Here is a 72,089-nt window from a genome sequence, read left to right on the forward strand (position 1 = left end):
TCTAGAGCCAAGGTTCGCTTGGTAACATAGGTAGGCAGACAGAATGGCTCTTCGGAGAACCCATGCACTCGAATGAAGGAAAAGTCATGACCTATGAACCAGTCGCAAGGGGACACTCATTCTGCATCCAGTTCATCTGAACCTAGGAGAAGCGGGCTAATGGTTCATTTGGGATTGAACCGATATCTTTGAGCCTAAGAGTCTAGAAGAAGTCTGAAAACTGATATGCATCGTAAGAGGCTAGCAAGAGGAGTGTCCAGGCAGACACTGACATTCTATTCCCTGACTCGTCACAAATAGCCAACCGCATGAACTGGCTGAAGAAAGCCTCATTTTGGTGCAGTAGCAGATGAACTAGAACCAAAGAAAATATGAAGCGCCGCAACTGCTAGAATTATGATAATTGCTTAACTATGGCCCTGGCCATAGTAATTGAGAAGCCAAAATGAAATAGTTCCCGTTGTTTCCTGCATTTAAAGAGAAATCCCATCATTGCGACTGTAATATCCCGGTCATTATCATAACCACACAACCATACAAGAGTAGAAGAAATGTCCTTGAGGTCTTCTTGCCTTAGGTCATTATATGACAGGGGAAACTTTGGAAGTCCGGAAGATAGACTCTGATTGAGTGTGCTTTAACAGAAAGTCAATGCATCTCTCCTAGTGCCCCAGAATTCCTCCATTGAACTTTCTGATAAAACCTCCGTCCCTTCAAAAATAGGGTAGCACTGATAGTTCTGATACTTAAAGATAAGTACATATGCCAAGCTAATAAGATGAGAGGAGGGGGGGTGAATCATACAAACTTAATCTTCCATAAAAACATCAGATTCAACCTCGGTAACATATACTTCAGTAATATAACCAAAACTGGTAAACATGCAAACTCAAAAGTATATAAACATCATAACACTCATAACACCAGATTTAACGTGGAAACCCAAATAGGGAAAAACCACTGTGGGATTTCAGACCCACTAAGAAATATACTCTTCTAGAGTGTGCTCGGTTAAAAGCAAATCCTGTTAAAGATTACAAACACATTGCTAGATGTGACCCGGTTAAGGGATTTCCCTCAAATCTATTAGGATCTTCACCTTGTTAGAAGTGAGCTTGTTAAAGGATTTCAAACACTCAATCAGAATGTCACCTTGCTAGAGGGTTTTACAAATAAGACTGTTAAGTCCACTCGGTTAAGAGATTTTCTGTCACTTTCACAAAATAATAGTAATAAAATCTACCTGCAACTTCACATCTAAAATGCTAAAGCAGATTCTTATTTGTTCAATACAATCTAGACATAGAACTAATCTTGTCCATCTACTGGGCTTCATTACCAAATCTTACATAGCCTCCATCATAGTCTTCTAACATAACAAACTTGTGTTTATCACCTGTCATGTGATGTGAGCATCCACTATCTATGATCCAAGAATCATTAGTATTTATGTGAGATATTAGGGCTTTTTCTTCATGCCTTTCTTCATCTGATCCATCTTTGATAGCCACATAAACTACTTCCTTTGAATCAGTTTCATCTGATTTATCATCATTGGATTCCTCATCGGCTATTGAGCATGTCTTTCTATCTCTTCTTCTGAAGTCTCAGTGTCCTCTGTAATGATTATCTTTCTGTCTATCATCTCAGTAATCTCTCTTTTCAGTAGAATCTTTGTCAGGACAGTTAGAAGCCATATGTCCTATCTTATCACAATTGAAACATTTCAAAGGTAGTTTTCCTTTATACTTACCTTTGCCTCTCGGTAACCTTATGGCTAATAGTGCTTCAAACTCCTCCTGCTTTCTTATTTCCTCATACAGTTTGTGTACTTCCTCCATGTTCTTATGAAATCTTTCACTTGCTCCACTATGATCTCCTTCAGAGTACTTATACTTTCTTTCATTGTAATCATTAGATTCATCAAGATGAAAAGAACTAAATGCAGATTCAACTTTAGTTACCGATGACCCACTGTTATCAAAGTTACTTAACTCAAATGCATGTAGCTTACCACTAGTAGCATCTAAAGAAACTGGCATATTAGGTACAAACCTCAATTTATTGATTGCAGAGACTCGGATTGCATAAGCCAGTAGAAGGGTTCTTAACAACTTACTTGTTATATCCTTTTCTTCAATAGTTCCACCCGCTCCTTTGATTTGATTGACAATCTCCTTTAGTCTTGTACTATATTGGGTTATGTTTTCACCTTCATTCATCCTCATAGATTCAAGTTGTCCTATTAGACTATCCACTTTTGCTCTTTGAACATGTTCATCTTCTCCATACACTGATATGAGCTTGTCCCACATTGCCTTTGCATCATTGTAGCCTTCTAGATCATTAAACTCTGAATCGGTCAATGCAGATGTTATTTCAATCATTGCTTGGATATGTTCTTGCTTTGCTTTTATCTCTTCCATTGTCAATGGATAGGTGCTCAGTGTGATGAAATCATTCTCCAGATAACATACAACATATTCTCCAACTCCTGATAGGTGCAGCTTCATCCTTTTCTGCCATGTAGAGAAACTTGATTTGTTCAACTTCGGTGCATCCCTCTTATACATCTTTGGATCTTTGCCTCAAGTACCTTTAAACTTTTCCTTCTGGAGTCCAAAGCTCTGATACCAATTGATAGTTCTGATACTTAAAGACAAGTAAATATGCCAAGCTAATAAGATGAGAGGGGGGGGGGGGGTGAATCATACAAACTTAATCTTCCATAAAAACATCAGATTGAACCTCAGTAACATATACTTCAGTAATATAACCAAAACTGGTAAATATGCAAACTCAAAAGCATATAAACATCATAACACTCATAACACCAGATTTAACATGGAAACCCAAATAGGGAAAAACCACTGTGGGATTTCGGACCCACTAAGAAATATACTCTTCTAGAGTATGCTCGGTTAAAAGAAAATCTTGTTAAAGATTACAAACGCATTGCTAGATGTGACCCAGTTAAGGGATTTCCCTCAGATCTGTTAGGATCTTCACCTTGTTAGAAGTGACCTTGTTAAAGGATTTCAAACACTCAATTAGAATGTCACCTTGCTAGAGGGTTTTACAAATAAGACTGTTAAGTCCACTCTGTTAAGAGATTTTCTGTCACTTTACAAAATAACAGTAATAAAAATCTATCTGCAACTTCACATCTAAAATGCTAAAGCAGATTCTTATTTGCTCAATACAATATAGACATAGAATTAATCTTGTCCATGTGCTGGGCTCTATACTCTATTTATTCAAAACAGGTCTTCAAGCTTCTGTGCTCGGTAATCACTATGTAGCATCCTTGTGCATACACTTGCCCGTATACATTGTTTATCAATAGTTCCCTATTTATAAACAATTCGCCAACCGCTTAATCTCCTTGATCACATTTCCCATGATCAATCATAGCCATCAGATCTTCAAACTTAGACCAGGTTCAATGTATCCTTCGATCTGAAAATGTTTTACCTCACCTTGGAACTTGCATACATTTCTTGGAACTTGTGCTAGGGTATTGCAGTTCAATCTGAGTTGTAGATCTTCTTGCCGATTTTCCTTTGCCATAGATTCTTTAACAAACTTCATTCACAACATACCAATCATTTAATCATAGCCAGCTCATCAGCTTCCTTCATTAAATAATGCTTGTAATCATTTAATGCATTATGTTATTACTCAGTTGCAACTCGGTAAATACTAAACTTCACTCGGTAGACATTCTGCCTTCATTAACTGATAGCGATAACCTTAGGGTTTACCAACTGGGTTCCTTAGGGTTTACCGACTAGGTTCTTTGCTTGGTAACATAGTATAGTATTAACCTTACAATCAATAACATATGTATGATGTCAAAACAATCTAAACATCACGATCTCATCATTGTCTAACTCGGTAATAGTTGCCCATTGATTAACTTATTCCTCCCCTTATTCATCATATTCTTTCTGTGTCTTTTACCGACATCTTTATACTCATCAAATCATACTTCTCAAGATATGGCAACATCATACTGAATTAGAAAATCAATTTCTTGACATCAATGACAAAATAATAATACTAAGACAGTAAACATCCTTAATCAGTTTTATCCATAATCATCAACAACCTTCTCAATATCCTTATTGAAATGCCAACAATCTCTCCTTGCTTGTTATAATGCCAAATTCCAACAAGCACATCATGTCTCTAATAGCCTCTGGAGATATCACCACCTTCAAGAGGGAGTCGTTGATAGAGCAGATGGCGGGGTCGAAAACATCGGCGCAAGCCGCTATGAGCTTAGGGAAATATGGGACCATGGGAACCATGAACTGGGGGATGCCACTATTCTAGAAACGAACTGCCATGGATTGAGGCTCTATTTTATGATTGAGCATTCTGCTGCATGTGGCCTCTCTGAGGCTTTTACGTTGCTTATGAACCTCGGGTTCGAAAACATTCTCCAAAGAGTCTAGAACAACGGACGCATTTCGAGTGGTTGTTTTGGTCTTGATCTTCGTTCTTAGATACTCTACCTTTGGAGGAATGACATGTAAAGAATATGAGTTCTCCAAAGCCATCCACCTAGAAACCTCCATGGGCGGAGCCTGAAGGTGTTGCTTTGGCTTCCATTGCAAGCTATAACTTTCCTTCTGTCAAAATTTTCAACAATTTGAGGGAGAAAAGCACTTAGGTTATGAAAAGATGATGAAATGAAGAAGAGGGAGTAACTTCACTCTTAAATGCCCTGCACGCCTAGATTTTCACAAAAGTGAATGTTTAATGGCGATGTACCATTAAACGCGATGTACCTGCGAAGGTTGAGATTTAAAATGGAGATAGTCCTACGAATGTTGAGATTTAAAACGCAATGTACCTGTACATACGCGTGGCATCTGCTTACATTGAATCCTTCTTCGAGGTACCTGGCAGGACATTGCCAACTTTGAATCCAGGCTCATTCGCTTGATGTGAATTAATGGAAACATGACAGGAACATTGGAGTTTGGGAAGGTTGGCGCCTTAAGCATTCGTCATCTCTAGCTACAATTTTGCTATAAATATGTCTTTTCAAACATTCCTTACGTATAGTGTAATCTTCAATGATGGAGTTCCTACAACCATGGATACTCCAGTTAGGCTTGTTAGCAGCAAAGCGCAGGTCGCTTTCTTAGGGAATATCTCTGATCGAAGATTGTAGTTAATGACACAAAGAAAAAATCCTCTAATGATTGCTGCCATTAAGTGGGTGTTAAGGGAGGACTTTATTGATAATGCAGACCGGTACCGAGTGAACATAGACATCTACTCGCGTTTAATAGCTTCACTGCTGGATTGTGGTTAGGTGGGGCTGTTAGCTTTGCAATTGACCAGGGCTCTCTTTTCCCCAGACTACTTGGGCAGACTGGAGGATGTGATTGCATATCATGTCCCTTTCCGAGGACTCCCGCTGCCATCTGACCTGGAAAGGTTTGTCACTCATAATGAGGAAGTAGCTTGGCATTCGCTCGTTGGTGGGTTGAAAACAATGACATTATCTTCCCATCGGTATTGCGTTGAGCTTACTGCGGAATTCCTTTTGCGTGTCAATATGATAGTCCTCGTCCCTGAAGATACCGAATGGTATACTGAATTCAGGGACTATATCTTCCCTCGGGTTCTGACACTACTTGAACTACCGAACCTGGTTGTTGTTTTCCTACTTGGGGAGCCTAGAAGCGATTTCGACCTTCAGTGGTCAGAAGGAGGGGACTCTTCTAATGATGGTGAGGACTCAGACCTCTTCATGGATGAAGATGAGGACGCAAAAGATCAATGAACCAACGATGACCTACTGTTACTTGACTTTTGCTTCATCGCTTTGTAAAAAGGGGGGCCAAGAGCCTGCTCTCTAATTGTAACAAAAATACCAGAATGCTTAATATAATGAACTTTCTTTTTCTTTGCAAATTCTTTCACTTTGGCACTAGCATGGGGAATAAATGAAATAAATTAGGCATTCAAAAGAACTATTCATAATATATACAATATATACACTAAACGAGAAGAGAAGGCTTAGTGAAATGGCTTGAGGTGGAAACCATCAACCGGAATCTAGAGGGGGTCTCCATCAATGTCTTCGAGTTTGAATGCGTTGAAACCTTTGCAATTTAGAATGCGGAAAGGCCCTTCCCACAGGCAATCGAACTTGGCGTGTTGGCTGGGCTTCGCCGCCCTTTCATTGTATTTCAGCACGAGGTTCCCAAGCCTGAAAATCAGATTGGAGCTCTTTTTGCTGTCAAACCACCTTTTGATGGTTTCCTGCCTGTCTTGGAGAGCCGCAAAGATTGTCTCCCTTGCCTCTTCTAGCTCCATAACCTTCGCTAATCTTATGGTCATAGGGTTGTTCTCCGCCACCTCCATGGACTTCAGTAGCTGTAGGGCTGAGATCTCTAGAGACGTGGGGAAAAGTGCATCTTTTCCATATACCAGCTTATATGGGGATTTTTTAAAGATTTGTTTAGGTGTTATGCGATCTGCCCATAATGCGCTTCTCAAATGATGGTGCCACTCCCTCTTATATTCAGAACCTATTCTTTTAATAAGTCTGATCAAGTTCTTGTTAGTAGACTCAACAAGTCCATTCCCCTGAGGATAGTAATTAGAAGAGGTTTTAAGATAGATACTTCTGTCGAGGGTGAATTGGGTAATTCGCGAGCCGGTGAATGCGTGCGCATTGTCCGATATGATGGTTTTGGGAGAACCGTATCGACATGCCAGGTCTTCTAGGAAAGCTAACACTTCATTTTCTGATGAGTTCCTCAAAGGAACGACTTCGGACCATCTGGTGAAATAATCGATGGCGGTCAAGATCCACTTGTGTCCGACCGAACTAAAGGGGTTGATCATTTCAATGAAATCAAGACCCCACTGGATGAAAGGCTCTTCTACTAACACAGGCCTAAGGGGCATTGCAGCTCTTTTACTCCTGCCAGTATAATACTGGCACTCTTTGCATTCCTTTACCAAATTGTGCGTGTCCTTAAACATAGAAGGCCAAAAATATCCGACTTGGGTAATTTTGATAGTAGTCGTAGGTGCGAAGAAATGGCCTCCCGAGGAGCCGTAGTGGAATCCATGTAGGATTTTATTTGCTTGGCTCCAACCTACATAGCAGAGCAGGATTCCATCAAAATTTCTCTTGAAGAGTACTCCGTCTATCAAATGGAAATCGTTGTTTTGGAGCCTGTAAAACCTTCTCTTTTCGGGAGGGAGATCCTCGAGAAAAATCCTGGTCTTCATGAATTGGTTCCTGGCCTCGATCTAGCAAGCTTGTGGAGCATTAGGTGAAAACATAACATCCTCCTCCGCAGTCATTTCATCTTCACGGGGTTCACATCCCTGAACTATATATTCGCAAAGGCCCCTCCTGTGAATGAGCTTTGTTGGCTTGACGTCGACATCATATTCCAGGATCTTGGTGATCCAATTTTCTCTTTTTTTGGTGATGTCCCCCTCCATAATGTATTCCCACATCGCAGGATGAGCTACATACATCGTAGTTTTATTACAGGCGATGAAATGCTTGAACTTCTTCAGTCCTTTCACTACGGCTAAGGCCTGTTTTTCAAAAAAGTTGTATTTGGCCTCATACTCTTTGTTGGTATTTGAATGGAAAGATATGGGATGTTCACCTCCTTTTCGACATCTTTCTGGGTTAGGACCATGGCGATGCTATACTGGCCAGAGAAGACATACATTATGAAGTGCTTTGATATATCTAGGTTGGACAACATAGGGGCTGAACAGATAGCATCTTTGATTTTGTCAAAGGCTCTTTTGTCTTTAGGGGTCCATTTGAAATGTATATCCTTTTTTAGCATTAGGATGATGGGTCTTATAATTTTTGCAAAGTCCGAAATGAAACGACTAACAAAGTTGACTTTGCCTCAAAAAAACTGGACTCCTTTTTTGTTGACTAGAAGAGGGAGGTCTTTTATGGCTTTGACTCTGTCTGGGTCAATGAAAACACCTTCTTTTGATACTATATGCCCAAGTAACTTGCCTTGAGGGACACCAAAGATGCACTTCTTTGGGTTCAGGGAAATCCCAAATTCAAGACATTTTTGGAACACTAGCTCAAGATGATCAAAATGATCCTCTCGGTGTTTGGAAAATACAGTCAGGTCATCTAAGTATATCAAAATGATCATGTTAATGAGTTCTTTGAAAGCCAAATCCATGACCCTTTGAAAAGTCGCTCCAACATTTGACAACCCAAAAGGCATCTTTTGGTATGCGAATGTTCCCCATTTGGTGGTGAACGTTGTCTTGTGCTGGTCTTCTGGTTTTACCAGTACCTGGTTGTACCTTGAGAAACCGTCGAGCATCGAGAACATTTCCGACCCCACTACTGTGCTCAGTAATTTCTCCATTGATGGCAAAGGGTAGTGGTCTGTGAGAAACGCTCGATTCAGATCTCAAAAATCTACACAGAGCCGGATATCTCCATTCTTTTTTCTTACGGGCACTAGATTTGATACTCATGTGCTATGTTTTATGGGGTGAACAATCCTTGATTCGATCAACTTCTTCAGCTCCTAAGCCATGAGAGACTCAATTTTTGGGTTGACCAGCCTTTGCTTCTGTCGGACCGGCTTAGCTCCATCCACAAGCTTAATGGTATGCTGGATGATGCTAGGATCATATTCTTTTAAATCATCGTAAGACCAAGCCAAGACACCTTCATATTCATCACAATCTGGGCCAATCTCTTTCGGTCTTCAGGGGATACACCTTTTCCTACCTTGAGAACTCTCCCACATCCTACCAACATTTTGGCATAATCGCCTTTGTTGGTTGTGAGCTTGTCATCGTGGTCAAACAGGTTCTCCAGAGTGATCAAACCGTTTGGGAGCTTGTTGGATTTCAGCTAGATGATCTGATCTCCATAGGCTTCTTTCATCTTGGGTTGCAGCTGATCTGCAAATCCTCCTGATTTTTGGATGAATAAAGCGATCTTCTCATCGCTCTCAAAAACTTGCTAGTGAGTATCATTATCAGGAATAGCCGGACAAATGACTACACAGACTGCTTGGGGACTGGTGAATAAGTATGTGGCAGGGTCAAAATGTGATCCGATTGTGGCCATCCGGTTAGCAACAATATTTAATTTCCGGGGGATATTTACAATATTGAAAGCATTGAAACTCTGTATTAGATCCCACATTACGACACAGTAGGATCTCATACGGACGTGTTTGACACTGGATATTCCCTGAACTTGATGGATAACCATCTCAGAGTCGCCCAAGACCTTCAATTTTTTAATGCCCATCCTTTCTGCCAGGCTCAGGCCTTGGATCAGTCCCTTGCACTCTGCTTCATTGTTAGAACATGTGAATTGTAACCGGAAAGGCTTTAAAATTTGTTCGCCTGAGGGAGGTGTGAGACAAATTCTGGCTCTGGAGCCCATCCTGCATTTTGCACCGTCGAAGTGCAGGGTCCATAATGTCGAAGATAATTGCTCTTCAGAGAATGACTCTTTAGTAAGCTTCAGGATGATCTGGTTTTCATAAAAAATGCAATAGGTACCTAGGCCGATAGTGTGGTAGTTAGAAAAGGGATCAGAATCTATGAATTCATTCCCTGCTTGGGTGGAATTTCCCTAGTCACTTCTTCATCTTCTAAGAGCTCTACCACTTTTCTTTCCTCATTTGATATAGAAGTGTGGGTAGGCTCGAAATTAATCATGGCCTGGTCAGCTACATGCTTAGCATGGAGGGGTTCTGAGAGGATTTTTATCTTGGCGTCGTGTTGGGTGTGGAGGATGAGATGAGACCAATCTAAGGACATATAACCTCCTATTTTAGCAGTGAAGTCTCGGGAAAGACAGAGCCCGAAAACAGGAGGGATGTCGATGACCACTACTTCTTGGGACACTGTAACGCTAGGACACATGAATAAGGTCAGAGGAAGGCTTTTAATAAGACTTATGTTCTGGACCTTATTCTCGTCAAGCTGCATAACCCCCCTGTTCAAAGGTTCATACCTGATGTTCAAAACCTCGACGATTTGCTTAGGCATGATAGTGGTGCTAGCTCCAGAATCTATCATGGAATTATGTAATATCTTATCCCCAACTATAAGGGTAAGGTAAAATGGGTTTGGTTTAGGCTTACCTTCTAGTTGAACCTTAAGGGGCGGGACCTGGTTAGTCAACACGACCAAAGAGTGTGACTTGCCTGCGGCGGGTTGGAAACCTGTTTCGTTGATCTGTGGAGATTTGGGGGCGCTCTCGCTGTCATCTTTTTCGCCAATAGACAGGGCCTCTTTCAGCTAGTTCTTTTGCTCATGAATACTTAGAAGGTCCCATAGAGAGACATGAGTCAGAGCTTTCTTCAATTGTTCTACCACGTCTACTATTTGAGGTGTGGGAATCTTCGGCTCCTTTGGCTTATAGGGGATGAAGTCTTTTCTCGGATAGGCAGAGCTGATGACCGGTCATTCAACAGACTTGTCCGCGGGTGTTCCTCTTGAGATGTCAACATTCTCCCCCGTGAAACGCCTTTTAGAGCAGAGGTTATACTCTGACTGCACGAAGGGGGCTCCATCCTTTGAAGTGGGTGCGTTGTTGGTGAACACGACATCCTCGTCCTCCATCCACGAGAAAAGTGCATGATCTGGGATGATCTCTGCTTCTTGCTGCAATGAGATTCCTTGCATTTGAGTGACAAAATTCACATTATCCATACCTAGAGATGTATACACAGATTCGTCCGACGTCACACCTAGACTTCTTTGTTCTGCAACCTTCTGCTGCAAGTTCCCTCTTGGGCAATTTCTCGGGACATGAGCATTATTACACGGAAAGCACCAGGAATTGGTATCATCTGCTAGGTTATTTTGACCCACAGTCAGCTCTTTACCAGTAGCTGGATAGAGAGTTTGCAATGGATTTGGGACCGGGACTATCTGGCCATTTAGTTGGGAAGGTTTGTCAGCACGGTGATTTGTATGCTAGTTATGTTGGTATGGAGGTCGATTCCCTCGAAAAATTTGCTGGAAGGGAGGCTTGGCGGGTGAGACTTGGGCTCTCTTTAGATTGACAATCTCATTGGAGAAGGATCTCAGGAGGTTCTTCATATCACTGACCTCGACATCCAAAGAGGACGGCGGGGGAGCGAGATATGAATATATAGACTGTGGAGCAGATATACTGGGAGCGACTTCCTCTAAGACTTGAGGAGATATCTTAGGAAAAACCGACATGATAGGGCGAGGAGCTAGCTTCCCGGCATCGATTAGGTTGTTTTCTGCTTAGACCGCTATGTCAAATGCTTGCAGGAGCGTATTGCCTCCTAGGGACTAGATCATCACTAATATGTAGGAATTGAAAGCTTTTAAGTAGAATACGAAAGCCATATCCATTGGGGGGAGAGTAGACAAAGGTATCCTCTGCCAGGTCCATTGAAACCTTAGATTGAAATAAGTTAGAGCATCCTGAGGGGCCCTCTTTATTGTGATCAATTGGTGCATCAAAGACGATCTGTCCGCCTTATCAGAGAACCTCTGGAAAAAGCAGTCTCCCAGCTAATCCCAATCTCCTATAGTGTTAGGGCCCAATGATCTGAACCAATCCAAAGATCTTCCTTTGAAAGAAGCTACAAGCAGTCTTAAGGCTACATTCTATTCGATAATTCCATGGAAAGTGCAGACAGTGGGTACATCTTGTAAATGCTCCCTAGGAGTTTTATGACATTCTCCAGTGAACTTGGGTACGAATTTTAGTGCGGCTGTAGGGATAGCTCCCCAAATCACGGGTGGAGTTGGGGGAATGAGAGGGATCCCGTTATCCTAGGTCACAAATTTTTTTGGGGGAATATGTGCCATTGTTGTGCGGGTGACTGTAGGGATAGTGGGAAAGCTATGCGAGGATGAAGATACAGTCGAATGAATGGTCACCAAAGGTGGTAAGAGAAGGAGAGGATTTAAGGTACTCATCAACCCCTCCCTACTTACAAATGTGCCATACAATCTCGATATTCCCAAACTCATCCAACTTATTTGGCTTGACACGCACACGGTTTCCCCCCATTCTGAAAGTAGTAAGAAGGTTTCACAAAAAAATCATAGGAACATGAATTTTTTTTGTGAACTCAATGACATAAATGCAGTAGTAAATGTGAAAGCTAGTCTTGTGTGGGCCGTCGAGGTCATAAAAATGCCTGTATCTTTCCTTAAACTTCCTCTTGTGCTAGTGGCATGACATGCAATAAGATGTGATAGTGGAATTAATATCCATATCCTTTCTTTCCCTAGGGATTACCTTGACATTATTACCTCGACTCCCACACATCTCACTACAATGATGCTAGTGCATCATATCGTAGCAAACTAAAAGGCTCATGTGACACAAATGATGGACCCAATGCCACATCAGTGAAAAGGAACTGCCATTTTCAACATGACTATTCACACTCGCCTAGAAGTCCACATCAGCTGATTCCACATCATCCTCGAACAACTCATCACCTTGTTCAGATTTTCCTGCCATTGGCATTCAAACTTGTAGTCCTCAGCCCAAACGGTTAGGTGCTGCAAAAGTCCACTCCGAAAGAGATGGATGTTAGCCATTTGAATCCAATGCCAGGGACTCTCCACACTGAAGTATTTGAACATTATTTGGGAGGGAATCCTTCCTCCTCCAGTATCTCAATCCTTCATTTTGGAATCCCAATGCTACCAGAGCATCAACAACCATGTTGCCCTCTCTATAGACGTGACCAATTTCAAAGTGCTCCAATCTGAGAAGAAATTTGTGGATTTCTTCGATCACCCTTTCAATAGACCAATTAACCTTGTTCAGTCCCTTAACCACACCAGTTATGAGTCTGTAATCACCTTCAATGATTAAAGCCTTCAATCCGATTGAGAGGGCAACTTTTAAGCCCCAATGTAAGGCCATCCCTTTAGCTTGGTTGTTTGTACTTCCCTTCAAATTCCTAGAGTAAGTTGTCACATTTTCCCTCATATGCATCCTTATGACCCTCCCCCTAATTGCCTCAACCAAGGATTGTCTTGCAACACATCAAAATTCAACTTAAACTACCCCAACCTAGGTAGACACCATCTATTAATCCTTCTTAGCATCCTTTTAGTGTTGTCAAATTTGGCATAAGAGCCAGGTAGACCCCAATTATTAGTAATATTGTCATCAAACAATGAGGGGGAAAAGGATGGGTAAGGGCAAGTGGTTGAGTACGATGCAACAAGCACAATTATTTTGTTTTTGCTTTTGGTCTCAGAATACATATAATTGTGTATTTTTTTTAGTTGTTGTAATCAATAAAAAAATAGACAAATGCTTTTTCTTGAAGTCATTAAATAAAAATTTAATTAAAGATCATAAAATATTTATTCAAACTTTTAACTCTGCACATTGATTGACTAAATTAAATAAAAAATTGAATTAAATGAATGCAATAATATCCTACTTGAGAGGAACTAATCCTCCATTGGCAGAACTAATAATAATAAAATAATACTCTGCTTTTTATAAGATATTGATAAAGATTTTTTTCATTATTTTGAAATTAAAAAAACTAACTTTTTTCTTCCCATGGGCTATATTTTTTCCAGCTCCCGCGTGGAAAACAATTTCCAGTGAGATGAAAATATTCCTCGCCTCACGACTTAAAACAAAATCGTAACTCGCAAGCAAATTTATTGTTTAAAAGGCTGCAAAATTCTTGTCTCGAACTCTATAATCCTTTAACTGGGAAACCCCGATAATTCCAGATCTACTTTTTGTTCGTGAATAGATTGAAGCAGCAGCCATTCGGAGATTATTTTTGTTTAGTCTCATTTAAAAATATAGGGTTTCGTAATAATTTTCCTCAAACTATGTCCATTTTTCCTCATCGGCATCGTTGACAGCAGGACACAATTTGTTCAGTCTTGAGGTAAGCCACTTGCCATGGTTTCAGTGAGGTTTTCTATGTACGCGGTCGGATCAATTTTTGTTACGTTTTACTTTGTTTTAAAACAATTCTGTGTTGTTATCTGTTGAATGAAGGCATTGTTATTGTGGTTTTATTTATGGTTGTTTTCATATATGATATTATTCTAAAATTAGTGTTAGATTCCTATTTGTTTCTTCACGTAGAGATATTTTGAACTGTGAAATGATTTTTTGTTTATTCTGTTTCGCTTGTTCTTGAGATTATTTTCGTCTCATTTTTCCCGAGTTCATATTAAATGGGTACTAGCTACTGCTGATGCTGATGCTGTAAATGCAATGGTTGCCAGAGTTATCTTCAGATATACTGATTAGTAGAGATCGGACCATCTTTGCTAGTAATTAAAATCCATTAAAAAAATTCCAATATTAACAACTACTTAAAAACTATTTAAGAGTTCCTTACTCAGCGTTATTCAAATCCTTCCTTCAGTCATTGAAACATCAAACAAACACGGCAAAAGTGGTCGCTTGATTATAAAGCAACAAAAACAACGAGGGGCATAAGTTAAAAAAAAATTAGCAGTCAGGGGATGCAATCTTTTCCCCCTCGACACAAGCAGCTTATGAAGAAAGGCGAACTGATAGTAGCAATTTTCAAGGGTAAATATTTGTAGCAGTTGTCGAAAAATTTCTTCACAATTATATATTTTCTTCTGTTTGCTTGATCGACAAGATTTTTTATCTTAGGAAAAAACTCGGGTGTGCTTCCTTTTTGGTACATTTTACCGAAAAGTTTCATCATCAGCTCCTTTTCTTTCATTTTTCCGATGATTATCTGAGCAGCTTTCTCGGAGGGGTTCTTTTTGTTTTTTCACATAAATTTCAATTCAAGGATTGCCTTCTGTTCTCTTTTTATACTATTTGGTCACTCGACAACGTGGTTGGAGGCGTGGATTGCCACTACTTGTCAAAACTTTTAAAACTGTAGACAGTCTGCAGCTTGTTGATATTTGCGGGGCTAAACTTCCTGGAAATCTTGGGGTGGGGATAGAATATTGGCTGAAGAAGGGTTATTGTGAAGGTAATCGACTAACCAAAGTGGGCTTACGCTTGGAAATACAACTGAACAACATCGTGGCATCATACAGAGGGTTCATCTTAGGGTTTTAAGAATTGCTGCAAGAGCGAGTTTGGGAACGTAGACCTCATTTAAGCGTATTGCAATTATTATTTAACTCTAGATTGTAGTCTCCACAAATGTTGCATATTGAAGTGGGGCATGTTGAGGCCTATTGGGTAGATTTAAGTTTGGTTTCTATGGTAGGATTATTGATCCTAATTTTACTCCTTAGATATTTTGTGGACTTCATTTTATTTTTACAAGGGGAAAAACACTACTTACAAAATCATTAAATTATTTATTGCAATAATAAAGCAATTAAGTAATAATTAACCAAGATAAATGAGGAGGGACTGATAATTGAAATTACCTTGGAATTTGATGATGTAATTTTAGGGTTTGATTTGATGATTGTTTTGGAAGCCATAAAGTCATTTTGTGTTGCTTTGGTTTAGATCTGCGAGTATGGAAATGATTTGAATTTTTAAGAAATGAACTGTTGGAGTTTTCTCAAGCAATAATTAGCCTAGATAAATGAGGAGGGATTGATAATTGAAATTGCCTTGTAATCTGATGATGGAATTTTATGGTTTGATTTGATGATTGTTTTGGAAGGCATAAAGTGATTTTCTGTTGCTTTGGTTTAGATCTGTGAGTGTGGAAATGATTTGAAATTTTAGAAAATGGACTGTTGGAGTTATATCACCTTTATTTCAATCTTTGTAAGAGAAAGTAGTGTTTTGGAACACCTTTGGGAATTAAATTGCGAGGCTCAGGTTCTTCTCAATTAGACCTGTAGTTGGAGTGATTCAATGATAATGAATCAAGATGAAGGACAACAAGTAGGTGTTCAACAATGATGTGTGCCAATGCAATGCTACTATAATGCTCTAATAAATGCTCTATGGCAATGGTCTTAGATTTCCCCATAGACCCTTTTAAATGAATGAATGGATGCTCTTAAATACAACAACATACCCTCAAAACAACCTAAACATGTGCTAGGTCAGGTCATGAGTGCTGGTGAAATTTTCAATAATGACTTTGAATTTTGAATTTTATAGGTTTAGGGTTCAGATGTGTGATTGTGGAAGTGAGTTGGGGTCAAGTTTGCTCTTGTGGAATTGATCCAAGATGGCAAATGAGAGATCTAGGTATCAAGAACAAAACTTTTTGGGATGAATGATAGTGGGATCAGATATGGTATTGGCATGAGTTGAATTCGTGCAACCATATGCCACTTGTAGATTTGTTTATGCATTAAGGACACTTTAATTAAAGTGGACCCAAAACATAAGGGAAAAGGGCACAAGTTTGCACTTTCTACCATTACATGTGTCCCCAATTTGATGTGTGTGTGAACTACTAAGCGCATGTCAAATTAAAACAAGCAATTAATATATAAATTAAGTGTTTTTCCAAAATGTAGATCATTGTTAATTCCTTTTTCAATGAATCCATTGGAAAGCTATAAAACAAAAAAAATTGCTATGACACAATCCCATTCTCTTAGTGTGCCCAGTTAGACACCCCAAGGGTAGTTTTCCCTTTCGCTATGAAATTATGTGGACATCTTACCTTGAGTTTAGGGATTGCATCATCAAATGGTGGAACACTCTAGTTACGGGTACACCTATGTTTTTGGTGGCTCAAAAATTGGACTTGATTCGACATAATTTGAGGGGGTGGAATAAAAACACTTTTGGAAATATTTTTGTCAGGAAAAAGGAACTCAACAACAAATTGTCTGCAATCCAGGGATTGCCTAAGGAGATCTCCTAGAAGCCACTCATAGGGAAGAGGAAGCTCTTAGAAGGGAATGGAAGGAAAATCTCAAATGGGAGGTAATCTTTTGGAAACAGAAATCGAGAGTGCAATGGTTGAAGGAAGGGGATAGAAACTCGACTTTCTTTCATAGATTGGCTAGTAGACACAGAAGGAGAAATTTGATTACATGTTTGATGATTGATTAGAACCAGGAAATTAAAGATGATGATCTTCTTGGGGCTATGGCCTCAGATTACTTCCATTGTCTGTTGACAACAGATACAAAAATACTTTTTCTGATGACACTCTACTCCAATTCCTCCTTGCTTCCTTGAATGATGAAGATAATGCTGTCATAATGGCCCCAGTTATGAATGATGAGGTGAGGAATGCGGTCTTTTCTATGGGGGCTTACAAAGCCCTAGGCCCAAATGCCTTTCCCTCGTCCTTTTTCCAAGACTTCTGGGACATTGTTGGTCATGATGTTATCATGGCTACTAAGGATTTTTTCAGAACATGCAGACTACTAAAGAGGTTGAATAACACTTACATTGCCTTGATTCCAAAAGTCTAGGAATCCACTCGTCTCAAGGACTTTAGAGTGATTAGTCTGTGCAACACAGTCTACGAAATCTTTTCAAAAGTCCTTGTCAACAGGATTAAGCCTTTCCTTGACAATCTCATTAGTCGTAGCCATAAAGGTTTTGTTCCAGGAAGACAAATCCTGGATGCTGTTATCACTACTCATGAGGTCATTCACACTATGGATAAATGTCGCCAGCCATGTATGGTTTTGAAGCTTGATATTTCCAAGGCTTATGATAGAGTCAATTGGGACTTCTTGTTCAATGTCCTTAGGAAGCTTGGGGTTGGTGTTAGACTGCTTAATCTTATTAGGGAATGCATCCCTATTGTCAATTATTCTGTTCTTGTCAATGGTATCCCTAAAGAAACTTTTGGAGCTTCTGGGGGTATTCGTCAAGGTGATCCTCTGTCCCCCTACCTCTTTGTTATTTTGGTGGAAGTTATTGGAAGAAATTTCAGTCCCCTTGTGAATAATAGAACTTTACTTGGGATCAAACCTGCTTCCTCTGACCCCCCTATTGTTTTATAGCAGTTTGTTGATGACACTATTCTCTTTGGGGCGGCTTCGGTCGTGGAAGCCAGGGGGTGGAAAACCTTCCTCAATTAGTATGTAGAGATGTTTGGCCAACACATCAATTAGATAAGAGCAATATTTATTTTTTCCATACTATTGATAGACTCCAAAATAAGATTAAGGGAATTTTGGGATGTCAGATTGTGTCCCTCCAAAGTACTTATCTTAGATTACCCCTCACAGTTAAGGAAGTTTCTAACTCCTTTTGGAACTCTATCCTTGAAAGAATGTAGAAGAAACTTGCAGGATGGAAATGCAGACTTCTCAGTTATGTGGGCAAACTTCAGCTATTGGCTTCCTCCCTGTAAGGAATACCTGTGTATTTTCTCTCCTTATTCAAGATCTCGGCTTCTATGGCGGAGAAATTGGACAGAATCCAAAGGAGCTTTCTTTGGACTGGCATGGAAGAAAAGAAGAGGTTGGCTTTGGTCAGTTGGGGCAAAGTTTGCCACTCGAGAGCTAAAGGTGGACTGGGATTAAGGAAAATATCATAGTTTAACAAAGCTGTCATGGCTAAAACGGGATGGGAGTTGGTTATCAAAAATGCTGATTGGTGCCACATTATGAGTGCCAAATATCTCGGCCAGGACAAATTATATAAAGTTTTAAATCTAGATGGTGTCCCTCGGGGCTCCAAAATTTGGAACAACATTCTCAAATGCAGAGATATCATCTCTCTTGGCCTGAAGTGGCTTATTGGCAATGGGAGAAACATTCGCTTCTGGGAAGATAACTGGTTGGGGGATAAACCGTTGGCTTCTATCCCTTCTCTCAGAAGACTACACCCGGATGTGCTATTGCTTCTTGGTCCTTGGGTTTGTGATTATCTCACCTCCAACAATTGGAAGCATATTCCCATTTGCTGCCTTGATCAGCCTCAGTTACTGCTAATTGGTGGACTTTGGTTTGGAATCCTCACCTCATTCCTAAAGTCAATTTCTTCTAGTGGACTTGCCCTCCATAACAAAATCCTCACTCAAGATAATCTTACCAAAAAAGGTTTTCAGCTCTCTAACAGGTGTGTCATGTGTAAAATGGATGAAGAAAATGCCCCTCACTTATTGCTGCATTGTGCCTTTGCCAGAGTCCTGTGGGGGATGGTTTAGCAGAAGTTTAATCTCTTTTAGACTATGAACGAAGATTTGACCCACTTGATCAATGAATGGGGAGGTTCGACAACTAACCCCCTCATTCGTCAATTATGGAAACAAATCCCATTGCATTTGGGTTGGTGTATCTTGAAGGAACGAAATAGCAGGATCTTTAGTGGTGTGGAAGTCCCTGTGGAGGTGGTTTTCAAGTCCTTCAAGCTTCTTTTGGAAAATCTCTTGGTAATGGTTTTTAAACCCCTCCCCAACCCTCCTTCAATCTGTGATACTAAGGTGGCTATGCAATGGGATCTTTCCTGCTCCTTTGCTGGCTTTGATAATACTAAGCGTCTGTTAAGAATGAATACCAAATGGCAACTGCCCTCCCCCCTTACTTCAATCTGAATTTTGATGGTGCTGTAAGACATTCCCAAGATTTGGCCACTGTTGGTGGAATCTTAAGGTCACACCTTGGCGAGTATGTGGAGGCTTTTTCCGGTAACTTGAATGGTTGTACCAGTAATTAGGTTGAAGGCATGGCCCTGGTGTGGGATCTTTGAATTGCCCTCTATATTGGCATTCGTGCCATTGTCATTGAGGGTGATTCCAAACTTGTCATCGATGCTGTTAAAGGGCTGAATCGGATCAATTGGACTATTGATGGCATCATCATAGACATCCTCATACTTATTTTGGGGTTTGTCTCTTTTGAAATTCGCCATGTTTGCAAAGAGGGAAATAAGGTTGCCGATGCTCTTGCGGCAATTGGTCTCCTTGTTGAGGGATTGAGATGTTGGCGAAGGATGAACTCCTTACCTAATGATGTCCGGTTACTCCTAGAAGGAGATTACTGCAATTGGAGACCCCATGGATAACCAATTCTTCATTCATACCTGCCTTTTTCAGTAGGGTTGCAGGTGCTCCTTGGGGCAGGAATTTTTGAATTTGAAATGGCCCAGCTTGGTGCTGTATGAGGAAGGGGGCTACATGATGTGGACTTCCAAATGGATTGAAGTTTGTGGCGACCGCCTCATCATCATGACTTGGTATTGCCTTTTTCTGTTTCCATTGATGATGTAGTTTGACTGCATTGGAACTCATGTGACACCTATGAGGGATTGTGTGCTCATGAAAAGAAATGACCCTGCTTGGACATGTGGATATATGAATAATGATGATTTCTTAAGCCACGAAAACAAGACGGCGATATCAAAGCTTATTGCCCTCGTGCAAGGTAGAATTTACCTTTGGTAGGCGCCATGCAGTCCGAAGATTAATTGGACTAATTATGCCCCTACTGGCTTGTATGATTTCAAAAATCAATACATTTATGTTTAGGTTAAAATCATTTTAATAAGGTAGTGTTTCTTTTTGGCTCTCCCTGTTGCTAAAGAATTAATGTCGATCTCTAGTAGCACCTCAGCTGGTAATTTCTGCGACTCGGCCATGGGAGGAGACAAAGTGCGTTTTGAACCCAACAAGCTTGATGATTTTAAGGACTTGGTTGTTTGGCACTACCGTGTGGATGGGGGAGTGGCAGAGTTTTTGGAAAACCTTAGGGGAATGATGAACAACTCTCAATTCAGTTTGCCACGTCTTGGAATAATCGAAGGGTTGTTATCAGGGGTATCTCTTTTGAAGTTCTTGAGGAGGTCATTGCTCAAGCCACTGGCCTTCCCCTGGAAGGCAGGAGATGGAAGCGGTCTAGCCATGTTGCCCACAGTGACAACCTTAACAAATTCTTCAAGGGGAAGGAGGCCCCTGTCAAGTTGTAGGGTGGCTTTGCTAGAGAGGAGCTTCAACACCTGTGGAATCTGGTATGTTTAATGATTATGAAATATTTTACCCCTGAGGGTTGTCATAAAGTTTACTACTACTATCACATGTTTGTTGAATCATTTCAAACACCATGATCTTATTTGCCTTCTTTTTTACCTGCTACATTCCCTGGAAAGCTTCATTAACGAGGCCCTAGACCCCAAAAATGAGGACAAAAGCCCAATCCCGCTTCACCAGGGTTTGATTTATAGGCTTTATGCTTACCACTCGGCTTATGCGCTCTGTGCAACATTATGTTGATTCAGCCCCCTTTGCAGGCTTCTCACCCCATGTTTGCCTTTGTGAGTGGTTTTGCCCCCTCTAGATTTTTCCAACTTTCCATTGAAGCCTTTGCTTCTACGCCCCTCCCTTCTTCTTTTGTGACCATTGCAAAGTTGAGCCCCCCTACCTTTTCCTCCCATGTTGTTGTCAAAGAGCGGAAAACCATTTGTCTTAGGGTAAGGGTAAATCTGCTGGAAAAAGGAAAAAAAATCATAATTGATAACTCCAGCTCTGAGGATTCGGACGAATATGACCCTAATGTGGAAATTGAGGGAAGGAGAAGGTCATGACGACTTGCCTCTCGGGGTGTTGGAGGGAAAAAAGAGGAGAAGCAATCTGTTACTGAAATGGAAGAGGGAACTGAAGGAGGTGATGGGGATGGTGGAAACTTAAATGTGTTTGAGGAAAAGGATGTGGACGCACGGGATATTGGTGCTGGCAATGAAGGTGATGTTTGCCCTTTGTTGGGCCCTCAAGATATGACTAAAGGGAATGTGGACCCTGCTGATTATTGGAGGAAGTGGCCCTGGAGGAAATTTTGTAGAAGGTGGACCCTTTCATTGCAACGACTTCTGATTTTGGTGACAAGGGGGGTGAGGAGAAAGAAGGGGATGATCTGAAAAGAGGGATGTTATGGAAAAGATTGACAAAGCAAAGAAAGGTGTTAAGAAAAAAGGAGTCAAGAAAAAAGCAAAAAGGTGCTGTTACTTTGCTGAAATGGATCAGCAACATGTGAAATTGGAAGAGATTGCTGAGCCGTCGGACCATCTCAAAGATGGTGAATTACAGGCCCTAAAGCATGAGGTTCAGGAGCTGAGGAGTTGCCTAGATAGCCACGAGATGAATGTTGAATTGTAGGTCTTGAAGAAAGAGATAAAGGATATGAAGAGTAGATGGGATGTAAGTGATAAACAACTAGTTAGCATCAACAAATTTTGCATCAAAGTTATTCACAGCTCAGCTACAACTTTATGCTTGCTGCAGGACAAGGCTGCGGATGAGGATGCGGACAAACGGACTTGCAAGGAACTCTACAAGTTCCCTACTAAAGGTTGGGACAATGTCCTTGGTCTGGCTGGGCTTTGTAAGCCAGCTCCCTAGTTTTAGGCTTAGTTTTGGTCTGGCTGGGCTTCGGAAGCCAGCTCCCAAGTTTGAGGCTTAGTTTAGTTTTTAATGTTTTTTTTGGTTCTCTTTAGCTCTCTGGACTTATGGGGTGCTCCCCCTGTTGCTTTATTTCTAGACTGCTGTTAAATTGTCTCTCATTTTGATCTTGCTGTTAATCTTCTATTGATAGCCTTTTGGCTATGTTAAGGGCCAGTGCCCTCGTTAACGCTGCTTTTATAATAAAAAACATCTGCTAAATATCTGTATAATTACAACTTGTTTTGAAAAAGATCTCTCTTTTTTTGTTATGAATAACATCGGTCACATATATGTATAACTACAACTCGTTTTGAAAAAGAACTATCCTCAAACATAGTAAAAGCAAAGAAGAGAAGGGTAAGAGATTTCTCCTGATCCAGAAAGTGGTAAAACTCTAACTAAGCATTGATGTAAAAGGACTCTAATCAAGTGGATGATATATTTAAAGATCTTCTAAACATTGGAATGACTATGAGAATATTACTGCAAAACAGAACTTACAAAAGGATTTGTTAGTGAGATATGCCTCCTTCCAATTGGTTGCATACAAATAATGCAAGGAACTGGAGGAGAGGAGTGAAATATATAATCAAGATAAGGCATGTAAACATGGTAAAGAATAACATCATATGATAAGCATGCAAGAATATAGGCAAGATGTTATCATGAAAGCACATGTAATAAGAAAAAGGCAAGATGCTCCCCAATGTAAGCACAAGTAAGAATATAATAGTTATGAGCATGACAAGGAGTATAAATATGGAATTGTAAGATATAAGCATGATTGTCATACCCCCACCAATGATGAGATCACAACCTTTACAAGATGAGATTGCAGTCTTTAAAGATCAGATTGTGGCATTTATATCAATTAAAGATTTGGGTGACAATATCAGAAGTGGTTAGAAATTAAATGAATGAAGGGCCGACTCAGATTAATTGGCCGACTAAGATTAATTAAGCAGCAAATCCATGAAGGATCAAAATCGAATGATGAAGAAAATAAGCAGAAAAAGAATAAAAATTAGAACTGGAAATTAATATTATCAGCAACGCTACTTAAGAGATAAAGCTGATAAATAAGTAGAATTATAGGTCTAAATATGTGTTTATGCAAAAACTAAGTTGCTGATTTGGGTACGGGTACAGATTGGGGTATGTAAGAACGCCAATTTTTTTCCCCCTTGGACATACACACACACATATACATATATACATACACTACATATATATGCACACACATATATATGCACGCGCACACACACACACACACACACACACACACACACACACACACACACCACACACACACACACACACACACACACAACATATTTTACTAGATATTTTCTAAATATATAAAAAAAAATCTAAATAAACTTTATATTGTTAAAGACTAAAAGATTTTAAAAAAATACTATGTTCATAACCCGCTACCAATGATTTCCAGCAATTTCATAAACTTTATATTGTTATCAATTTTTGGTGATTTCGTAAATTTTTTACCAATGATTTAGGTGATTTTGGGCAATTAGAATGGGATTTCCAGCAATTTCGGCGACTTCCAATGATCTCCTTGTGTTCTGAATTTGGTGTGAACCAGGCTTGAACCCAACCTTGCACCCAGAGGCTAAGCCATGATTCCAGTATCAGAGTGCAAAAAGATATTTGCAGAAATTGTTGATCGTGCAAGTAATCCAAATGCATTTTTCATTATAAACATATAATGGAAAATTCCCAGTGTTCCACGGCCGTCGGGGACGGGGGGACGCGTCTCCGAGACGGGGGGACCAAGGGTCTAAATTTGGGGACGGCAGGGGGGTGGCGGGGTGGTGGTGCTCATATACTTATACATATACATATAGTACTTGAAAAACTAGTTTTGAAAAGATGTATAACAGTATAACAGTATAAGAATTAGATTTCAAATGAAACTATAGGAAATACCAAGATTACTTAGATTAGTAATACGTAAATAATTGCTAAAAGTTAATAAAATTTGACAAATGAAATTGTCAAATTGGAGATTTCTCATTTCTATCATATGAATATCGAAAAAGGAAAACGAAAATACGAATATCTGATGCCATTGCAAAGTCTATAATAATAAAGATGATTACATGATTCTTCATTACAATGAGTAGCCAAATACAAATACATGTAGCAATAGCATTACAAAAGAGACTAGAGTCAAATACAAAATGACAAAACTGAAAACTCAAAATGTAGCTAATGGAGGCCTCTAATCATCTGCGAACTCCTCCTCACTGGAACTGCTGGACTCCTGAGGATCAAGGTCCCTCAAGCTCACACCAACTAGCCCTGCATCTGAAGTGGTAGGATCATCCTCATCAATTTGTGAAGGCTCCTCTGGCTCTACATCCCATCGTGCCGCTGGACTCTCCTTGTACACAAGTGTCTTGCGGTCCATGAGACGCAAAGCATTGTGTATAGCCACAAGCTTCTCAATCTCTTAGAGGTAAGTCTGTTCCTCTTAAGAGAGTGGATGAAGCTATATGTAGACCAGTTCCTCTTAGCAGCTGAAGAACTGGAAACCTGGGATAGTAGACAGATGGCTAGAGTGGTGGTCAAAGATTTCGAGCCATGACAATTCCACCATAAAAGTGGGTCCTCCTGTGCCATGCTGTCTATATCCATCTTTGCCGCATCTGAATAACCTCTAAGAGTGGCAAATCTTCCCCACTCAGTGCGCATTGTGCTGACATCTCTGGAATCAAACATCTTCTCTATGCACCTAAAGAAACCCGCCTTCACCTCATCATCCTGAATCAGTGTCAGTCTACCCGATCTAGCCTTGTACCACTTAGGATTCAAGGCAAAGGCAGCCATATGCAAAGGAGTGTTCAACTTGTCCCATCTACGTTGAATGATAGGCTGGATTTGCTCATTGTAGAATGCTATAGAGGGGTCCTTCACTCGCACAGCAGCCCTCATCTGGTCAAGCATAGAGTCAATGCACTCATACACCTCTCCAAGGTTAGGTGCATCCCCATCCCCATATCTGATCACCTGGAATACTGGAGAAATGATAGAGACAATGTATTTCGCATCAGTCCAAAACACATCACTCTTCACTATCTCCTTCACCCTTCTCCCCTGCTCTGTCTTGGCCTCAGCCCACCTATTCCACTCATTAGTCATAACCATGAGTTGCAATGCCTCTTGCAACTCAATCATTCTCTCCAAGAGAATGAAATAGGATGCATATCTAGTCTCAATTGGTTTCAAAAACTCCTTCTTCGCAAAGGTCCTGAAGAGTGCATATGAAGTGTGGTGGTTGCAGATAAACATCTGCACATCTCTCGCATCGGTGACCACTCCTCTAATCTAGTCTATCTTCCCCATGTCCTTGAGTGCATTGTTCATGGCATGCACACAACATGGGGTCCACCAAATGTGTCTATAGGCTGCCTCAATGAGTCTCTCTGCTGCTCTACACACATGGGCTGCATCTGTCACTACTTGGACCACATTTTGTGGCCCAACCTCCTCAATAGCCTCCCTGAGGACCTGAAATTGGAAATCAGCATCTTTACGATGCCCTGTACAATCAACTGCTCTAAGGAAGTATGGGCCCTCTGCACATGTGACCATGATGTTGATGAGTGGACGATGGCTAATGTCCGTCCACCCATCCATAACTATGCTGCACCCTGATGCCACCCAACATGCCTTCATCTTCTCCATCAAAATATTGATCTTGGAATAGCATTTATCCAAGATCGAGGTCCTCATTTTCGTCTCCCCTGGTGGCACATAAGATGGTCCTCCCTTGGCCACCATAGCCATCATCTCCCTATAATAAGGAGACTGTGTAACATGAAATGGAATGCCATTGGCAAAGAAGAACTTGCCAATGGATTCATCTATCTCATCTCTCAGTTGCACATTAAACATATCAGCAATGGGGTTGCTCTGTGGTGTCTGCAACTTACATTTCCCAGCCTTGGCGGCAAAAGTGGAAGTGGATGGAGATCCAAACATCATTCTTCCCGTTTGCGAAGCATGAGAAGTATGTGGCACATTCTGGTTGCCCTGAAGTGCTGCCCTAGCAAACAAAGTAGTAGGCATTGAAATATTTGTGTCATCAAGAACCCCCCAAAGCCTGTTAAACTCAATTCTGTACTATATATTTTTGGCTTCCTCCAAAAACTTACAATGTTTCACGCCTTTTCCTCTCCAAAACAGAAAGTGTGCATTCACCCTACTAATGCTACCGAACCATTTTGTGTCACAAATATTGCACTTCCACTTCCTTGTTCCCCCACTTGAATGTGATGCAGTGCCTTGTACTGATATTCGTGAAGCAAACTGTTTTAGAGGAGACTTAGTATCAAAATGATCCCTAGCATATGGTGCCAACAACTCTGAAGAGCAACCTGTACTAGCTGGTGCACTTGCCATAGAACTAGATTGGGCTCCAGGATTAGCCTCATGGTCACCCCCCTCATTTTCAGGTTCATATTCTGAATCATTCTCACTATGAGAATGGGTTTCCATGTCATCTTCACTCATGCCTTGGGAGCTCATTGTGAAATTGACACTGCATTTCACAAAATAAAATAAAAATAAAATCAGCCTCGTTTAACAATATATTTTTAAATTTTTTTCCTATTCATCTCAAAATGAGATTTGATGTTGAATCTTGAATCATTTTGCCCTCAAGATTCAACATCAAATCTCATTTTGAGTCTTGAGATGAATAGGGAAAAAAAATCCAAAAATGACATAGAACAATGAAAATCAGAAAATCAAACAAAAAAAAACAAGAAAAAGTTGAAAAACCCTACCTTGTGCTTGAAAAATCTCTCCAAAATGTAGAAGAGTCTTCTTCTTCCTCTTCTTCTTGCTTCTTCTAGCTCCTATCACGCTTGCAATCAGCTTTTCTCACCCCTTCAATCAGTCTTCTTCAAGTTTTTCCTCCTCTTTAGCTTGCTGGAAAAAAAAATCAGTTTACCAAAATGAGAGTTAAATCTAAAAGAAACATGCTTTTGTGTTGTTTTGGGGGGTTGGGTGGGGCCCACGTCCAATTAGGGTTACCCCTTAATCCCCCCAAAAGGCACATGTTTTTTAAAATATGGCTTTTTCGGTTTGTTTAGGCGTGGGAACGCGGGAGATGCCCAGACGTCTCCGAGGAGATGTCTCCACGTCTCCCTAGGAGACGCGGAGACGTCTCCACGTCCCGGCGGTGATTGGGTGGCCGTGGCGGGGGACGTCGCGTCCTCGTCCCCCTGTCCCCAAGATGTCCCTAACAGGGGGATGCGCCCAAAAAGGGGGGGGACGCGTCCCTGTGGAACACTGAAAATTCCTATTGTAATGTCCCCTACTAGGAGGCTGCCAGTTCATCGATAATTAACATATATCATTAAATGTTATTAAGCCTTAAAGCGTTTCAGATTAGAGAACAATTGATTCTTCACAGTACAATCAATAACCAATTATATTTAGGGTTTATCCTTATTACTTCACTGATCCTAATGGAGGAGGGGGAATTACTGCACCGGGGCATTTGGAAACCAATCTACAAGCAGGTTCCCTCAAGGTTTTAGTAACACTTATCCATACCCCATCTTGGGACTTACCTATCTTGTGAGGAATTACTCCGTCTCTCCCTACACAAAGTAACCTATCCTCACGAAGACATTAGCAAAAGATCAAGGGCTAGACGAAGACATGGAAGGAAAAGTTGTGACTCCCTCAACAATGAGATATGAAGAGAACCTCATTTGAGAGGGGGATAATTGGGAAATGAGAAGTGCACATCTGATTTAAATAAGAAGTGCAGACTTGATTATGAAAGGTTATGTCCCTTTCAAAGGGCAGAAATAGTGAAGAGTTGAACTGAAAAAGATGCTAAGGGTGAAAGGGTGTGTCCCTTGCCAAAGGGCCTGCATGATGAAGAGGTGTGACCTCTCCCTCACATTGAGATATATAAAGGAAAGGAATTAAAGCATAACATCACGATGGATTGGATCAGATCAGAACTGTTACTAAGTTATAGGCAGTAGCATCTTGGTTCTTGGTGTCATACTTAATTTCATATATGTTCATAATACATAGAGGAAATTATAAAGTCTGCCAACAAGGAATATACATAGAAACTGCCAGGAAGGAAAAGAGAGGAGGGAATAAACACGGAGCATTGATCTGAGTCTGCCAATAAGGTAAGAAAGGAGTACGGGAAGAATCTTCAGGTCTGCCAGAATAGGAAAATAGGAGCAGGCAGCAACAGGTATGTAGAAGACCATTTTTTGTTAGAATATTAAAGTATAGCAGTCAACAAATTATAATTATATTAAATCTTATTGATATATCATTAATGGTAATTGTTGTGTATAGTGTTAATCAAATAGAGGGCATTAATATGATATTAATTTGAGAGACAAATTAGATAAATAATATTAAAATGATAATAGTGTCAGACTGGACGTATAAATATATATCTGCACATTCATTCTGGAATACATAATACAATTAAATTCAGGCTGCACAAAATATTTTAATGCTGTAACTCCATATGATGCGAATAATATAAGGAATAATAAATTCAGTATAATGGAATAATGGCAATAAATGGTTAATACTGATACAAAGATAGTAACATAAAATATTGATGATAACACAATACAAGGCACTAATGTAATATAATGGAATGTGACAATTATATCAGATATAATGGATTATCATAATGTGATGAATTGAATAAATATAATAAATGATTAACTGTAAATGAGGGACTCTCTTAAGTACTCTACTCCATAGTGGATGCCTAACACCTGCCACATGGAGCCAAGAGGGGTGAAGCATCTGCTCTTGGGCTTAAGAGAGAAGGTGGTTGTGATGAGGGGGAACGGTGATAGAACACCTCATTGGGTACGCCACTCCATGATGGATGCCTAACACCTGCCATATGGTGCCAAGGGGGATATGGTATTCTGCCCTTGGCCCTAGGAGGGATGGTTTCTTGGACACCCTATCCAACTAATGGACTAAAGGAATTGATTAGTAACTGACTTACAAACTGACTTTATATAATAATAATCTGATCTCATCTAGGAAATATAATAATTTGATCATATTCAACAAATATAATTCTAATAGTCATTAATATAGCAGATTTGATATCATTTAATATAATTCATATTTCAGTTTAAGTATTATTTTATATATCTTCTCTAATTTTGTTGGAGGAAAACAATATACAAAGGTATGCGTATAAAACCCAATTACTTATTTATAGATTTGGCCAAATTTGGGTTAAATTAAAGCGTAACTAATTAGGGGACATTACAAGTGTTGCAAGGTGTGAGCCCTTGGTCTCCTTGTGTTGTGCAGCGCGGCGCTCGGGTTTGTGACATGGCTTAACCGCCTCCTGTGGATTCTATAAGGCTAATGGTTGTATCAGGCATTAATAGGTCGATCTTTTGGTGCAACGACAACCGCACTTGTAACAAGTGGTATCAAAGCTTGGTCATAGGTTCAAACCCCTCGCTTGTGCTGGGGGGGGGGATTGTTGCAAGCTGTGCGCCCTTGGTCTCCTTGTGTTGTGCAGTGCGGCGCTCAGGTTTGTGACATGGCTTAACCGCTTCCTGTGGATTCAATAAGTCTAGTGGTTGTATTGGGCATTAATAGGTCGATCTTTTGGTGCAACGGCAACCACACTTGTAACAACAAGTTCCCATACTGGAGCTCAAGGAGAATCACCCAAGGTGCCTTGAGTCTATCCCTCTCCAACAAGCTCAAGAGCACCAAGGACCTCATCAACTTGGCCTCTTGGCCCACACTCGGAGTTGGCGTACCTGCTGGAGCCTAGTGCTCTTGCTTCCTTGTATTCTCCCTCCATAATTGGATGGTGAGATCAAAAGGTATTACAGACTCCATCATATAATTTACTTACTCGTCATATGAACAGTTAGTGATAGAAAGGCTTTATTAAACCATCATACATATTGCAGTCTATATTAATACTACTATAAAATTCTACATAAGAACATTATCAGGCTTCATATATTAAGCATGCATATTCAGCTCATCCCCATGCATACCACTAAGAACAAAGATCTTACTGCTTGTAACTGAATAGCAGTTCTGTTCTGATCTGATCCATGGTGATGTCACTGGATGCTTTTGAATTTTTTCCTTTATATCTCTCAATGTGAGGGAGAGGTCACACCTATTCATCATGTATGCCCTTTGGCAAGAGACATGCCCTTTCCACCATTAGCACCCTTTGAAAGAGTGCAACTCTTCATTATATGTGCCCTTTGAAATGGACACAACCTTTCATGATAAGATGTGCACTTATTTAAATCAGATCTGCACTTCTGATTCCCAAATTATCCCCCTCTCAAATGAGGTTCTCTTCTCCCTTTTATATCCCATGTTGGAGGGAGTCACAACTTTTCCTTTCATGTCTTTTGACCATTCATTAACTTAAATTTAATTTCTAATTATATTTAATAATATTATTTTATATTATAATTAAAATTTTATTTTTATTCTTTTGTATTTTAATATTATTATTATTATTGATCATTAAATTCTATTTCAAAGTGGGGACATTATACAAAAACAATTGGAAATGGATAGGTAACCATCTCAAATGCAAGGGTGTGTGATGTGGAGGGTTGTGTGCAATAGAATCTTTATTAGTACGTATATCATATTCTTTCTTCTTAAGTTGACCAGATTTCTTAAATAGTATCCAAGGTAGAGGTGGGAATAGTAGTGCTCTGAAGCACAAGGGAAACGATGGATGAAGTTTAAAGAGGATGAGGAATAAAGGGTAATGTCATGGTAGTGGAAGGAGGAGCCACGCTAAAAGGAAGACTGGTCATAGGGTGAGGAGGAGTGGTATGTGGAACATAAGTGTGGTGGATGTGCAAGTAGCTACATGGGTGAAAGGATGAGAGGTAAGTAAAATGCTATTGGAGAGAAAGGTGCTGGTAATTGGTAGCCCCTAGAGGTAGGAATGACAAAGGAATGTTTCACACTAGTATTATCAACATGGATAGTAGATGCCATTGAAGTGGTAATTGTGGGGAAAGAAAGAAGGATTGGAAGAGGATGAAGGTTTACTGAGTTTATTAGAGGGCAGACCATTGGAAGAAGTTATGAGAGCGTTAGCACTATGAAGAACATATGTACCATGAGGAGCACTTGCCAATGCCTTAGCTAAAACAATGGCTAGTTGTTGAGGAGATTCAATCTGAGTAAGTGCATCAGTGGGTAATTGTCTTGATTTTGCTTAGCTACATATGCATCATGATCCTCAAAGTTGTTTTCAACATTAGCACCATTAGGAGCAACATTAAGAAAATTATAATCAGCAGATTTAGCCTTTTTAAGGCAATTGCTGGGATTCACTTTACTTGGTCTTTTGATATCTAAATCTTTGTAAGGATTGGACTGTGGTGCTTCGGACCTTTTGGGAATTTGGTGAATTGTGAGGGTCCTCCTTGGTCAAACCCCTAGTTGGATGGATTCAAGGGCAATTAACTGAGATTGAGGACAAGAAGCAAGTGTGCGATTGACCTAGGATGATGTGTGTTGATGTAATGCTTTGATACTGCTTCTAGAATGCTCTCATAAATGGTCTATGGCAGTGCTCGTAGATTTCATCACACCCTTTTGAATGAATGAGTGAATGTCCTTAAATTCAACACCATAACATGCACTCAAATCAACACAAATGTGTGCTAGGCTGGCTCGCAAGGGCTTGTGTAATGGTTGTCAATGACTAAATTTGACTTCTAATTTTAAAAAGTTTAGGGTTTAGATCCATGATAGTGGAAGTGACTTGGGTTAAGTCTACACTCGCAGTTTGGATCTAGGGTGGTGAATGGAAGATCTCAGGGTTAGGGTCAAAATTTTTGGGGAGGAGTGATGATGGGACTGGGATATGGTGATGCCACAGCAAAGTTCACAAACGAATATGCCACTTGTATAATTGCTATTTGTTAAGGACTATAATGAAAACAGGTCCAAACTATAAGGAAAAAGGGCATGGTTATGCACGTTTCAATGTTTCAAGTCTTTCACCACATTAAAAAAAACACAAAATTTTGATTCATAGTTCACATACTTGGACATGGCAACTTAAAAAATGTTTAAATTTCTTAAAAAATATAAATTTAATGCAAACATATAGCTATAAAATGTATGAAAAGAGTTTAGTGGGGTTTGTGGGTAGCAGCCCTAGTTGGGTTGAGGGCCAATCTTCTCATGGGAGTTTTGGGACTGAACCCCCAGCAGGGTCAAGGGGCAGCAACCCCAAGCACAAATTAAGGCTTTTGAGACCACACAGACCTTCATGGTGCATGCCATTTTATAAATTTTAGAAAGGCAAAAAGTTGTGCTTTTAGAGTGTGAAAATCACATTTTTTACTCATCCAGGTTCTGTTATATAGGGGCCAAGTATATTCCACAAACTTTCTAGAAACTCATGCATTAATTTGCCAAAACTCACTTAAAACTCCCTCCTGCAACTTGGCAAATTTTTCTTGCAAAAGCTTGGGGCAAAAAAAAACTTATGAGTACGTGGTGAGTTGTTAAACTATGTTTTGAATCTTTATTTGAAGGGTGCTATGTTTTTAAGGGTTAATTGTTATGTGGGGGGCCATTATTCCCATTTTTATTACTTCCAGTAATTTATTAAAAAAAAGAATTCACTCAATTAGTAATTGTTTTTAGAGAAAATATCTTAATTGCTGCTTACTTTTTACTTATATATTGTTTTTTCTAAAAACCAGTTATTATTTTAAAGAACATTTTGTGAATGACATTATGTTGTTCGTATAGAATTTTGAAGAGGAAAGCTACCAATGCCCTTGAAATTCTGGATCTTTCCTGCTCTGTTACAAGATTCAAACTGTCTATGCATAAAATAAAGTTAATAATGGATAAAGGTGCAGATGGTAATTTTATTAGGTTCAAATCACGCTGAGTAAAATTACAGAATCTGGAAGTAAACATCCATTATATATATGCAGATGGCTGAAGAAAGAGATAATTTGTAATTGATGTCAACAAATGATTGAAATTAGGCTAGCTGGATTCATAGTACACAATTGTAATAGATTACTTGTAAGTGATTGTATATTAACTAAGATAGCATGTACAAGGCTCTAAAGAAATGTAAGATAACAATGGGGTGAATCTAAAACGTCAGATCTGAGCTAGCATGCTAAGTTCAAGTATTGGATTATTCTTTCATCATTCATCTAAGTTACCCATCCTGGAATTGGTTCAGGCTCAGGTTTTGCAGGTTTGGTTCACAGCTTTGGTAAAGAAATTTTTGGGGGTTGAATTCGTCCATATAAAATTATATAAAATTAAGAAATATATAAATATTTATAACCTAAAATCAAGAATATTAGATGTAATATACATATTTCCTAGTATATTTAATGTATAATAATATCTAAAGACCTTATGCAATATTATTATTTAAAAAAAATAATATAGAATATTATAAAATAATGCAAAATATTTAAATAAAATTAATGTCAATAATTAATAAATTAGTATTAAAAATTAATTGACATACATAATATTCTACTTAAAATATTTTCGTGCATCTAATATTCTTGATTTTACACAAAAGCTTATTTAATTAATTATATATTATTTAAAAATATTATTTCCTGTGAATGTGTTTTGTAAAGGGGTAAGATGTTTTTAATTGCTTGAAAGAGGAGCCATCGGTATCTTACTCATTTTGTATTTTCGCCTTTCCAACTAGCACATTTGCATCTGGGTTATTTTAGGAAAAGAATTATAGATTTTGAAAAATTTAAATGCAAATTACAAAGGGTTTGTTAGGGCATGCAGTCTGCAATTTTTGTACGTACCACCATAGAATCCTTGATGAATCAGCCCCAAATCTGGACTGTTTACGATACAGACCCAAATTTGGGTATAAGAAGCCAAACCAGTAAACAGAGTCTTTCAGAACAATGGGATTTTTTTTCATTTCACTGTAACTTGTTTATTGGACTCCAAATGTGTCAGTCTTGTGATCAGCGTTGGGAGTAAATTGACTTCACCAACGCATCTCAACAAATATAAAACAGAAGGTACTAATGGCTGAGAAAGCTAGGAATACTGAGCCAAAGCATGGTGTGGAACTGGGTGACAAAGTTTCTCTCTTCTGTTCAATAGGTTGATACAAATGTCAATAGTGCACCAAACTAATACATGGCAGATTTGTTTGTAGACAGCAAATCTATGTGTGTGTAATGTAATAATGAATTTGCAGGTTTTTGGAGTTGAGTTTGTAGCATCTAGGACTGAATTACTAGAATTCCACTTGTGTGAGGAAACTCAGAGCTTATGTGGTGCCTTAGTGTACTTAAGGATTCAATCCTTCAGCATTGAATTCCATTTCAAACTTCTGTTAATTGCCATAACTTCATGTTAAGTGTTATACAATTTAACCTCCGCTGCACAGCTGAATCCTGTGCAAGTAAGAAAAAATGATGATGCAAAGTTTTTATTTCTTTTTTTCAAGTGTTTGATTGAACTGTTAAAATATGGTGTAGTGAAGGCTCAAAAAATTGGCCATGAATCTTGTAAGCTACTGAAAATAAAAATTATTATTATTTTGACTTGATAGACAAAAGCTCTCTCTGAGATATTTGACATAACAGCAAAATCATATACCCCAAACTGCTTGTTAAAATGACAAAATATATGAAGCTCACAAGACCTTTACAAAAGCAGAGCTTAGAATTCATATTATTGTGAGCCCACAGGGATATGTGTTAATTCCTGTAACGTCGGTCGTGCAATTTCATGATTCCGATGCATAAATTTGATTACATGTTAACATATATAATAATAGATTAACTATTAGTATATGCGTTAACAAATAATGAATAAATCAAAATTGAATTATTGTGTTTGCCACCGGTTACACCGTTTCATGTTATCGGGTTGTGATTAAGCGATTCTTAATAAATCGCGCTCCTCACGATTGGTCAAGTAAATGATCCTTAATGCTTGTTAACGTCCTGTGGTGAGTGGTGCGTAGGGAAGAGATGTGTCTTCCCACGTGGGAAGATATTTCTCTTCACTACGTAATCCCTCATTCACATATATAACATGCATACAATAAGGAGGATGACTACACCGAAATCAATAAGTGATGTGGGAAGACATTTCTCTTCACTACGTAACCCCTCATTCACATATATAACATGCATACAATGAGGAGGATGACTACACCAAAATCAATAAGTGTCGTGCATCCTTCAATTCACACTACAGCAGTTCAAATACAACTTTCAGGTTATATCTCCATCTCTTCTATCTTCTTGATCACATAATTTGAATAAACTTAACATGGTATCAGAGCGAAGTTAAGGAAGATCAAATTGAATTCTGTAACGATCTTATAGACTTTCACCCGTCCCTTAGTAGATCACATTCCTATAATACTAATGGCAACTGGAGTTAGGTTTGAAGATCGATTAGATGGAGCATCAAATTTTGTATCTTGGAAATTCAGGATCATGCTTGTTTTGAAAGAAAATAAAATTGACTCCCATGTCAAAAGTGAAATTCTTGAACCCTCTGATGATACAGAGAAAATTTAGTGGAGCAAGGATAGTGAGAAGGCTCGTAAGATAATTGTAGATTCAGTGAGAGACCACATTGTGCCAGTTATTTCTAAATATGAGACGACTTTTCAGATGTTCAAAGCCCTGGTTGACATTTATGAAATCAACAACACTAGCAGGGCTCTCACCTTAAAGAATCAACTACACCATATAAAGATGAATAAAGGAGAGACAGTTACATCCTATTTCTTGAGGATCACTGAGCTTAGGGATCAACTATCCTCCATTGGACATCTAGTAGACAACAAAGAACTTGCTATGATGGCCCTAAATGGACTTCCTACCTCATGGGAATCGTTCATTCAAGGAATCAATGCTCGTTTTAAATTTCCTAAGTTTGATAGATTGAAAACCGATTGCATTCAAGAGGAATCTCGACTTGTCACAAGAGGAATAAAACAAATCAATGGTAATGAAGACATTCAAGTTCTAAACTCTAATTCCCACAAGAAAGAAAAGAAGAACTTTAAGAGAAAGAGGGACAACGACTCAAATGGAAAGAGGTCTTCAAAGAAGAAGAGAGACATTTCTGAAGTACAATGTTTTAGATGTGACCAATATGGGCACTATGCAATGAAGTGTCCAGACAGGATTAGGCAACAGGCTTCAATGGTAGAAATTAAGAAAGGGAGTGATTCCGAGAAACTAGTCTTCTACTCAGCCCTCTCTAGTCAAGTCACCTCCAGTTCCAACACATGGGTAATTGACAGCGGAGCATCTTGACACATCACTGGATTTTGTGAGCACCTAGATACACTTGTGGAAAATTCAAATGAAGAAGTGACAATTGGTGATGACTCAAATTATCCAGTTATGGGAATAGGAACCTGCAATATCAACCTAAAGTCAGGCATATCCCTACAGCTGACTGGAGTTCTATTTGTACTTGGTATAAAGAGAAACCTTGTCTCAGTTTCTGCACTTGAAGATAAGGGTTACAAATTAACCTTTATGGAAGGAAAGGTACTTGCTTGGCCAAAGAACTCCACCATCAAGAAAGCCCACACCATTGGAGTAAGACAAGGGAGCCTCTACAGACTTTGCACCACTCCACCTGAAGCCTTGATTCATGAGACTCCAGATTCGAATGAACTTTGGCACAAAACATTAGGGCACCTTCATTTCCATGCCCTACCTAAGATAGAGAAGATGGTGATTGGCTTACCCAAGCTAAGTCAAAATTTTGAAGGAGCTTGCAAGGGGTGTGCCTTGGGAAAGAATACTAAAGGGTCTTTCAATTCTAGCAACAATAAACCCAAAAATGTATTAGAATTAGTTCATTCTGATTTATGTGGACCCATGTCTGTACCCTCCTTAGGGGGATTTTTATATTATGTAATATTTGTAGATGATTATTCTAGGAAGACCTGGATATATTTTCTGAGGTACAAAGAATCTGAAGAAATCCTTTCTAAATTTAAGGAATTCAAAGCTCTTGCAGAAAACATGACAGGTAAGAAAATCATAACCTTAAGAACAGACAAGGGGGGGGAATACACTTCTGATATGTTTAAAGATTATTGTATAAATGCTGGGATTAAGAGGGAGTTAACTGTACCTCATAACCCACAACAAAATGGGGTAGCTGAAAGAAAGAATAGGACTATAGTAGAAGCTGCTAGGGCTATGTTGTTTGACCAATATATAGAAACCTCATTTTGGGCTGAAGCATCTAGGACAACTGTGTACATTCAAAATAGATGTCCTCATTCTCTTCTTGATAATAAAATCCCTGAAGAAGCCTTTACTGGTAACAAACCTGACATAAGTCATCTTTGGATCTTTGGGTGTCCAGTCTATATTCATGTCCCCAAAGAAAAGAGATCAAAGTTAGAACCTTCTGGAAAGAAAGGGGTATTTGTTGGGTACAGTGAAACCTCTAAGGCTTACAAAGTATACATACCTGGTCAAAGGCAAATTGAACTAAGCAAAGATGTTATCTTTGAAGAAAACATAGCATTCAGGAGGTCCAAAAGCTCTAATGAATTAGAACACCAAGATCCTCCTACAAGCATGGATGAGGATTCCACCCCTGAGATTCGGAGGGAGATCCCTAAAAACGTTGAGCATGAAGTTCAAGAATAACCTTTAGAAGAACATTATCCCGAAACTAGGAAGAGACCACTTTGGGCTAAAAAGATGCTTCAAGAAGCTGAAAATTATGCTGCTCCAAAGGGGACCTTCAGAGAAAGTAAGAGACCTAACCTATTTTCTAGTTATACTGCCTTGATGAGTGAGATCATTGATGCAAAACCTTCCTGTGTTGGAGATGCTCTCAAGCATCAAGTTTGGAAAGATGCTATGTCAGAAGAGTATCAGTCAATTATGAAAAATGATGTTTGGGATATTGTGCCTAGGCCTAAAGGCAAATCTGTGGTATCTTCTAAATGGCTCTTCAAAATCAAACATGCAGCAGATGGTAGCATTGAGAAGCACAAAGCAAGGTTTGTTGCCAGAGGTTTCTCACAGAAAGAAGGTATTGACTATGAAGAGACATTTGCTCCTGTTGCCAGATACACTTTTGTTCGAGCAGTTTTGGCTATTGCAGCATCTAAAGGATGGAAAATCCATCAAATGGATGTTAAGACTGCTTTTCTGAATGGTAAGATTGAAGAAGTTTATTTGGAGCAACCTGAAGGTTTTGTGATTCATAAGGCTGAATCACATGTCTGCAGATTAAAGAAAGCTCTAAATGGACTGAAACAAGCCCCCAGAGCATGGTATGAAAGAATTGATCACTATCTCGTGGAATTAGGTTTTTCCAAGAATGAAGCAGATCCAAATCTCTACTACAAGGTAATCAATGGTGAATTATTAATTCTTATTCTTTATGTTGATGATCTACTAATCACAGGAGATGATAATTGTATTTCTCGATGTAAGAAAGAATTAGCCTCTAAGTTTGATATGAAAGATTTAGGAATTCTTCACTACTTCCTTGGATTGGAAGTTTGGCAGCAGGCAGATGGTATAATCCTTAATCAAGGAAAATACACCATTGATATACTCAAGAGATTTGGAATGATGGATTGTAGATCCATGACCACACCTATGGAGACAAATCTACACAAGCTAAAGGAAGCAGTTGCAGAATCAGAGTTTGCAGATCCTACCCTCTACAGACAGATTATTGGATCTCTGATGTATTTGGTAAACACAAGACCTGATATATGTTATGCTGTTAATGCACTAAGTTAGTTCATGTGTGAACCTAAAGAAAAACATCTTGTTGCTGCAAAGCATATTCTGAGATATCTTCGAGGAACTATTGGTTTTGGTCTGAAATATAAACATGTAGACCTTGACCTACTTGGATTCACTGATTCTGATTGGGCTGGAAGCGTAGTTGACAGGAAAAGCACATCAGGATGTTGCTTCAGTTTAGGATCAGGAATGATCTCATGGATATGTAGAAAACAATCTTCAGTTGCTCAGACTTCTACAGAAGCTGAATACATTGCAGCCTCCATGGGAGCAAGAGAAGCAGTATGGCTCCGGAAATTGCTTGTAGGACTGTTTGGTCAGCCCTTAAATCCTACTGTCATCTATTGTGACAATCAGAGTTGCATCAAGCTTTCAATGAATCCAGTATTTCATGGTAGGTCTAAACACATCGAGATTCCTTATCACTATGTTCGAGATATGGTGGAAAGGAATGTGATCCGACTGAACTATATAAGTACAGGTGATCAGATTGCAGACATTCTTACCAAGCCTCTCTCCAGGATCAAGATTGAACACTTTAGAGATAAACTTGGTATGGTTGAAAATGTTATTTAATTTTGAGATAGAGTCTCATTTATTCTGATATACTAATATATTTAAGATGTTTAATGTGTAAACTCTTTTATTTGTCATGTGTGTGACTCCATGACTTCATGGGCCCCCTGTGAACATTATTGAAGGGTGACGACTTTTCAATAATGAACACTTGTTTCAAATTGATATTGTAAGGCGACGATTTTACAATTATCAATTTATCTATTTTGATGGATATCATGTGATTTGATATCTGTGGACATGTCATGATAGTATATATATTTGTGAGACATTATGGTAGATATCAGTTGGTTGATATCAAATAAACCATAATTATGATAGAGATCTTCATGGTGAATATTATGAACATAATATTCGTGGACATGCCATGAATCATTATCAGTATGGTAGGCATCATGTGACTTGATGCTAGTGCACATACCTTACTTGATAACTATGAGTTATGGTGAGTATCATGAGACTTGATATTCATTGTTGAACCATATCTCTGAATATCACTATGATGTGATATCTCTTCTCTTCACAATCAATGGATGAATTGTGATGTTTTCTCTAACATGAAATGTGTCCTCCCTAGTTAAGAGGGAGTGTTAATTCCTATAACGTCGGTCATGCAATTTCATGATTCCTATGCATAAATTTGATTACATGTTAACATATATAATAATAGATTAACTATTAGTATATTCGTTAACAAATAATGAATAAATCAAAATTGAATTATTGTGTTTGCCACCAGTTACACCGTTTCATGTTATCGGGTTGCGATTAAGTGATTCTTAATAAATCGCGCTCCGCACGATCGGTCAAGTAAATGATCCTTAATGCTTGTTAACGTGCTGTGGTGAGTGGTGCGTAGGGAAGAGATGTGTCTTCCCACGTGGGAAGACATATCTCTTCACTACGTAACCCCTCATTCACATATATAACATGCATACAATGAGGAGGATGACTACACCGAAATCAATAAGTGTTGCATCCTTCAATTCACACTACAGCAGTTCAAATACAACTTTCAGGTTATATCTCCATCTCTTCTATCTTCTTGATCACAGAATTTGAATAAACTTAACAATATGTACCAATAATACTTAAATCGTTCATTTGCTTAACCAAACCAAATTGTGAAAATTAGTCTGGAACCAATGTTTTGCAGTAGTGGATTTGTCCAGAACCAATTTTTGCCTATTTATAAGTTTCTCCAGGTTCAGTGAGTTGTCAATTAAAGCACAGAAATATAAATAATATAGAGTCGTATGCTAACAAATTATTTCGATAAAATTATGTAGTAGCCTTTAACATTGTTGGAGTATGTGAAAATAAAGTCTGAAGCTGAACAATTCCAAAGAAGATAACCATGGATGGCTATAGTCAAGGTGCAAAGCAGTAAAAAGATTTTTGTTAGGATTCTCTGTTCAGCCCTTGTGTTTTATTGTTCCATCCTCTTTGTTTCATGGTGGAGGCAGTGCAGAAGAAGTTGGTATAGTTAAGTTTTAAGAAGTTGGCTATGAGATTCATAAGTGACTGAAAAAAATATTAATTTTCTCGAGAGACAAAAGCTTTCAAAACCGGAGTGCAGAATTCAGTATTGTTGTGGACCCACAGGGATATGTACCAATAATACTTAAATCTTTCATATGTTCAAACTTCAACTAAGCCAAATTTTGGAAATTAGTCTCGATTTGACATTTTGCAGCAGTGGATTTGTCCTCAAACCAGTTTTTGTATATTTGAAATTTTCTCCAGGCTAATTGCATTGTCAACTAAAGCAAAGAAGTTATTCTCATCAAATAATGTAGTCCTATGCTGACAAACTGTTTAGGTAAAATTATGGAGTAGCCTTTAACATAGTTGTATGAGTATGTGCAAATAAAGTCTGGACAAATTCCTGACAAGATCACTATGGATGACTATAGTCATGGCCCGAAACACTCAAAAAGTTTCCCGTTGCATTGTACTGCCCCGTCCTCTTCATGTCATGGTTGAGGCATTACAGAAGAAAGCATGGACTGCTTTGGTTTTCTCTTAATGCTCAAGACAAGATACCGGGTTGCAATTCTCATTCCATTATGCTTTCTTGCAATGCTTCTTTTTTGCTATCTTTTTAAAAAAAATTCAGAGGTAAGATCAGAAAGCTGAAATTTTGCTAAATGATTTGGTTTGAGTAAAATGTTAAAATCATACCCACAAGCAGTGCCAATGGAAGAACAGGGAAATAATTTTCCTGATAACTTGAGTCATCTTTAAACTCTTTATTTTACTTCATCATCGTTTGGTTGGATTGGCTTAGTAAGGTTAGAGATTTCTCTTGCATTCTATTCTCTTTTAGTGTAAACTTTTGAAGATGGGACCCTGCCACTTCCACATTCACAGTTATCTTGAGATCAATTTTAGAGTACAAACTCTAAAGTACCTGCCTACAACCCCAGAATACCACGGAGTTCCAGTTCATGCTTGATTAGATTATGCATCTCCATTACTGTGCTTGATCAGTCCTCATATCTGATTTAAAAAAATTACTGAACTAAATTTATGATTCAATGTTCTACTATTGGTTTGGAATTTCATGAGTTATAATTGTAAATATAAGATGCATTTGCATTGCAGAGTTACATGTATTGATCCTATTTACAATAATTCTTGAACTGTCTCATTTGGTTATATTTTTGGAGAATTTAATGCCAATGTTTCTAATGGCATCTTTTTTCAGTGATCCAGGTTATCTTCTATTGTTTTGTATGGCAGAGGATGGGAAGGAAAAGATAATGATGAATAGAGAAGAAACTTTGACGGAGCAGAAAAAGGATTCAACAGAAAATGAAAATAGTAATAAATACAAGTCTGTAGAGACTAAGGTTGTAGAGAAAAAGAGGTGGGGGGATGAAGAATTGGATGATGATAAGGTTTCTGGTGCAGTAGATGTAATAAAATCTATAAATATCAATGAGGCAGCTACTGTAGATGAACCCGAAATCATTCTGAAAAGTGATAAACTTATTGAGCCAGCTGACTCAGATGATTCACATATCAAAGCGGTATGAAATTCTCAGCATCCCCTGCTTTCCAATTTCTTCTTGCTTCATTTAGATTCCCGACTTGGGGCATTTGAGCCAATGCCCATTTGGGTAGGGCTAACCCTTTTACTAGGTATGTAGAGGTGACATTATTGGGATTTTCGTTTACCTTTTCATAGGCAGGAAAGCTATTTTTATGTGGTGGCCCCTGTTCTCATATTGGCTGGAGAATTCCCTGTTTTGGTGGAACTGCCTTCATTTTGGATGTGACCATTGCAATAACACACACTAGGGATGGTTATGTGGTGTGAGTTCAGGGAGTTTCCTTAGTGACCAGGATTTGAACCTGGATGAGTGTAATAAGTAAGTGCAAGTGTTTGAGGCCCGAGCTTTGTCAGCTCAAAATCATTAAGTGATTGGATTTTTGCCAAAGTCTGTATAGTGGCTGACTTTGGTCAGTTTTAAGCTCCGCTTTGTCTCCCTTTGTGTGTCTAGACCGAATAGTGTTTGCTTGTTGGGGTTACCATAAATCAAGTAGAATTGATATGCTAGAATCAGATTTTTAGGTTTTTTTGAGCATCCACTCTATTGCCTACAGGCTGATAACGGAGGAAAGATCTACTTCCATTTCCATTTCATGCTTTTCTTTATTCAACTATTTCATTAACAATGTTGCAGGAATATCTGTAAGTATTTATCCACATTTCATGGCTTTACAATGATATATGATGTTTAGTGTGATGCATTTCTCTTTATTTTAATTTAATAGTTAATTTTTCTTTAGATGGTTAAATCTGTGGGCAAATTTCCTTTTGGATATCATTTTTATCTAAATGCTTTGTTTATCATAATTTGTAGGTTTATGCCCATTTTTCTGGGATGCAGAAATATCAAAATTCGCATAGCTTTGGCATTTTGTTTAAAATGGTTTCCAATTTTTTTTTTTTCTAAGGTATTTTCCTCTTGGTTATGGTTGTTTGTGAGCTTTCCTTAAGCTTCAGATTGTCTAAGCTAATCTTTTTAACTAGCAGACTTTAGTAAATAATCGTAGGTGTCAACATTCCAAAGATGCTTCAAAATCATGCCCACTGCCTCTTTGAGAATCTTTGGGATGAGTATGTGTATTTCCTTGATTGGCTGGCCCACAATGCTATTCCAAGCTCTAGGTTTTAAGAGGATAACTTGCAAAAATATTTGTTGTGCTATTGGGATGAGAGGGATTTAGTTTGCTCTGTTAGGTACTGTTATAGGTAAGTAATAGAAAAGCCAAATTTTCTTCTTGTTCTTGTCCTCGCTTGTCTTATTTTCTTTGTGTTTTCATTATAAGTCTTGAGCTCAGCCTTGAGGGAATGACATTGTTATGTTAAGACTTTATTTGGAGTATACTCAAGTATTCAAATATTACTTTTGATGAAGGCAAATCTCCACCCTGTGGGGCTTGGAAAGATGATTTTCCTATCCAACTTATAGCCTTCCCAACCAACTGCACGTCTCTTATTAGTCTCCCTTTTTTTTCTGCCTGCCCAGGTTTTTTTGAGGATAAAATTTTGATGTTCATTTTTTATACTTTTCTTTTTGTTGTTGTATATAGTCTAGATAGCTTTATTTGCCATCTGAAGACCAATAATGTGCATTTCCTTTTCAAGGATTTGGTATTGCAAGGATTTATTTGAATATTGTAACCAAGAATAAATCATCACAGACATGTTTCATTTTCCCAACTCCCAAAATTACTAGCATCTCAATGAATTTTTTTATCCAGTGGCAATTATTTGGAGTCTCTTTTTTAAGTAAGGACCAAAGGATTCTTGAATCAGTTTTCACAGTGACACAAGAAATGTTTAACTCAACAGCATCATCAAAACTATATTGATTTCTATGGCTTCTGTGGGATTATGAGTCTACATAGCCAAACTTAGAGCAAGCAGAAGCAATTCTTTCCATGCCAATCTCTAAGTATCCCCTTTAGAAGTTCAATCTGCATTCAATTAATTGTAGTCTAGACAGAGGTGGGGGTAACCAGCTTATGCTCTTGCTATTATTATTTTGATTAGCAACCCCATGATTGTGAGAAAATTAGATCTAATTTGAAATCAAGGCTTTTTATAAATTCAATTTGTTATATGCTTAGACATGACAAGCACAAGTCATTGAGAAGATGTTATTTGGTCTTCTGTCTGTACAAGTGATTACATCTTAGCTAAGGTTCAAGCTTGCTTTCAAAATTCAGTTTTTAAATTTTCTGATGCCATTCCAAAGCTTTGTCAAAGCGATGAAGAACATTTGTTAGACTTGATGGGCAAACTTCCAGATCTGATTGGTTTTATACCAAGCCCTCATATTACTGGTATACAATAATATATGTTATAGACTAGTATGCTGCCTTTATTAAAATAGCAGAGGCTATCTTTTAACAATGGTTCAAGAAAGCCCATCAAATTTGAGGTAATTTTATTGAGATGATTGTCATTGAGTGCTTTCCAATGCACTCAATGACAATTAACTGAACTTATAACTGATATTTGCTAAATGTAATATTAATGCAGGTTACTGCTGGAGACACTCCTTATACTTCAGCAAAAACATTTGAGGATTTGAACCTTTCATCTGAACTACTCAGGGGTCTCTATTCAGAGATGGGATTTGAGAAGCCAAGCAAAATCCAAGCAGTAACTCTTCCAATGATTATTAGACCACCTCACCAAAATTTGATTGCTCAGGCTCACAATGGGTCTGGAAAGACTACTTGTTTTGTTCTGGGTATGTTGAGCAGAGTTAATCCGAACATTAATGCACCACAGGCACTTTGTGTATGCCCAACAAGAGAGTTGGCAATTCAGGTTTGTTATTGTTTATGTATAGATGTTTTTTTGCAGTAATTTGAAATGTGATCTTGTGAATGATTTATTTAGTTTTGTTGTACAATTCTTATTTTTGAAGTTTTTATACAGAATCAAGAAGTTCTCTTAAAAATGGCAAAGCATACATCTATAACGTCAGCATGTGCTGTACCTACTGATGCTGCAAGCTATGTCAAAAGGCGCGACCCTTTTACTGAACATGTTGTAATTGGCACTCCTGGTACACTTAAAAAGTGGATGACGGCAAAAGTTTTGAGCATGAGATACATCAGTATACTTGTTTTTGATGAAGCAGATCATATGCTGGCTCAGGTACCACTTTTTTGACAGATAATTGTCTTGTTCTCCTTGAAGGTATTTTATTTTATTTTATATGATTCAAAGAGGTTGTGTGTATTGTTGATATAAAGTTTTAGATAGTGGTCATTGCACCTTTCACAACTTGGGAGGACAAAGCTTATTTTCATCCAATACTTAATGGACAAAAGAAGGCTCATTAACATAGGAGAATGTTTTAAATTTTTTTACTACCAATTAATGTAAGGTAATTTAAGCCTTCTCTCTATATGTAAATAATTGTTTTTGTATTTAGTAGATCTCTATCTGCACATGAAAGTTGATTTGTCTAATCGATTGATAGATTCAGCGATGGGTTCATGAGATCTTGTAGTAAACCAGTGTAAGTCAGGCAAAAACATGATCAACATCATGTCCTTCATTAGCTCCAACAAAGGGGCAATGTATGGTTGCAGCTTTCGAAAGAAATGTTTAGGGCCCAAATAGACAACTTAGGCCTTTGTGATATAGTCTACATGCCATTACCATGAATGTGGTTTATAATGCATTTAATTGTGTTCCATGGAGGCACGTCCCTGGCCATCAAGCCCCCGCCCCTGTCCCTAATGGTGTTTCAGGAATGGTGGGACAACAAGTGACCTCCCCTAGCTATCTCCAAAAATCTTCAAGCCTTTGAAACATTTCTGCAATGTGTTGCAGAAATAGGAAACACTGCGAGGACGTTTTGGCCATCCCTGAGACACCCAGGGACGTCTGAGACATCCCTTGACTATCCTGGGGATAGTAAGATGTCCCTGACAGCAATGCAATTTTTTACAATATAGTAAAAAATCATTCATAACATTAGAAAAAGACAGCAAGTGAACGAACTTAAAGCAAACCAAACCCTTTACCTGTATTTGTTGCAAATCAAACTTAATCCAAGGCTCTAGGGGAGTGAATTGGTAACTTAGGTATTCATGGCACAGCATACATACTAATACAATTTTATAAGCTTTTCACTGTGTTCAGAAATTATAAATCTTATCAAGAATTCTTAAAGGGCAATATTTCGCAATACACACATTTACTTAGTTTGTGAAGATTTTAGAAGGCTAGTTTTCAATATAACATGTTTCTATATTTGGAAGGGTCAAACTTATAGCGTATAAATTGCCAGGCATTATAGTTTCTCATGCCTTGGTTATAACTTATAACCATACTTTGGACAAGAGTTAACAAGCAAAAGCCTCTAAAGGTAGTGATATATTAATCAAGAGAACAATTTCATCTATCATGGTCATCTCCGGAATGGACTTTTTGTAATGCCCCCACTTTGAAATAGAATTTAATTATAAATAATAATAATAAAATTAAAATAATAAAGATTAAATTAAAATATAAAAGAATATAATTAAAATTTGATTAAAGTTAATAAATGGTCAAAAGGCATGAAATGATAAGTTGTGACTCCCCTAAATATCAGGTATAAAAGGGAGAAGAGAACTCATTTGAAGGGGGGATAATTTGGGAATCAGAAGTGCAGATCTGATTTAAATAAGAAGTGGAGTTCTGATTGGGAAAGGTTGTGTCCCTTTCAAAGGGCAGAGATAATGAAGAGTTGCACTCTTTCAAAGGGTGCTAATGGTGAAAGGGTGTGTCTCTTGCCAAAGGGCATACATGATGAAGAGGTGTGTGACCTTTCCCTCACATTGAGAGATATAAAGGAAAGGAATCAAAAGCATTCAGTGAGAGCACCATCGATCAGATCAGATTAGAACTGTTATTAAGTTACAGGCAGTAACATTTTTGTTCTTGGTGGTATGCATGGGGATGTGCTTAATATGTATGCTTAATATATGAAGCCTGATAATATTTTTATGTAGGATTTAGCAGTAATATTAATAATATTAATATAGACTGCAATATGTATGACTGTCATACTTAATTTTATATACATTCATAATAATTGAAAGACAAATATATTCACAATCTAAGTATTTAAACAATTCTAATTCTATTCCCCAAGGGAGACGGGTGCTATTAGGGAGAGGCAGAGTAAATCCACTCCAAGATGAAAGAGCCCCAAGGATTGAAGGACTGATGTTCCTGATGTCTGGGCTGAATTAGGGAGGTGGTATCATAGTGCCCTAGACAAGCCAATGCCCTCTTCTGGAATTAAGAATGAGAAGGAACTAGGAATTAGGATTGGAGTAATGACAATATTAAGATGAATTATGGACAACTTTAATTATCTATTCTGAATTAATGTAATATACTAGGTAGTAATATATGTTTCCCTTTGGGAATTGGCAGCCTCCTAATAGGGGACATTACAAATGGTATCAGAGCTTTGATCCTGCCATCCTGCAGGGTAAACATGAATCAACGAATCATTCTAGTTAATAAGAAGGAATCTAACAATACATGTACATGTGTGTATGCTCCGTGTTGGGTTCATGTCTGATATGTTTCTAGCATGTTTATTCCATGTGTGTTTCCAAAGCCATTTCATATTGGAAGTCATTTTGAACACTGCATGATCATTGCCTGAGAACAAGCAATCTTGGGTGGGGCGGACTGCAATGTCCCCACTATGAAATAGAATTTAATAATAAATAATAATAATAAAATTAAAATATGAAAAATTAAATTAAAATATTAAAAAAATAATAAAAATTTGATTAAAGTTAATCAATGGTCAAAAGGCATGAAATGATAAGTTGTGACTCCTCTAAATATCAGGTATAAAAGGGAGAAGAGAACTCATTTGAAGGGGGGATAATTTGAGAATCAGAAGTGCAGTTCTGATTGTGAAAGGTTGTGTCCCTTTCAAAGGGCAGAAATAATGAAGAGTTGCACTCTTTCAAAGGGTGCTAATGGTGTGTCTCTTGCCAAAGGGCATACATGATGAAGAGGTGTGACCTCTCCCTCACATTGAGAGATATAAAGGAAAGGAATCAAAAGCATTCAGTGAGAGCACCATCGATCAGATCATATCAGAAGTGTTGTTAAGTTATAGGCAGTAACATCTTTGTTCTTGGTGATATGCATGGGGATGTGCTTAATATGTATGCTCAATATATGAAGCCTGATAATATTCTTATGTAGGATTTAGTAGTAATAATAATATATGAAGCCTGCTAATATTCTTTTGTAGTATTTAGTAGTAATATTAATAATATTAATATAGACTGCAATATGTATGACAGTCATACTTAATTTTATATACATTCATAATAATTGAGAGACAAATATATTCACAGTCTAAGTACTTAATCAATTCTAATTCTTATTCCCCAAGGGACACAGGTGCTGTTAGGAGAGGCAGAGTAAATCCACTCCAAGATGAAAGAGCCCCAAGGATGAAAGAACCCCAAGGATGAAAGAGCTGATGTTCCTGATGTCTGGGATGAATTAGGGAGGTGGTACCATAGCGCCCTACCATAGCGCCCTAGACAAGCCAATGCCCTCTTCTGGAATTAAGAATGAGAAGGGATTATGAATTAGGATTGGAGTAATGACAATATTAAGATGAATTATGGACAACTTTAATTATCTATTCTGAATTAATGTAATATACCAGGTAGTGATATATGTTTCCCTTTGGGAATTGACAGCCTCCTAATAGGGGACATTACACTTTTGGTCTGCACAGCGAGGTGGTCAAATAATAGACACATACACACACAATTATGTATTGAGAATGTGGTGGAGATATATGTCCTTTGCACATGGAAATGGTTATGCACAGAAATATCACTATGAACTCCAAAAACTATCATTGTTGACAAAGATGAGTGTGACACCCTTGTTGCATATGGCCATACTTTGTAACAAAGGCTAAAGTACATGTAGATTTGGTGTATGCAGCTGCTCCCTTGGTGCTTCTTCCTTCCCAAATGGTGTGTGAAACATCATTTACTATATATATTGGTGAAATCATGGGTTCATCTGTTTTCAATATTTTGACCAAGCTTTTGATAAATCAAATTTTGCCGATACTTCTTATTCTTATATTTACTCTACATATATGTCATCCAAGAGTTGGGCCTAATATCATGTTGGAAAGTGTATGGAGCAAATTGGTAATTATTATTTTTATAGACCAATTATGAGTGTCAGAATAATCATGTAGTTATTCAATGAATGGTCAATTCCAACCATTGCAACTATTCACAACGCACTTCTTGGTTTTTATTAATAGATATTCACCATGGATTGTAAATCATATCTTGCAGTAGAGTCACCTCCATGGCAGTGCAACTTTATATATGTTATTGTTCCTATTCTATTTATGCTTGTATTCTAGTCTTTCAACTTCCAAGAGTTTGACTTTGTGTTCTATATAGTCTTACACTGTTACATGCATTCATCTAGATTTGAGAGCACCCATCACTCTCCCTCCAAAATATATCTTTATCTTATATTTAAGGAAGTATGCATTGAAATATTATGTTATTATCTGAGGTGGGTATGCTTTGAGAAGCAAATGGAAAATCATGGACTTTTTACTAATGGTGAATACTAATAAATTCCATGCTTGGATAAAGAAAATTGTGAGGGGGAATAAACCGGTCTTTCTTTGAGTTTACAGGATGGGAGACAGGTTTTGGGGATGGGAAAAATTATCCCAGATTTTGGGGACAGCGAAGGGACTTTATATATATATATGATAACAGAATTGAGAACACACTACACAACTAATACTTGATCAATTATAAGTTATACAAATTAAATAATATTATAATAACAATTGTCAAATCATAAATATTATCAGATGTTATCAGTTGTAAATCGTAGTAGCTGAAAATAAAAAATCATTACAAATGAGCTGAAGGTTCAAAGGACCGACTAGAGTCAGCAGGTCACAAGATCCAGTATGTTGAGATGGAAATAACAACAAAAATTATTGCAATCAACACGACCATTCACAATCCTCAAATCTTTCATTGCAGGCCTCTATATATACTCTTAACAAACTGTCAAGGAAAATATAAATCAAACAACAAAGTTGCCAGGTCCACCTGGGTAAAGGATAAACTACCACAAAGGTGTCCCATAGCAATCAGTAGCGTAGAGAAGAGATAAATAGTGCAGTATACTGGTCCCATAGCATTCTCAGAATGTCCTAGGTACCCAGATGATAAAACCCCAGGGAACCCTGGTACACAAGCTCCATAACTTTTGATCAGATAAATATGCTTTTTGCCTAATGAAAGAATATTGTGGCATAAGCAGAGGATGCCAATCTGGTAGAATTTATGATTGTTGTGCTATTTTGCAATAGATATGTTGTGATGTCCAGGGTTGCCAAAGTAAAAAGCTTCATCATTGTAATTCACTAAGATGACAAGATTAGTAAAATTTTGCAAGAACACTGACATACAGAGGAGATTGATGTAGTAAGTGGTGGTGAATATAGCTTGGATCTTCGAGAAGATTCTCATGCATTCTTGGTAAACCTTGTATTTTAATTTACATAACAGATCCAATCTCACATTTATGATTTATGTATGCTGTACAAGGTTGAAGTGAGTTTTATCACCCAAATTTGTGTACAGTTTTAATTGTTCCTTGTCAAATTCTCTTTCTTTAAATTCTGAGATGTGTTTGCATGTTTTGGATATGTAACTTATTGACTGTGACATTTCTTACATTTTGGAAATCAGGATGGATTTAGAGATGATTCAATGAGAATCATAAAGGACATTCAGAAAAATCGAGGAGATCTTCAGGTATGGCAAATTTTCATTTATTTCTAGACAATTACTAAACTTCTTCTGCTGGTAAAGTCGTGAGCAGGCTGCTCGGTTCTCTTGATGCCTTCGAGAGGGGCCTATATGTGAATCTAAATTTTTTGCTTTATTTTGAATTTGATTTTCCTATGGTGTATGAATAATATGTATTTACAATACTTGCTTTGCATAAATCCATTTTGCATAAAAAAAGAATTTATATGTGAAAGCAAGTAAAATTTTTGGATCGTGGAAGAGACCTAAATGTCTCAACACTTTGCATCATCCTCAAAACTCGAAAATGGAACATACAACTTATAGAAGAATGTAGAAACAAATGGAGAAATGACAACAATGCAAATTACTATCTTAGGTTGAGTTCGATAATCTCTCTGATTTTCATGATGTTAATAAGAAAATAAGGGAAGTACAACGGGGACTCTTTTGAAGTGCAAGATTTCGACAGTCACTGCTCAAAGAATAGAGAGGATTACTGTGTTAATGACATTAGGGACATCTTGAAAGAAGTTGAGGAGAAAATGAGAAGACATCTGTGAATCAATCCAACGCAAATTGATTTGGACTTTTTATAGTGTAAAGACACGGTGACAAAAAACTTTATTTATTTATATTATATTTTATTATTGTCTTGTGGTACTGGTGGTGATTTATTTTCAGTCTGATGGTAATGTAACTAATGGTGAGATGTTGCCCATCAAAAACTGATTTTTAAATGGTTCTTACAGCTGGTTGTAGGGGCTGGAAGTTTCTGTTACAATTTCTGCCAGCTTTTCAGATTAATGGGGAAAAATTGGAGGATAGATTCGCACTGAAATATTAGTTTTGGATTTCCCCATGGGTGGTTTGGAATCAGTGAAGTTGTGTTTTGCTGTCTTGATTTATTCTTTAGGTATTTGTTCATTATATATTGTGTTGTGATTTGGAATGGATGGGTTTTACATGTCTGTGAAAATGGCACTACGGTGATATTAGAATTGTTATCATTCTTCGGGCACTTGTTTAATGGAATAAATCTTAGTATTGTTATAATTTGCATCATCCTTAAGCATATGTGGGCAGTGACATTTGTGTTAGTGATGGTTGTACTTTGTGGGATTTAAATGTGCCAACGTTTTGAGTGGATTGATTCAGTTAATTTAATAATTTTAACAGAAATCTATTTTTCCCTTACCGTTTATGTGTCTTCCATTTTCTTAACAAAATAAAAACCAGTGTGTAATATATTAATGTAACAGTATTTGTTTTTTATTATGTGGATTGTTGGTCTTTTCTTTTCTCTATATTATTTAATAACCCCTGAGAGGTGTTTAGCAACTTATGCATTGATAACCTGGGAAAGTCCCTAAAACGAGAGAAACTTTGTTGGTTTAGTGATGAGTAAAGTAACCCATCAACACTGTATAAAGTCTAGTATACGAGGTTGAATGTTGATGATAGCAATTTCTCAATGCTAACCCAGAATTTTCATTATGATGCAGATCCTTCTTTTTTCAGCAACTTTCGATGAAAATGTGAAGCAATTTGCAACAAGAGTGATTTCAAATCCGAATCAGGTGTTTGTGAAGAAAGAAGAGTTGTCTTTAGATGTCATCAAACAGTATCGTGTGAAATGCCCAGATAAACTTGCTAAAGTTCAAGTATTGAAGGATAGAATTTTTCCGCTTGCTGAAAAGCTTGGGCAGTCAATAATTTTTGTTCGCACAAGAGAAAGTGCAAGCATGTTGCATAGTAAATTAGAAGCAGAGGGTTACAAGTGTACTTCTATCCAAGGAGGTCTTAAGCTGGAGGACAGGGATCTTGTAATTAAGGAATTCAGAATGGGACTGACAAAGATCCTTATTGCAACTGATGTGCTAGCACGGGGTTTTGATCAAGCGCAGGTTTTTCTGTTGTGCTTGTTTGGACCTTCATTTGGTGATCTTCTCAGATAGATATCAATTTTTTGAATTATGTTTCTTGTCTTTAGAGCCTTAAAGAATTTAGTAAAGTAGTTACTATTTTAACAAAGCACATGTTGTGACAGGTAACCTTGGTTGTCAATTTTGATCTCCCTACCAAACATACTCCTCCACATGACCCTGATTATGAAGTATATTTGCACCGTATTGGACGGAGTGGGCGTTTTGGTCGCAAGGGTGGGCCTCTCTCTCTCTCTCTCTGAACCCCTCACATCAAGTGCTTCCCACATGGATGGATGCATTCTTAGAGATCAAAAATAATTATTGGCAGTCTTATTGAAATACCACAAATGTACTATTTCTCTTTTTGCAGGAGCTGCTTTTAATTTCCTCACTGATGAAAGAGATGAGCAAACAATGAGCAAGATTGAGAGGCATTTCCAGCGAGAGGTGCCTGAGGTAATTTTAGTAGCATTGTTGTTCCTTCTCCTTGAGCTGCAGGTTGTATTCTGTCATTGCTTTAAGTTTTTTTAATTCATTGGGAAGTTGTTCGTTATTGATGTATCATTAAATGATCACAAACTGGTTGAAGGTTTCCTGCTATGTATTTATTGTGCTATTATTATTACCATGCAGGTGCCTTGGGATGATGAGGAAGCTTTTGAAACTGTTTTGAAAGATGCAGGGCTTGCATAGAAAACAGATGTTGCTATAGTAATAACATAATTAAGAGTTTATTGGTGTTTCAGCTTGTAAGAACAATTTTGGCATTTATTCAAGTTTGAAGTGATAGTTTTAAATAAAATGCTATTCTAGTCAATTTGCAATGCACTGATGTATAATTACTGCACGATTAAACAATTGTGGCTTTGTTTTGCAAAATATCCCTTGGCATGCAAATTCATTATGTTGTATTGATTCATGCAGTTGTACCTGCTGACATTTTTGTCACATTGGTCTAAATGGTGTTCCAAGAGATGTTAGAAAGTTTTTTTTTTAAAGCAAAAATTTGATTATAGGGGTCCATAGGGATTTTAAATCATGTTTTCTAAGACATAAAGGCTTGATAAGAGCTTTGAGGAAAGAAAAGAGTGAAAAGTGTAAACTATTAATTTTTGCCTATGTTCAATGCGTGAGAAAAGAGAAGAGGGAAAAATGATTTATTTTTGTTGCATTATGAGAGTTCAAACTCTATCCACGTAGAAGGAAGTTTAGGGTTTTCCTGTTGGTTTACAAGGAAGAAGCCTTCATTTTGGGCATGAAGTCCGCAGCTGTTTGTTCCAGTTTTACCCATGTTGCAAAAAATATTGAAGCAGTAACAGGGTTCATAAATGCTTTCACCATGTATCAGGGAGCATGTTTTAGACCAGTTTTTCAAGGGGAGAGCACGTTACAGAAGTTATGGAGAAGAGTCACCACGTTGCAAAAAAAAACCAAGCTTGTAAGGCACATTGAAGGTATAAAGATCATCTATTTCTATGTGAGACAATGCCGAAGACAGCAAAGATATTGAGGTATGTAGCCTGTAAATACTCATGGAATATCATATTAATCCTAAATCTGTGGGACTTTGCCTTTATAAATGTATGTCAGAATGCAATACACATGAATTAAAGGGAAAGTGTTTGCATCTGCTAGGGTAATATCAGTGAGTTGGGTTTGAGAGTGGATTTTATGTCTCTCAAACTTTGTGCAGTGATTAACAAGTCAATCAATGCATGATGTTGGGTAACATGCATTCCTCACAGCGGGTTAATGAATGGCAGTATCATATCATAACAGAGTTTGAAGGGACAGTCAATACTGACAAATGTCAATGGTATTTGAAGGAAGCATGAACCAAAATTAAAAGGTGATGATAGTGATCAGTTCACAAGCAAAAGATAGTGCCAAAAAATCAAAGCACAATGATAATAAATATACAATTTTCATGGTATAAGAGATACAAAGAGGCAGTAAAAGGTTTCCCTTGCTATCCTTTTGCTTAAGCTCCATGATAAAGAGAATTGAGCAAGCAAAAATGACAGTTATCCAACAAGTCAAAGATGACAGTCATCACAGTATCGTGTATTGTTCCAAGGGTTTAAATGATACAAGCAACAGAATGACAGTCCATGTGTCAAATGAGGAAATGCCTGCTTAGGACAGTCTTATGACAACCTACAGGGTATAGACAAGCAAAACAAGAAATAACACCGACAATACAAAGTAAAGGACAGTGATAACAGCCCATGACTTTTTATGGCAAAGCAGCAAGACATAAAATCAGAGTTAGAGCAAGGAATATAACATCACAGTGAGCTTAGTCACACTGTCGAGAACAGTCTATTGAAAGACAATGAGCTGAAAGTGAGAAAATTTCACATGACTGTTGGCAGGGAAGATACAGTAGAGAGACATCCGGAGATCACACTGCATCTTGCCACATCAATGTCACTGAGCACAAGAATTAGAACACAGCACATAGGCTAGGGGTACTACGTGTTGGTTATGTCCCACGTTGTAGATATAACTAGTTGTAAGGTGAATATAGGGAAATATATTGAAGGTATAAGGGAAGATAGAATATATGAAAGGAGATAAATAATATGAATGTATAAGGAGATATAAGGGTGTAAATGATATATTAGATGAATGCAATCAATACAAATACTTTTTTGGTCTCATTTATATGCATTGTGTATGTTCTTTATATTCTGTTAACCAAGTAGTAAGTTGTCTGGATCTGATTCCATGCCTTACTTAATAGGACCAATCTGGGGTTTAATACTACAACATCAAAAGTTCATTGGGGCATAGAACTCCAATGTGTGTCCCCAAATTTGTAGCTAACATTGGTTCTGTTGCTGAGACCCTGTTTAGGTCTTGTTGAGGACAAGAAGGAAGTTTTTTAAATTCAAACCATATACCAAATAAAAGAGATAAAAGGATGATAATAAGAATATGTCAATTTACGTTATTGTCCTCTTGACGTCTCATTAAGCGGCAAGGGATGGAGAATGGGAAGGGGGAAGAGGTCGGGAAGGGGCTCATGAAGAGATGTGACTAATAAGAAAAGTTGCCGGATAACTACCATGGGAGATAATAAAGGAGTAAGGGAAGTCCAAAACAAAAACACCCAATTGAAGAAGAAAGAAGACAAAAGCAAATGATGGAGAGAGAAGAGAGACATCCCAGGAGAATGGAGACTATGACAAAATTGAGGTCAGAGTGTGGCAATGGTAGTGTTGTTGACCACATTAATGTGGGTGTTGTTGAAAAGCATATGTTAAACTAAGGGAAAGGAAGAAAATACTCTATTAAGTTTTATGCTAGAATAAGGTAGGATGATTACTTATTTTTGGAGAAAATTATTAGAGAGTATGGAAGATCCAAGAGATTGTTGTTAGGGGAAACTAGTAGCGCGAAGGCTCCTACCCTACCACATCTCACAAACCCTAAGAGTAAACTAGACTTATCCTCTTTTACAATCAAACTAGATGATAGATTCATAGAATTATTTCAAATACTTGAAAAGGTCTTACCCTTAAATGATATATATTTGGAAGAATTAGTTAATAGAAGTATAAGGTAATTGAAAAAAGTGGAAAAAGAGAAAGAAGAAAGAATTGTGTTAACTTTGGGCGAAGAGTTGTAGTCACTAACTAATCAAATGTCACTTATCAATAAAAGGATGAAACATTGTTTCGAGGAGTCGCATCACACTAACCAGGACTCATCCCTACAACCATATAAAAGTAGGCAACTTTTAGTAGAAGAAATATCATTCAGCAAAGAAGAAAAGAAAGAACTGAAGAAACACAAGAGATCACTTGGGAAGAAATCTTGGGCAACAAATTCTTTGATACCAAATTGGAACAAGATAAGAGCAAAGAAGAGAAGCCTCGAAAATTTCAAAGCATTAAAAAGGAGAAAAAGTTAAGCCAAGTTTGAGGATCTAAATTGGAGAAGAGATCATAGAATATGGAAACTTCAATCAAGATTTTGATTTTTGCCTAGGATGCTATTGAAGCCGTCGAACATGTATTCTTATCAGAATCCTTATGGGAGAGATGAGATGTGAAAGAAGATAGGTAAAGACCATTGGAGTTTGTATCATCTCTAAGAAAGGAAGAATTGGACTAGTACATGGAAAATTAGTGTCAACATAACAACAACTAGGATGAAGTTCAAGATGATTTCTTAGTAAATTTTGATACCTTGGCTATTCCTACTAAAAGTGAGTAAAATGTGAGAATTGGTGAAAAAACAAAATGAATCCGTTAAGGCATATGATAGGAGTTTCAAAGAATTTTGCTGCAACCTTGAAGAACGACTAACAAAAATACAAAAGATTGAATGGTTCATTTCCAAATTACAAAAGGACATCAGGGTTGGATTGGATGAAAGATTCTTTGACTCCTACACAAGCTTCATCACAATGGTCCATTGAATTGAGGCACAACCTTGGAGAAGATAAGAGAAAGATGAAACAAAAGAGGCACTAAAAGAACTTAAACTATCAGGTCAAAAGTTAATAATTCAAAATAAATTCTAGCAAGCGAGTCAAAGAAACCAAAAGAAATTTAGTACACATATTGTTCTCGGGAAGGACATGTTTGGAGTGTCTATCCTAAAGCACAAGGAGAAATAACTACTATTGTGCGACATTTGGATGTAAAATTAGATAAAAAAATTCAAACTACTGTGCTAAATGTCAAGAATGGGACACCCACTTGATAGAATATCCTTCAAATTACTAGCCTCTAGTTCGGAAATGAGGAAATCATTGGCATCAAGGATGCTATAGTCCCAACTATAGTGTGGAGGAAAGAAATGATGGAGGATATGAGTAGTTCTCTTGGAGAGAAACCATGAATGTTATGCCATGCAAAACAATTCACAACAAGATTACATTGAGGACAACCAACAATCCAATTATAGATGAGGTAGAGGCTGAGGAAGAAATACCAAAAAAAGGAATGATTCTACATGCTTCAATTGTGGTACAATGGGTCATTATGCATATGAGTGTTGGAGATTGGAACAAAAAAAGAAATGTCCCTTATGTAAAGATGAAAATCACAACCTATTCAAATGTGAACATGCTTGACAATTCTTCCAGAGTATAAGAACCCCATCTAGAATTGATGACCTACATAGAGGAGCCTGAGTAATCTGGAGAGTAGCATCACAAGGGATAAGACACTGCCAACAAATGGACATCTGGTCCTCTGACACATCCAATGAAGAGTTCTACGAAGTAACAAGTACCATAGAGCAAGCCAAAAAAGAAAACCGAAAATAAAAAGAAGGCTACAATCCTTACTAGGCAAGGAAGTGACACCAGTAAGAATAGACATAAGGAGGTTGAAGAGGAATATGATGACTTTAGTCCAGAAGAAGGCAGTTAGGAGTACTTCTGATCTACTAGGAACCAACATGAAAAAATAGTAGACAAAGCTAAACAACATATCATCCAACAACAAGAAGAGGTAGGATGTTTTATTGAAGAAGAGGTAAAGATGTTGAAGGATTTAGCCTCCTTAGCATGACAAAAAGACTTGGTGATGACAGTATTGGAAAAATGTAACGAGATAGAGAACTACTGAGATTTGAAATATCAATGCTAATATAGAAATGTAATGTGAATTAGATTAATTATTAAATGAAATGAAGTTGTGTTTTATGATTGTTGTCACTAAGATCTGCACCCTAACTAAGCCTAGACTCAGCTGACCTGTGAAACATGGGACTACTTTCAGGTTGTGGGTACCCTATAATGAAAGTAGACCTCCAGATTAAGCGTTGGTTCCCTTGATGATTACCTAAAACTAATTTTTGCTTGATTGAGAAAATGGGAAAGAGATGCTTTTGAATGCAATGAAACGAAGAATACTTAAGGTGATGCACTAGAATACTTTGAAATGTTGCAATGGAAGACTACAACAAGACCAATTCAATTTCAGCTTGCTCACAACCTATTCAGACTCGAGGTATAATAAGCATTTCATATGAATGCTACTTATCTCAGATTTGCATAAATGAAGTTCATACAATAACAAAATCTGAAAAGAAGGGTCAAGCACAACATATAACCTGATCAACCATAAGAAAAATTTCTTGAAACATAATAAAGATGCATGGAATTAAAGAATTTATAACAAATCACAATGGATTTCATGTAAACACACGTTAATATGAATCTAACACAAGAAAAATAGAAGGAACAATAGCAAACATTTTATTGATCTCTGAAGAATTTGATTACAATCAATATAAACAACTTTGAAGTTTAATAATGAATGCATGAATAGGTGTGTTGCACTTGATTACGTTCAATAAAAAGCTCAAAGGACCCCTCTTGTAGTTGAGAATGGAGTATAAGAAGTAAAAATCAGAAGGTTTTTCCATCCTTATTGTTGTCTTCCCAACTCAGAAAAGAAAAGCTTTTGCTGATCTAGATGATAATTGATGAAGAGATGCTGATGTGGCTCTAATAATTGCCCTTGCACCACTGATTAGGACAATGAAAAGTGGATCAGACCCTAGGAGTCGTGCAAGATTGAAAATTCCTTGAAAAAGGGGTCATAACTGAGTGAATTTGGTTGACTGTGGCTTCAAAATCTCCCTTGACTAATGTTTAACCCACATGGGCCTTCAAATCAGGTATATAACTGCTTTATTACCTTTAAAACCTCATCAAAATCAAGGATTATTTCTTGGTTGACCCTTTTTGTTCCAATTTCAACTTTGAGTTTGAATGGGTGGCTGTTACTTTCCCAAAATCAGATCCCAATAGATGCAAATCCCAAAAATCAGGGCCCTAACTGACTACTCTTTTACCACCAAACTATCCCTTGACCATAGAATTAGGCATCTAACTGAAATTGAATTGAAAAGGCTGATTGTCTTTTGTGGTGATCAAGTGTATCCTCAAAATCAAGCTTTAGACTAATTAATCTAAGCCACCAACTTGCCATTTTTGATAGCCCCTTATCTATCTACATTCTTCATGCCTTGATATGAGCCTTTCATTACCCTTGCTAATGAGCCGCATTTTAAGATTATTAGGACAACCATATATTAAATTTGTCCTCTTTGATCATTGTAGCAAACTTCGAACAATCATATCTTTGCCGCCTTTATCGATACTGTTTCTTTGTTTCTTTTATGAACTACTCTTAGACTCTTATGCCACTCATCTGTGAATTTCGAGCCTTCTGCTTAAATCCTCAACTAATCATTGCCTCTGACTGAGGTCTGTTCAATATTCTCCTTACAATGAAACCTCACTGTTATTCCATGACAACTTCTAGAGACTCTTGACTACTCTTTGTGTTTGAGAGGTAACTACATTTTAACTTCAATGGGATGGAAGAGATCACGGGAGAGCACATATCCTTAATTATTCAATCACCTCCTTTGGTTGCTAATTAAGCCTCCTCCATTTTTTGATTTTGAACATGATTTCTTTTGCACTGCTCTCATTCTGGTAATGAAATCCTCATTGCTTAGGACTAGTCATTTTAAAAAAAACAAACTGCGAGCTGGGTTTGCTCAAAATTTATTGGGTTTTTTCATCTTATAGTTTTCCTATTTCTATCAAAAAATCAGGAAAACCCAGTTTGTATTTTTCTAATATGACCTAAACATGATTGATCCCCTAAATGCTTTCCATATTTGAAACCCTCATTTAATCAATCTAAACCATAAAAACATGATCACCCATGAAGTAGCAGTAAAAGCCCATGAATAAAATGTATAGAACAATTGAAAAGACCCAAAGTAATAGCATTGACTATTCCTTGACCACTAACGTGGTTTTGTGATGAAAGAATGCAAATTTTTTTTAGAAAAATAAAACTAGTAAAGTGGATATGAAAGTGTATGATTTTAGTTTTTTAACTGTCAATACTGAATCTCTTTGCTTTTCCTTACATGTTCTCTTTATCCTCTATGAAGATACATGAGTTTTAATGAAATTAGTTTTTTCAAATATTTACAAAAGGGCAGAAAACCCAAAGAATAGAGGCTCCAAAATGATGCATAAATAACTCCTTGCCACCTTCAAAGAATATTCTCCTTTACCCACGTGCCAATCTTATAAGAACAAGATGCTCCTTCACCTCAAACTGAAGAAATCGTCCCCTTTTCTCTCCAAAAACTAGGAAATAATCAATACCCGACTCATATCTTGAGATAAAACCAATATTAATACCTCAAAACTTGAAATGGAGGGCCAAGCTGCTATTAGGGCACCATGAACAACTGGTTGCAAGCATGGAAGTAGGGTTTTTAGTTTGGAAAACTCAATGTTCTGCAAAACAGGGGGAATACTTCACCTGAATACTTCCACCTGAAATAAGAGTGAAAAAACAGGGGGAATACTTCCACTTGGAGGATTTCTCAGCATTCATTAATGATAATGCATTACAGGATGTTACCCCACAGAATGGTTTGTATACGTGGACAAATAGAAGGGCTAATTTTCTTCAGATTGCAAAAAGATTGGATAGGTTTCTTGTGTCACAATGTTGGAAGATTCAAGATTTCACTCTTTCATCAGAAATCTTGCCATATACAACTTTAGATCATTTTGCAATCTATCTTAACATTAGTAAGTCATCAATATTAACAAATCATAGACATAAGCCTTCCTTTAAATTTGAAAGGATGTGGTTTCACCATCCTCACTTCCAACCACTATTAAAGCAATGGTGGTTCTGCTCTCCATACTGTGAAGGCACTAAGATGTTCCAGTTCTCCAAAAAGATGCAGTTTGTCAAGACTTAAATTAAAACATGGAATGCCCAAGTTTAAAAAAAACATATTTGCTCAAAAAGGCATTGTGGAAAGGGAGCTTGTTGAGGTGAATGAGCAGATTATTAGACATGGGTTGGATCCAAAAACCTTTCAAAGGCAAAAGCAGTTAAAAGAGGATTGAGATAAGAATACAAAATTCTTCCATATGTCAGCAAAACATAAGAGAACAACAAGTACAATATTCACCATTCAGGACTCTAATAGGGGAGCAATAATCTCAAATGCTCAAGATATCCAAGATGAAGGGGTTAGATTTTTACAGAATCTCCTCGACCCTCTACCTTCCCCTCCCCCTCAAGCAAAGCAAGAATTTGAGGTATTAGATGCAATTCCTACCCTCATATCTCCACATGATAACCAAGCATTGATGGATCCATTCACCTTGTTGGAATAGTAAAACGCTGCCTTCTCCCTCCCTTCAGATAAAGCCCCGGGACCTGATGGGTTTACTGCACTTTTTTTCCAGCAATGTTGGGACTTTATCTGTCGTGACCTTTTGGCAGCCTTGGAAGAGTCAAGAAAAAGTGCCTCTATCCTTAAAATTTTTAATGCAACTAATATTGTCATTATTCCTAAGGTCAAGGAACCTAAGACATTTGCTAACTTCAGGCCAATTTCACTATGCAACACAATATACAAATTTTTTACAAAGGCCATTTATTTGAGACCAAAACACATAATTACCAAAATTCTCTCCCCAGAACAAGATGATTTGTACCAGGGAGAGAGACTATGGAAGGAGCACTTGTTGCACATGAAGTTCTTCATTCCATTAATGAACATCAGACATCTACCTTTGTAATCAAGTTGGACATGATGAAATCTTACGATAAAGTTAAATGGTCTTTTCTTTTCAAAGTTCTCCAAAAGTTTGGGATTTGTTGTCAAGTGGTGCAAGTGGATCAAAGCATGCATTTCAGGTGCTTTTTTTTTTTTCAGTCATTATAAATGGGGTCCCAACTGGTTTTTTTCCATCTTCTCAAGGGGTAAGGCAAGGAGATCCGTTGTCCCCAACCTTATTCATCATCACGGTAGAAGCATTCAGTCCGATGATTTCTCTTAGGCATGAACAAGGGCTTTGGCAAGGAACAACTATAACGGGCACCTCCATATCAGTCACTCATTCCTTGTTTGCAGATGACACTCTCCTATTTGGTAAAGCAAATGTTCAAGAAGCTAAGCAAATTAAGTCAATTCTAGACCTATATACTTTAGTTTTAGGTCAAAAGATTAATGCACACAAGTCCAAGATCTTCTTATTTAATGTTAATGTTGTGATATCAAATAGGACTATCAAGATTATGGGATGCTCACTGGAAGGACTTCCTTCTACTTATCTCGACATTCCTCTCTTTGTGGGCTCTAATAAGGCTAATTATTGGAAAAATATTATTGACAAAATTAAAATTCGGGTTTCAACATGGAAAGCTAGGTGGTTGTCTCTTTCAAGAAGGATATTGCTTGTTAAAACTGTTCTTACTACCATTCCTAATTACTACATTTCAGTGTTGAAATCCCCCTCTTCTGTTGTCCAACAAATTGAGAAATTAATCAGAGAATTCATATGGAAAGGAAACATGAATGATAAAAAAAATATTCCTTTGATCTCCTTAAAAAACATGTCCCTTACCAAAGATGTGGGCAGGATAGGAATGCATGATTTATCAATAAGAATCAAAGCATTTGGGGGAAAGCTCATTTGGCAAATGTATAGTCAGCCTCAAAAAAAGTGGTGCAAAATCATGCAAGAAAAGCATATTGATTCGCCTGACCCACTTAGGATTATTACAATCCCGGATCCACCTAAGGGTTCAACAATATGGAATTTCAAGATCTCATCTAGAGAGGTGATATCTAACTATGTCTCCTGGGAAGTGCATAATGGGGAGTGCATTCATTTCTGGGAAGACTCCTGGAATGGTCTCACACCCTTAAGCCAAAATGAGGATTTGAAAGAGGTAATACAATTGACAATTAGTTGTTGGGCCCCTAAACTCATTAACTATGTTAGTGCAATAGAACTTTTCTCGGGAAAGGTCATCTGGAAAGAAGTATCAAATTTTCCTATATTTGCAGATCTCAAATCTATGTTCCATGATACACTCTTGAACAGGGTAGTCTATTTGTCAAAGGATAAGGACAAGTTAATATGAGCTCCTTCAAAGGATGGCTCATACACAATCAAGACATGATATAGAGAAGTTCAACAAATTCAAAACCGAAATCTCAAACACAGAGCATTCTTTTTTTGTTGGAATATTGTTGTCTTACCTAAGGCGGGCTGTTTTGCATGGCTGGCATTGCACATAAAGATATTGACTAGTGATAAATTGAAGAAACTGCAAATTGCTCAATCTTTCCGATGTGTATTATGGAATGAAGACATTGTGACAGTTGACCATTTGCTTCTTAACTGCTCTTTTGCTCAACTGTGTTGGATCTTCACCCTGAACAAGCTCAATCTTTCAATGCCTCTGCCATTTACACTTTGGGATTTGTTTCAGTCTTGGCCAACGCTTTTTCCCACTTCAATGTTTGCATGTATATGGAGATGTGCCCCTGCAATAATAATTTGGTCTATCACAAAGTTTTGGATGGAATAGAGAAGTCTATATCAGAAGTAGCCAATGCCTTCATCCATAAAAACATTAAGAGTAATATCCTCCTCTCTTCCTAGGATGGATCAATGATTAGGAATTGGCATCAATTGGTTGCTCCATCTCCCCCTCCTTGTAACAATTACAGTCATCAATCTATTGACAAAGAAAATGTCAAATGGCAACCACCACCCATTGGTTATACGAAGATAAATTTTGATGGTTCCTCAAGAGGTAACTTGGGTAAGTTGGGTATTGGTGTTTGCATTAGGGATCATTCAGGCAAGTTGACAACTTTTAAAACCTCTTCTATTCTCCTTGGCACAAACAATGTTGCAGAAGCATATGCTCTACTGACTGGTTTATCATTAGCCAAAAAATTGGGCCTCTGAAAATTTCATATCGAAGGAGATTCAAGTGTCATTATTAATGCCTACATCAAGAAAACATTGTCAAATTGGAAAATAGCATACATTTTAAAACAAATATGGTCTCTCATTGATACATTTCATGATCACTTAATTTCTCATACTTTGAGAGAGGGAAATAAAGCAACGGATTTTTTAGCAAACTTGGGATGCGATAACATTAATTTAGACTCATCCAAATTGGGGCTCAGTTTGGCAGACTTTCCTCAGCTAGCAGAGATAATCATTAATGAACAAACCTGAGGTTGCACATATGCACATCAATCTTTAATGATCACTCAGATCTTGTTTGCACGGGCAAGGCATGGTAGTTGTAGTATTTAAGGCCAAAAGTATATATTGTCATTCACTCAAATGCGCTGCTAATCATGACAATTAAAGGATTTTTCTCCCATTTTCTCTAACTATTAACTGCATTCATTTTAATCTGTACTTCGCATGTGTATACTGTCATGTGTTGCAGGATGAGAGCGTGCTACATGAATTCTAGTGGTGTGTTTCTCCTCTTTAATTTTGATTATCGTGCTCAAGAACTTTTTGTAGTGCACTCGTTGCGCTCGGTTTCATCTTCCTTTGGCTCCGACGACCTGTATTTTCAGTGAATTCCTTTCAACTATGGACTATCGACCTAGAAATTATAGAGTTTTCTTGCAGGTTGAAGATTGGGAAACACCTTTTGATGATCATATTTCCGACTCTTAGCTCGGTCAGGGTTTTAACGTTCAGTGTCAACATTGTAGAAGATGTGTGAAGAAAATTATTGGTGAAGAAGTGTTGTACCTGCAGGAGAGAAGAATCATATTTCCATCGCAGCTAGTCTCCATATTCTTGTCTAACGCCTTGGACTTACTTCAATCTTTGAGCAGTTTACTAGAGTATTGTAAGTAAGGCCATTAAACCTGAGTTCACACTGGGTAATAAATTACTTTTTGCGGTTAAGAAATATGATCTTTGGAATGGTAAAGAAAATATTGGTGGTCTCTTCCTGATACATTACTTGCAGAGTCGAGATGAATTTATCATCATTTATGACAGTATTGAGAGCTCGCTGGACTTACTTTCAGTTCGTCCGTTTCAACAAGCAGTTCAAAATATGGGCAGAGCTCTTGATTCTGAGACAAGAAGCATGATATACTCAAAGCCGCATGCTCTCTTTGGGATCATGGGGCATGACTACAATGTCCCTAGCCCGCCGACAATTTCAGGTCCAAATGTTCACACAGCTGCAAAGTAACACCAATCACCTAGGTTTACCCGAAAGACAATCTTTGTCTCAATTCACTTCGGCTTCGTCACAGTTGAATCTGGAAATCCCTATTCTCCACTTTCAGAACCCGAGCTTGAATGAAGCTAGTGAAGAATCATGCGTACAACCTATGGAAAAATAGTTGCCCTAGTCTCCAAATTTTGCTTCCGGTTTTACAATTTTGATACTGGCTCTCCTTGGCATTAACAGATGATGATAGTCAGTGAAGATTCAGATGGTTAGACAAGCAATATCATTCGAGTTTGTGCAGATTTCGCTCAGTTTTGCTTAAGATATTATGACCCTTAATACATAGTGCTCTTCGAAGGTCATCTCCATCCCAATCATCTTTGTGCTACTAATCCTTCCTTCTGACCAGGTCCTCTTCGGAAGAGTAAGGGGTAATTTTCAGACTATTAAGTGCCCTGTTTTTTATGTTGTCGACATAGCGCAACTGGTATAGCCCAACTGGTGTTGCCCAACCGGTATAGACTAACCAATTTTGCCTAACCGATATAGCCCAACTGGTTTGGCCTAACTGGTATAGCCTAACCGGTGTATGTCTAACCAGTGTAGCCCAACCAATATAGCCTAATAGGTGTAAGGTTTTCCAATGTAGCCCAACTTACCGATAACAGAGTTAGATATATAGTAATCCCGACAAATAGGATAGCAAACTGACAAACAAGAATTGTACGATGCTCAAGTGACCGGTAAGGACAATAAGCAAAGAGTTAGATGTTGCGGTTTAAAACATATGTTTATGACATTGGCATGAGTCGATGAATGTAACATCATCAACATTTTTGACGCATGTAGTGAGTTTTGTTGTACCTATTTTACATACATGTAATTGGGGGGTAACAGTGGGGGGCGGGGATGTTTTATCCTTTCTATCATGATGTTATTTGTATTTTCGGGCTAGGAATGGAGGCTTTCTTGTTGGCTCTTTCCTCTAGGAGCTCTTGAACCAATTTTATTGATATTAATAATATATTAGTGGCTTGTCACTTTCACCAAAAATAAAATAAAATATTGATGTCATCATTTAATGTAGTTAATTAGATGAAACTACTATTGTTGTGTTTTTATGGATTTAGATGTGAAAGGGATGATATTGCATCATTCAAATATATGAAAATGCATATGATGTTAAAATCCATTTTCAATGATTTTAGTTATTTCGACCAAACATACACATCTCTTTGTGTATCTATCTATCTGTATACATATATATACATATATATATATATGTATATATATGTGTGTGTGTGTGTGTGTGTGTGTGTGTGTGTGTGTGTGTGTGTGTGTGTGTGTGTGTGTGTGTGTGCACATACACACATAAGCGTGGCCATATCCCCAACAATAGTTATAGGAAATAGCATATTGACCATTTACACACACACACACACACACACACACACACACACACACACACACACACACACACACACACACACACACACACACACACACACACACACACACACACACACACACACACACACACACACACACACACACAGATAGATAGATACACAAAGAGATGTGTGTGTGTGTGCGGTCGAAGTAACAATAGTTTTGCTTCAGATATTATGGCCCTTAATACATAGTGCTCTTCAAAGGTCATCTCCATCCCAATCATCTTTGTGCTACTAATCCTTCCTTCTGACCGAGTCCTCTTCGGAAGAGTAAGGGGCAATTTTCAGACTATTAAGTTTCCTATTTTTTATGTTGCCAACACAGCCCGACCGGTATAGCCCAACCGGTGTTGCCCAATCGGTATAGCCTAACCAATTTTGCCTAACCGATATAGCCCAACCGGTTTGGCCTAACCTGTGTATGTCTAACCGATGTAGCCCAACCGGTATAGCCTAACAGGTGTAAGATTTTTTGGTGTAGCCCAACCGATATAGCCTTATCGATAATGGAGTTAGATATATAGTAATCCGGCAAACGAGATAGCAAACCGACAAACAATAATTGTGCGATGCTCAAGTGACTGGTAAGGACAATAAGCAAAGAGTTAGATGTTGCGGTTTAAAACATATGTTTATGACATTGGCATCAGTCGATGAATGTAACATCATCAACATTTTTGACGCATGTAGCGAGTTTTGTTGTACCTATTTTACATACATGTAATTGGGGGGTAACAGTGGGGGGGCGGGGATGTTTTATCCTTTCTATCATGATGTTATTTGTATTTTCGGGCTAGGAATGGAGATTTTCTTGCTGGCTCTTTCCTCTAGGAGCCCTTGAACCAATTTTATTAATGTTAATAATATATTAGTGGCTTGCCACTTTCGCCAAAAAAAAAGAAAAATATTGTTGTCATCATTTAATGCAGTTAATTAGATGAAACTACTATTGTTGTGTTTTCATGGATTTAGATGTGCAAGGGATGATATTGCATCATTCAAATATATGAAAATGCATATGATGTTAAAATCCATTTTCAATGATTTTAGTTACTTCGACCACACCTACACACATCTCTTTGTGTATCTATCTATCTGTATGTATGTGTGTGTGTGTGTACATATACATATACATATGTGGCCATATCCCCAACGATAGTTATAGGAAATAGCATATTGGCCATTTATATATACATACAGATACATATACATATACATATACATATACATATACATATACATATACATATACATATACATACACACACACACACACACACACACACACACACACACACACACACACACACACACACACACACACACACAGATAGATAGATACACAAAGAGATGTGTGTGTGTGGTCGAAGTAACTACAATCATTGAAAATGGATTTTAACATCATATGCATTTTCATATATTTGAATGATGCAATATCATCCCTTTCACATCTAAATCCATGAAAACACAACAATAGTAGTTTCATCTAATTAACTGCATTAAATGATGACATCAATATTTTTATTTTTTTTGGCAAAAGTGGCAAGCCACTAATATATTATTAATTAGTGAAGATTTAGATGGTTAGGCAAGCAACATCATTAGAGTTTATGCAAATTTTGCTCAGTTTTTCTTCAGATATTATGGCCCTTAATACATAGTACTCTTCGAAGGTCATCTCCATCCCAATCATCTTTGTGCTGCTAATCCTTCCTTCTGACTGACTCCTCTTCCGAAGAGTAAGGGGCAATTTTCAGACTATTAAGTGCCCTATTTTTTATGTTGCCGACATAGCCCAACCGGTATAGCCTAACCAATTTTGCCTAACCGGTATATCCCAACTGGTTTGGCCTAACTGGTATAGCCTAACCGGTGTATGTCTAACCAGTGTAGCCCAACCGATATAGCCTAACAGGTGTACGATTTTCCGATGTAGCCCAACCGGTATAGCCTTACCGATAATGAAGTTAGATATATAGTAATCCGACAAACGGGTTAGCAAACCGACAAACAAGAATTGTGCGATGCTCAAGTGACCGGTAAGGACAATAAGCGAAGAGTTAGATGCTGTGGTTTAAAACATATGTTTATGACATTGGCATGAGTTGATGAATGTAACATCATCAACATTTTCGACGCATGTAGCGAGTTTTGTTGTAACTATTTTACATACATGTGATTGGGGGGTAACAGTTGGGGGGCAGGGATGTTTTATCCTTTCTAACATGATATTATTTATATTTTTCGGGCTAGGAATGGAGGTTTTCTTGCTGGTTCTTTCCTCTAGGAGGCCTTGAACCAGTTTTATTAATATTAATAATATATTAGTAGCTTGCCACTTTTGCCAAAAATAAAATAAAAATTGATGTCATCATTTAATGCAGTTAATTAGATGAAACTACTATTGTTGTGTTTTCATGGATTTAGATGTGAAAGGGATGATATTGCATCATTCAAATATATGAAAATGCATATGATGTTAAAATCCATTTTCAATGATTTTGGTTACTTCGACCACACACACCTCTTTGTGTATCTATCGAATTGTATGTATGTGTTTGTGTGCGTGTGTCTATAAGTATATGTATATGTATATGTATATGTATATGTATATATATGTATATATGTATGTATATGTATGTATATGTATATATATACATATACATACATATATACATATACATATATATATATTTATATATATACACACATATGTATATATATACATATATGTATATATATGTATATGTATACACACATATATATACATACACATATGTATGTATGTACATATACATATATATACATACATATATACATATACACACACACACACATATATATATGTATGTATATATATATATATGTATGTATATAGATGTATATATATACATATATACATATATATACATATATACATATATATATATATATATATACATATATGTATATGTATATATATACATATATGTATATGTATACATATATGTATATGTATACATATATGTATATGTATACATATATGTATATGTATACATATATGTATATTTATACATATATGTATATGTATACACATATATATATATATATGTATATGTATATATATATATATATATATATATATATATATATATATATATATATATATGTATATATATGTATATGTTTGGCCATTTATGTTACCCAATCTTAGCTATTGTTCCTAATTTGAACGATTTTCCTTAATTATTTGTATCTACACCTCTGGTTACCATTTTGGTGTGTTTGGTATACCTTGTTGCATATTTGTGAAAGACCCGTAAAGACTATTTGTGCATAGTCACTCAATTGTGAAATGCCGCAATTTTAATGCATGTGTTAAAGGTAACTTAATACTTAAATGTAAAATATGTCTTATTTGTATCCAATTTAATGAGAATTCCATGAATGGATTGGAGGGGGTCATTTGGTATTTATATTTTAATTTGGTTTTATTATTATTTTATTCCTCAAAAAGTATTATATTTTGAAAATGAAGTTCATTTTTAGAACACTTAGTCATTTTTCTATATTTGGCTCTCATGTTGAATTTGAATTGAGGAATTTGGGAGAGTTATTGAGTAATTTTTTTTGGGTATTGGCTTAAAAGCTTATTGTTGGTGATTTCTTTGGATTGCTCGAAGGATTCAACTTCATTTGGTGTGTGTGGGTTGCATTTTGAAATTGAAAATTTCATCAAGTTTTGAGGAAGGATTTCATAGCTCTCCCTTTGATTCTAATTTTAATATTTTCTAGTTTGTTTTGAATGTTTGCTGAGATGTTTAAAAGAAAAGTTTCCATTTAAATTTGACCATTTCATTGCTTATGTTATTTGTATGAATCAATTTTGAAAATCTGACTTTCTATGAGGAAATGTTGTCAAAATTTTATTGGATTATTGGAATGACATTTTGAATGCATTTTTGAGATATATGGTGAATTTTTTTTAGAATCATGTTGTGCATATTTTCTCAAATGGGTCTCTCTTCATTTTTCTTATTCTGGGCAATTTGAATTTTGAGCTTTTGGAGGTCCATCA

General features: G+C 37.5%; 2 protein-coding genes across 4 annotated transcripts; one reads left to right on the forward strand and one right to left on the reverse strand.

Annotated features, from left to right (window-relative positions):
- Positions 1-6,078: 6,078 nt before the first annotated feature.
- Positions 6,079-8,511, reverse strand: LOC131874267 (uncharacterized). Its single transcript, XM_059217557.1, has 2 exons — positions 8,335-8,511; positions 6,079-6,612 (listed from the first exon to the last, which is right to left on the reverse strand). Exons 1-2 carry the CDS (start codon positions 8,509-8,511, stop codon positions 6,079-6,081), a joined length of 711 nt encoding a protein of 236 aa, XP_059073540.1.
- Positions 8,512-13,560: 5,049 nt separating this feature from the next.
- On the forward strand, positions 13,561-54,461 carry LOC131042646 (DEAD-box ATP-dependent RNA helicase 38). Of its 3 annotated transcripts, none has more exons than XM_057975965.2 (9): positions 13,561-13,928; positions 42,438-42,762; positions 45,288-45,581; positions 45,693-45,914; positions 51,551-51,616; positions 53,116-53,517; positions 53,661-53,772; positions 53,909-53,994; positions 54,172-54,461. In XM_057975965.2, the coding sequence occupies exons 2-9, from the start codon at positions 42,466-42,468 to the stop codon at positions 54,229-54,231; spliced, it is 1,539 nt and encodes a 512-aa protein (XP_057831948.2). In that variant the 5' UTR covers positions 13,561-13,928; positions 42,438-42,465; the 3' UTR covers positions 54,232-54,461. The 3 variants fall into 3 exon arrangements, 2 of the variants coding, with proteins under 2 accessions (XP_057831948.2, XP_057831947.2); XM_057975964.2 differs by having other exon boundaries at positions 13,588-13,928; positions 42,446-42,762; XR_009372057.1 differs by lacking the exon at positions 54,172-54,461 and having other exon boundaries at positions 13,585-13,928; positions 53,116-53,551.
- The last annotated feature ends 17,628 nt before the right edge of the window (positions 54,462-72,089 follow it).

The sequence above is a fragment of the Cryptomeria japonica genome, chromosome 3, assembly GCF_030272615.1.
Source record: "Cryptomeria japonica chromosome 3, Sugi_1.0, whole genome shotgun sequence".
NCBI classification, from domain to species: domain Eukaryota; kingdom Viridiplantae; phylum Streptophyta; class Pinopsida; order Cupressales; family Cupressaceae; genus Cryptomeria; species Cryptomeria japonica.

What these genes read in the sequence shown, in the direction of transcription:
- LOC131874267 (XM_059217557.1), bottom strand. Translation starts at nt 8,511, where the DNA reads ATGAGTATCAAATCTAGTGCCCGTAAGAAAAAAGAATGGAGATATCCG. An exon ending in ATGCTCGACGGTTTCTCAAG is followed by an intron (nt 6,613 to 8,334) that starts GTACAACCAGGT and finishes TACTATCCTCAG; the next exon opens with GGGAATGGACTTGTTGAGTC.
- LOC131042646 (XM_057975965.2), top strand. Translation starts at nt 42,466, where the DNA reads ATGGCAGAGGATGGGAAGGAAAAGATAATGATGAATAGAGAAGAAACT. An exon ending in GGGGTTTTGATCAAGCGCAG is followed by an intron (nt 53,518 to 53,660) that starts GTTTTTCTGTTG and finishes ATGTTGTGACAG; the next exon opens with GTAACCTTGGTTGTCAATTT. An exon ending in TGGGCGTTTTGGTCGCAAGG is followed by an intron (nt 53,773 to 53,908) that starts GTGGGCCTCTCT and finishes CTCTTTTTGCAG; the next exon opens with GAGCTGCTTTTAATTTCCTC.